This window comes from Benincasa hispida, chromosome 4, assembly GCF_027475165.1.
Source record: "Benincasa hispida cultivar pf3 chromosome 4, pf3_genome.v1.1, whole genome shotgun sequence".
In the NCBI taxonomy this organism is placed as follows: domain Eukaryota; kingdom Viridiplantae; phylum Streptophyta; class Magnoliopsida; order Cucurbitales; family Cucurbitaceae; genus Benincasa; species Benincasa hispida.
The window spans coordinates 49,575,802-49,647,890 of NC_143481.1; the positions used below are offsets into that span (position 1 = coordinate 49,575,802).

General features: G+C 38.2%; 1 protein-coding gene and 1 long non-coding RNA gene across 2 annotated transcripts; both read right to left on the minus strand.

The window, feature by feature from the left end:
• Positions 1–20,743: 20,743 nt before the first annotated feature.
• On the minus strand, positions 20,744–23,156 carry LOC120076357 (uncharacterized). Its single transcript, XR_016529424.1, has 3 exons — positions 22,646–23,156; positions 22,527–22,573; positions 20,744–21,126 (listed from the first exon to the last, which is right to left on the minus strand). It is a non-coding gene; the product is annotated as an uncharacterized LOC120076357 (long non-coding RNA).
• A 24,995-nt stretch (positions 23,157–48,151) lies between these two features.
• LOC120076233 (uncharacterized) lies at positions 48,152–50,550 on the minus strand. Its single transcript, XM_090313233.1, has 6 exons — positions 50,025–50,550; positions 49,162–49,284; positions 49,002–49,075; positions 48,616–48,918; positions 48,394–48,531; positions 48,152–48,352 (listed from the first exon to the last, which is right to left on the minus strand). Exons 1-6 carry the CDS (start codon positions 50,548–50,550, stop codon positions 48,152–48,154), a joined length of 1,365 nt encoding a protein of 454 aa, XP_090169359.1.
• Between the last annotated feature and the right edge of the window lie 21,539 nt (positions 50,551–72,089).

The window sequence follows — 72,089 nt, forward strand, 5'->3', positions numbered from 1 at the left end:
AACGTCTATTCTTTCGTGTATACGATCATTTGGGTTTTGGTACACGATCATTGGAGACGCAGACTTTGACCGGATGGTTCAAGACCCAGTTCGCCTGTTTGAACCGAAGACTCTTTGTTTTTGTAATAGTTAGCTTTAGATTTGAGGATTTTGAGGCAATTTTTCCCAATTCATCAACTTTTGTTTATTATACATGAGATGTTTGTGGTTTATATGGCATAGTGTTTGACATATAGATTTGAAACCTACCTTAGGTTGTGCAATTATTCATGCATCATGTATTATAAGTGTTATAATATGGCATGAAGAAATTACATGAAAGAATGTGCATGCATCATGAAATATAATAGTTATATTTATGCATGCAGTAAGCATATTCATGCATCATCTTTATATTATAAACATTATAGTATAAGGGTGAATGGAAACATGTTTTTCTTGGTTTGTTGCTCGTTTGTATAAGAGTTATATTAAAAGGTAGCAATGAATGAACAATGCATGGAGCATGACACTTAGGTTGTTTATAAGCATTATGAATGCCTTGTATGTGTTTGCTTCGTGTTGCAATTGGTTTTGGTTGTTTCTGTTATAAGCGTTATAATAGAAATTAAAACTAAAATCGATTAGAAATAGTTGCATGTGGACTTAGGGTGAACTCGTGTTTTTTAAAAGGGTTTTAAAATTGGATTGAGATAGACCTAAGTTCAAAGTTCTAATGGGATTAGCAACCTAGTTGAATCTTTTTAAATCGGTTTAATAGGATTAAATTGATTGACATAAAAGATTAAAATTGTATTAAATCTATCTATAAAGGACCTTTTGTCTAAGGCGGGTTTTGTCTAGGCTGGGGTACTTAAGCTGACGGAAACGGAACACCCTAACCTGGGAACCTACCTAGAAAGATGAATTAGATAGATTTTCTGCAAGCATACGACAGTCAGTCAAGGACTCCGTTAAATAGTTTAATGGATGATGATCAAAAGTTGTTTAACTATCCAAGGTAAAAGTTACTATTGGGAAAACCTAAAAAGTCACTTAGTTAAAATTCTTAACCGTGTTTTTTCTAAGTAAACTAAACCCTAGGTTATAAAATACTTAGTGGGAGGAAGAGATGTATCTGATATGTCAATGATTCCACTCACGTTTCTCCCTAAATGTTCACGCCGTGAGATTCTTGTTTGGCCTTGTGGTGCCCTGGGAGTATCCCTCGGATGGTGTTTGCATGAGTCAATATCAAGGTGGACGAAGAGAGTGTTTATAGTAAGTGAGTGAAGGGTGTGTGTCAACACGTCCTATGGTCTCTGTCACTGCTTCGCACCATGAGATCATTCTGTACACCCTTGTGGTGCCCTAAGAGCGTCCCCCTTTGGATGGGTTTTGTGTAGTTGGTTAAGATCAAAGTGAACTCCAGAAATGCATAGGGTCACTTTAGTTTTTTCCCCAATCGGATTTTTTCCCTTCGTATTGGCTAATTGAGGAAGGACTTTAGGGCCTAAAATGGCAAGTCACACTTACAGGAAATTGTTAAGTAAGTTAATGATTTCTTGACCAAATCAATGATGGCTAGTTGTTATAGAAGCAAGAGTTGTTCTGAATGGCTGGTTAAGAATGTCTCAATTTAGAGGAGGGATGAATTGACCACCCTTTGGCGGTTTTTGTCCTAAACCTTTAAAGCATCATTGCGAAACTAGATGTCACATGGGGTTCATGTTATTTTGCTAAACCTTATTTGATGTTGTATGTTTTTTCAACGGGTATTTGCTTAAAACCTAACGTAGATCAGTGTGTTTATGTTTTCAGCAACATGTTTGTATTTTCGTGTAATGCCTCTAATTTGACAGGTTACATACAGTAGAAAAAGTCTTGTAAAACGTATTTCGTGGCAAACGACCTTAAATTTGTCATGATTGAGAAATGTCCTCAAGTCCCGACCTATGATACACTGCGAAGTGTTCGTAATGCATATGAGATGTGGATGAAGGCTAATTCAATGGCCCGACTTCACATTTTGGCTAGCATACCTGATGTTTTGGCCAACGGGGTTGAGAACATGGTCATTGCACGTGAGATCATGGACTCGTTGCAAGAATTGTTTGAACATCAATTCTTACTTTTCGAGCACAAAGGGATGGATGACAAAACAAGTAGTGTCAGTTCCCAAGTTAAACTCCAGGAAGAGATAGCAAGTGTTGAAATAGTCTCCAAAACAAGAAATGTTCTCTGAAATGGAACTTGAAGCCTATTTAGGTTCTGATACTGATTCTACTACTCTCCAAAAGAGGAGAATGTCTAAAGACAGTAAATATGATTTATTGGTCCTAGAGACGTGTTTGGTAGAGAATGATGATTCTGCCTGGATCCTTGATTCGAGTGCTACTAATCACGTTAGTTCCTCTTACCAAGGATTCAGTTTCTGGCAAACATTGCCAGAGGAAGAGATGACTCTTCGAGTCGGTATTAGTGAGGTTATTTCAGCTATTGCTGTAGGTAGACTGAAGTTATTTTTAGACAAGAAACGTTATCTGTTAATGGATAATGTTTTCGTAGTTCCTCATATCAAAAGGAACTTAATCTCGGTTCCTTGTCTCATTGAACAAGGTTATACCGTCTTCTTTTCTGAGAATGAAGTGTTTATTTTCAAGAATGGGTTGGAGATTAGTTTTGGTTCAATGAAAAGTAACTTAAATATACTAAGGTCGTTAGTCATAAAAACCTTATTTAATACCGAAATGTTCAATACGGCAACAACAGCTAAAAGACCAAAGGTTTCTCCTAAGGAAAATGCCCATCTTTGGCATCTAAGGTTGGGTCACATCAACCTCAATAGGATTGAGCAGTTGCTGAAATGTGGACTTCTAAAGAGTTTAGAACAAAACTCCTTGCCGGTGTGTGAATCATGCATCGAAGGCAAGATGACCAAACAACCTTTTACTAAAAAAGGTTATAGAGCCAAGGAAGCCTTGGAGCTTGTACATTATGACCTCTGTGGTTCGATAGTGTTAGGGCTCGAGGTGGACATGAATATTTCATCTAATGGAACGTAAGTCTGAAGCCCTTGAAAAGTTCAAGGAGTATAAGGCTGAGGTTGAAAACTTGTTAGGTAAGCAGATAAAAATACTACGATCTGATCGTGGTGGAGAGTATATGGACCTCCAATTCTAGAACTATATGATAGAACATGGGATTGCATCCCAACTCTCGGCCCCAAGTACACCTCAACAGAATGATGTATCCGAAAGGAGAAACAGAACCTTGTTGGACATGGTTCAGTCTATGATGAGTTACGCTCATCTTACAGACTCGTTTTGGGGTTTTGCAGTGGAAACTGCATGCTACATTCTGAACAACGTTACCTCGAAAAGTGTTTTTGAAACATCTTTTGAGTTGTGGAAAGGTCGTAACGGTAGTTTACGCAACTTCAAATTTTGGGGTGTTGGGCACATGTGCTTGTGACTAACCCAAAGAAATAGGAACCACATTCAAAAGTTTGCCTCTTTGTAGGCTACCCCAGGAAAATGAGGGTTGGATACTTCTATGATCCAAGTGAAAACAAAGTGTTTGTTTCTACAAATGTTATCTTGTTGGGAGAAGACAACATCCAGGATTACAAACCACGAAGTAAGCTTGTTTTACGTGAGATTTCTAGTGAGACTGAGACTACTGAGGGTTCGACAAAAGTTGTTGAACAGACTGATAGATCAACAAGAGTTGTTGAGGTCAGTGCATCTAGTCAACTAGCTCAAGAGTTGAGACTGCCTCGATGTAGTGGGAGGGTTATAAACCACAGGATCGGTACATGGGTTTGACTGAATCCCAGAACGTCATTTCTAATGATGGGGTCGAGGATCCATTGTCTTTTAAGAAAGCAATGGAGGATGTTGACAAAGATGAATGGATTAAGGCCATGAACCAAGAAATGAAGTCTATGTTCTTAAATAAAGTCTGGGAGCTTGTGGATCTGCCCGATGAGGTAAGACCTATAGGGTGTATCTGGATCTATAAGTGAAAGCAAGGTATAGATGGAAAGGTAAAAACCTTTAAGGCTAGACTCGTGGCAAAGGATTATACCCTGGTTGAGGGAGTGGACAATGATGAAACTTTCTCACCTGTTGTCATGCTCAGGATACTCCTGTCAATAGTCACATTTTATGATTATGAGATATGACAAATGGATGTAAAGACTGCCTTTATTACTGGTAATATTGAAGAGACCATCTACATGGCTCAACCAGAGGGGTTCATAGTTCCATATTAAGAGCAAAGAGTTTAGAAGCTTAATAGATCCATTTATGGGTTGAAACAAGCATCTAGATCGTGGAATATTAGATTTGACGGTGTGGTCAAGTCGTTTGGCTTTGATCAAAACATTGATGAGCCTTATGTTTACAAGAATATCATCAACAGCTCAGTAGCTTTCCTGATACTGTATATGGATGATATCCTACTCATTGGGAATGATGTAGGGTTTCTGACTAACATTAAGAAGTGGTTAGCTGCCCAGTTCTGAATGAAAGATTTGGGTGAGGCACAGTATGTTCTAGGGATTGATGCTTTATTTTACGCGGAGAATTTATGAAAAGAATTGCAGTGATGGAAATGCGTTGTGCAAAAAGTTTTCTCAGCAAAATCCAAGTATAAATCCTAGTGAGTTTTCTGGTGAGTCCAGGGTCGAACTTAGGGACTAAGGAAAACAGTATATGGTGATAATTTTTAAGAAGACTTTGCGGTAACAAGTAAATCAATGATTGGTTGGTTTGTTGTTTACAATATAAAAAGTATGCGGCGGATTTGAGAAAAAGATTGATTATGCGGTAGATACACTGAGTATGTGGAGGAACGGGTTGAGAAGGTCTTTAGCTAGCGTTTCTCGAGAATGCGTTCAACTATTCGATCATGCTATACTCATGTGACAGCAAATCATTTTCCAATGCAGATGCGGTAACTCCTAATTCTAGGACGCATGTGATGAATGTGAAATGTCAGTAGAGCTTATTCCTAAGTCTTTACTTTTTGCCTATGTGATGATGCAAGATGCATGCAAAGACAAGATGACTGCATACAATCAGAACCTATCTCTAAGATGCATGTGATGCGTTAATAGCAAACAGTGCTTATTCCTAAACTTCTATCTCTTGATTATGTGTTCTAATCTGACTCTCCCGAGCCTAAATTCTAACCTGACTTTTCCAAGCCTAGATTCTATCATTAGACTACCCTCCCGAGTATCTTAATGGATGAATGATGCATACATAATACAAGATAATCGCATAGAATGAAGATCCCAGTTATGATAGCTAAGTGCTTCTCAACCCATTCGACAGATTTAACTACTCATGCGTAATAAACAGAGAGGGAACAGATATAAAGAAGTAGATTCCATTTCTATAGATAAGTTCAAAGTACAAAATGACAATGGAAGATAAGGATAGAGAGCCTGGTAGCAATCCCTTGCTTCCCAAGGCTTTTACACTGTTAACACTATTATGTTCAAAAGATATTCCTGCTTCTGCAGGAGTTGGACCTCTCTCTGATCTCGACGCTTCCGACACTCTTCCAAGTTCACCGGAACGATCTCTCGGTATAATCTCACTTCTCTCGTTTCCGCCTTCTAAAATAAAAGAAAAACTAAGAACAAGGCTACTTCTAACTATGGAGAAAATTATCTACTGTCGAACTTTCTGACTAGCCGAACTAGCCAAACTCGCCGAACTTCTTCACTGAAGGTAGCCTCTGGTATTTATAGAGCTTCGGGGTGAAAGGCTTCTTCTCTCTTATGATTGCACTGATGGGATGACATTAATTCTCTATCTAAAGTGCCGAATATTTGTCATCGAAAAGTTGAATGTACTTGCTACAGTAATTCGTTAACGGCTTGTCAACTTAATTCAGAATCTACCGTCATCAGCTTTCTGTCCCATCGTGATTCATTACGCTTTTCACGTAGATGTACCCACCAAGTTGCACCGGATCTATGCAGCAACCTTCTTGAGTAGATATTTGCGAGCAAAAATCACCGCATAGCCTTGCGGTGACGTAATATTTTGATGCGGCCTTGCATTAGCACAATCTCTTGATGCGCGAGTTTAGTCTTGCGTTAACACAATTTCTTGATGCGCTCAGTCGTTGATTTCTTTGGATCGCATTTTCTGCCTTGCGTCAACCCATATTTTGCACAAAAATACATAAGTTAACTATTTTAATGCGATTGACGCATGCGACCGCAATATCGTGAACTTAATGCTTTTGGACGAAATCTTGTATATCTTTATCAACGCAAACCTACATTGTTTAATAACTTAGCACTGTAATAATGTGCATTTCTGCCCGTTATCAAGGATCCAGATCATTTGAGATCGTAAAAACAAGAGGTTAGCCCTGTCTCAAACATCATACATCGATCAAATGTTGATCAGGTACAGGATGCAGGATTCCAAGAGGGGTTTATTACCCTTCAGGCATGGAGTCGTTCTGTTTAAGGACCAATGTCCTAAGACACCTCAAGAAGTTGAGGAGATGAGACGAATTCCCTATACTTCAGCTGTTGAAAGCTTAATATATGCAATGTTGTGCACCAGACCAGACATTTTCTATATAGTAGGGATTTTCAGTCGTTATCAGTCAAATCCAGGATTAGATCACTGGATGGCGGTCAAGACAATCCTCAAGTATCTTTGGAAAACGAGGAACTACATGCTTGTGTACGGAGATAAGGATTTGATCCTTACAGGATATACATACTCTGACTTTCAGACCGATAAAGAGTCTCATAAATCGACATTGGGGTCAGTGTTCACTCTAAATGGAAGAGTTGTAGTGTGGCGAAGCATCACGCAAGGATGCATTACAGACTCCACTATGGAAGCCAAATAAATAGCCACTTGTGAAGCAACTAAGGAGGCGGTTTGGCTGAGGAAATTCCTTACAGATTTGGAAGTTGTTCCAAATATGGATTTGCCGATTACTCTTTATTGTGATAACCTATAGCAAATACAAAGGAACCTCGGAGTCATCGTCGAGGCAAGCATATAAAGTGGAAATACCACTTGATCAGGGAGATTGTGCATCGCGGTGATGAGATAGTCATGAAGATCGCATCGGAGCATAACTTTGTTGATCCATTTACAAAGGCTCTCACGGCTAAAGTGTTCAGGGTCACCTGGAGAGTTTAGATTTGCGAGACATGTGGCATCTTGTCTAGGGAAAGTGGGAGATTATACTGAGGTATGCCCTAGTTTATTGTATATAGTACATGTATTTATCTTGTATTGTACATTAATCTCCCGAGGCAATACGACAAGTGGGAGATTGTTGGGATTGGTGTCCTAATTCTCCTGGAGTCTCGTAGTTTGTAATCTATACACATTGTTATGAATAAAATAACAGTTATTTTATTTGGCATTTACTCATATTCAATAAACAAAGCTCCATGGTTATTGTATGAAAACTTAAGCATGTATATGAGATATATAAGTGGATCATGCCTAAAGTGATAACCTATGTAGGTTTGAAGTATAAGGATTAAGGAGGAATACCCGATCATGGTGACACTACGGATATGGCCCACTTTGTAGAGGTTTACAAGTGTTGTTAACTACTACAGATGGTAGATCCTGACCATTCATGTGGAGACATGCGAGCGGGGGAGTCCTATACAAAGAGTTTGTATAAGACGGGACCACGAGATGACTAGTTTCTGTATATAACGTCGTTGAACTGGAGACTTACATCTCACCTAAATGACCATAGGTGAGATGACCTCAATCCTGAGTGTTTTGAGAACTCTTGCCTTTGAAGGTGGTCCTCTGATTAGTTTGGGTGAAAGTGGCCAGATTGCCAACTCAACATGCCTACCTTTTTTGGGACTATTCTGATTTGGGAGTTAGGAACTCAGTTACAAAAGATGGAATTCTTTCCTTCCCCGAAGCAGAGGTAGATAGATAGATTGCTCCCTTAAGAGCTGATTCCGGGTCTTGAACATAGTGGCCACAACTTCTCTTTGGAAGAGAGGACTCAGCCATAGTAGGACTATGACTTATGTTCATTAGAGGGATCAGTGGTACTTAAGGAGTTAGATGTAACTACAGGGGCATAACGGTTATTGGCCCATGTGTACTTACTAGCGATCTGTGAAAGGTTTAGCTGTAGGTCTTGGAGTGCCTGGCAGTTAACAGATGGTGGATCCCGTGACTAAAGAGTTTAGTAAGTCATTCACGTACCGTTGGAACTTCGAGTTACAGATCCACAAGGTCTCATTGGTAGCTCAATGGATTCAAGTTGAGAATCAGTTGTTGGTGTTGATTTGAAATGTTCAAATTGACAAGAGGTAATTTGATTATATATGACATGATTGGTGTGATATATGAGATACATCAAGTGGAGGATTATTGTAAATAAGATTTACATGAAGAAATAGAAAAAGAGCTATGGTTTATATGTTTCATGAGATGAAATATTAAAACTATAGGTTATAAATATACTATGGTAAGTTAGTTATCATATATATTTATAATACTATTAACTATTGAATAATTATCACTTTTTCTTTAATAACCAACTGAGTGAGAGGTTATTGGTCGTTTAATGGTAACCATGAGATAAAAAGGAAATTTTTTTTCCTAAATTTAGAAGTTGTTGAATTGAGATTTTCGTCTCAAGGAATTACTCACGGTTGGCTTTCAAGTGGATTAGATTCATTAAACGATAGTTGAAGAGAGACTAGACGCTCGTGGAGTGATAGTACACGATAGTTCACTCAGCTAGCCTTTAAATAAACGATCGCGGAGCTTTTGCTAAACGATCCCATAACATTTGTTAAATGACTGAGCATCGTCTATATGATAGACTTTGTCATCTCCCACTTGCTCAATCATTTACATGATTTTTTTTCCTCTGGTCTCGTCCTCTAACCAAGTCCATACAGAGCCACACTTTTGGATTCTCACACCGAGAATAGAAGGTAGCCATTGTGGTAGTGTTGTACTCAACTCGACATAGTTCGAGGTTTCTGGATGCCGTTCGTTGAGTTCGGAGTGTTCGTGTGGTGGTTGCTGATTGATTGTGATCTTGGAGTTCGCTGAGTTCGAGCGTTCGATATTGCTGTCTTGCTGATTGTACGAGCATTCGAGATCAAGGGTGTTTGAAGATGAGGCTTCAAAGGTATGTATAATTCTTCCCTTGATCTTTGTAAAGCATGTTGTAATTTCTTTTTGTGCATAACCTGTATGTTTCCATTTCTTGATTGTAATTATGTATGTTCATATACAAATGAAATTTGGAACAATCATTCGGCTGCTCATGAAAATCCTCATGTCCGATTACATTCAAAATAGACGTCAAGACCGCCTTTCTGAATGGTAATCTTAAGGAAACCATTTATATGGTGCAGCTCGAGGGATTCATAACCCAAGGTCAAGAGAAAAAGGTTTGCAAACTGAATCGGTCCATTTATGGGCTGAAACAGGCGTCTCGATCTTGGAACATTCGGTTTCATACTGTGATCAAATCGTACGACTTTGACCAAAACGTTGATGAGCCTTGTGTCTACAAGAAAATCATCAACAGTTCAGTAGTTTTCCTAGTATTGTATGTAGACGATATCCTACTCATTAAAAATGATGTAGGTCTACTGATTGCAGTTAAGAACTGGCTAGCGACTCAATTCCAAATGAAAGATTTGGGAGAGGCTCAATTTGTTCTTGGTATTCAGAACTTTCAGAATCAGAAGAACAAAGTGCTAGCGCTGTCTTAGACAACGTACATTGACAAGATGTTGCTCAAGTACTCGATGCAGGACTCCAAAAGAGGCCGACTACCTTTCAGACATGGAGTTACATTGTCTAAGGAAATGTGTCCTAAGACACCTCAAGAGGTTGAGGAGATGAGACGGGTCCCCTATGCATCTGGCGTTGGTAGTTTGATGTATGCGATGTTGTGTACTGGACAAGACATTTCCTACGTTGTGGGGATTGTCAGTAGGTATCAGTCTAATCTAGGACATGGTCACTGGACCGCAGTCAAGAGCATCCTCAAGTATCTTCGGAGAATGAGGGACTACATGTTTGTTTATGGATATAAGGATTTGATCCTTACTGGATACACGTACTCTAACTTTTAGACTGATAAGGATTCTCGAAAATCCACTTTAGGGTCAGTGTTCACTCTTAATAGGGGAGTTGTAGTTATGCGAAGCAGTAAGCAGGGGTGCATCATCGACTCCATGATGGAGGCCGAGTATGTAACGGCTTATGCAGTTGCTAAAAAGGTCATTTGGCTCATGAATTTCCTTATTGATTTAGAAATTGTTCCAGACATGTCTAGGCCCATCATCCTCTATTGTGATAATAGTGGTGTTGTGGCGAACACCAGGGAACCCAGGAGTCACAACCGTAGCAAACATATAGAGCGAAAGTATCATCTCATCTGCGAGATAGTGTATCGAGGGGATGTGATAGTCACGAAGATCGCTTCAGAGCACAACGTTGCTAACCCATTTACGAAGGCTCTTACGACTACAATTTTTTAGGGTCAACTTTAGAGCATGGGTCTACGGGACTGCCCACGGCTGGACTAGGGGAAGTGGGAGATTTTTGTACTGGTCCTTAGTGCCCTAGTTTATTGTTTTTTACTTGTTGTTATGTACACCCCACTCGCTTTAGGACAAATGGGAGATTGTTGGGATTGATGCCCTAAACTCTCGTTGGATCTTGTAGTTTGTAAACACTTGTATTGAACAACTGCTTGTGATGTAACAATATGAGATATTTTCTTCACTTTTGTCTATGAAACATGATATGTTTTATTTGCTTTAACACAAACCAATAAACGAAGATCCCTGGTTGTCATTGTAACTTAAGCATGTATGTTGAGACATACAGGTGAATCATGCCTTAAGTGATCTGTAGTACATGGATATAGGAGAGAAACCATATCCTTGTGACACTACAGATGCGACACATTTTGTAGATAGTTACAAGTGTTGTGATGTGCTACAAATGGGCTGATCCTGATCATTCATGTGAAGACATGCGAGCGGGGATGTCCTATACAAAGGAGTTTGTATAAGACCGGACCACAAAGTGTTTATTCTCATTATATAACGCCGTTCATGACAAAGACTTCACTTCACTAGGATGACCATAGGTAACATGACCTTAATTCTGAATGAGTTGGAAACTCCTGCCTTTGAGGGCGGTCTTTTGATTTGCATGGGTGCGAGTGGCCAGATTGCCGACTAAAACCTACCACTTTAGGGATTCGTCTGATTGGGGAGCTGGGGACTCAGCTACACAAGATGGAATTCACTCCTTCCCCGAAGCAAGGGTAAGTAGATAGATTGATCCTTTAAAGGCTGATTCCGGGGTTTGAACGATATGGCGCTACACACCTTCTCATGGCCCGAGAGGTGTCCACTCATAGTAAGACTATGATGTATTGTTCATTAGAGGAATCAGTGGTACTGAAGAGGTTATATGTAACTAAAGGGGAAAAATGGTAAATGGCCTAACTGTACTTACGAGCATCGGTGAAGAGTTATCGTACTGTTGACTGGTTATATCCGATGGACATAGAAATATATCTATGGTGAGAAGAGATCAGCTGTCGGTCTTTAGTGGAGTGCCCGACAGTTAACGGATAGTGGATCTCATGGCTAAAGAGTTTAGTTAGCTATTCACGTACCATTAGAACTTCAAGCTACAGCTCCATAAGATCCCCGTGGTAGCTCAATAGATTCAAGTTGAGAGTTAGTTTTTGGGTCAGTTTGAAGTGTTCAAATTAACAAGAGGTAGTTTGATTATATATGATATGATTAAACTGGTTCAATATATGATATAGTTGACATGATGTATGAGATACATTAATTGGAGGAAAAGGATATAAATATGATTTATATCTAGTAGAGGAGAAAAGGACAAGTCTATACGATAGACACAAACCTCTCCCACTTGTTTGATCGTTGAATACGATCGTTCTTTCCTCATTCCCTCTACGAAATCCAACAGAGCCCACACCTCTTGGATTCCTACTCTGAGAATACCAAGGTCACTGAATGGTGGTGTTCAAGTTGCTGCTTGTTCGTGGAGAAGTCAATTCGTTTGCTAAGAGACAGCGGGAGATTTGGGTAGACGATTGCAGCGACAGCGAAAGATGCTGGTCCCAGTTATTGACAAGAGCGACAGAAAATCAGAAGAAGTGTCCTTCAAAGGTAAGCCTCTTATTCCTTTGTATTTATTATTGAAAGATGAAGAAAATTAGACATGAGGATTTCCATGAGCAGCAAAATAATAGTTCCAAATTCCATTCGAAATTGAACACTAACAATTACAGTACAAGAAACGAAACTTACAGGTCATGCACAATACGACATTACAGCATGCTTTAATATAATCAAGCGATAAAGTATCATACCTTTGAAGACTTATTCTTCAAACTCCCTCAATCACAAATGCTCGTTCAGTCTCCAAGACAGCAATACACGAATGCTCGAACACAACGACCGCAACACAGCATGATCAACAGCAACCACCACACGTATAACGCGAACACACAACGAACAGACTTTAAAACTTCGAACTCAGTCAAGTTGAGTAAGGACACCACCACAATGGTTATCTTGGTATTCTCGGTTTGACAATCCAGAATTGTGGGCCTTGTATGGAGTTGGTTAGAGTAAGAGACTGGAGGAACAACAATCGTGTAGACGATTGAGCAAGTGGGAGATGAGAAGTGTCTATTGTGTCGCCCAGGACATAAGGGGCATGATGACTTGACGTCATCACGAATGCTCAAACGTGTAGAAGAAGGCAGCCTATCGTATAGACAATGCCATGCGATCATTTAGCTACGACCAGCTGAGTGAACTATCGTATAGTAACACTCCACAATCGTTTAGTCTCTCTATCAGCTATCGTTTAGTGAAACAATTTCACTTGATAGTCTTTCCGAGAGTTCCTTTCCGAATTAAGAAACTCTTCTAAATTTAGGAAAACATTTTTCCTTTTATCTCACGGTTACCATAAAACCATCAATAACCTCCCACTCAATTAGTTATTAGAGAAAAAGAGATAATTATCCAATAATTAATATTATTATAAATATATATGATAACCAACTTACCATATTATCTTTATAACCTATAGTTTTAATATTTCATCTCATGAAACATATAAACCATAGTTCTTTTTCTATTTTATGGTACTTAATGTAAATCATATTTACATTAATCCTCCACTTGATGTATCTCATACATCACACCGATTATACCATATATAATCAAATTTCCTCTTGTTAATTTGAAAAAATAAAATGAACACCAAGAATTGAAAAAATCAACATGAATAACTGACTAAACTTCTTAGTCACAGGATCCACCATCCATTAACTGCCAGGCACTCCATTAAAGACCGACAGTTGCACTCTCCTTACTACAGATAAATTTTGTGTCCATATCAACCAATCAACAGTACGATAACCCTTCACAAATCGCTCATAAGTAGAGTTGGGCCATATATCGTTCTGCCCCTATAGTTACATCTAACTCCTTAAGTACCATTGATCCCTGTAATGAACATAAGTCATAGTCCTACTATGACTGAGTCCTTTCTTTCGAAGAGAAGTTGTGACCACTATGTTCAAGACCTAAAATTAACCCTTAAAAGAGCAATATATTTACTTACCCTGCTTGATGGAAGGAGTGAATTCCATCTTGTGTAACTGAGTTCCCAGCTCCCAAATCAGACAAATCCCCAGAAAGGTAGACATGTTGAGTTGGCAATCTGGCCACTCTCACCCATACTAATCAAATAACTGCCCTCAAAGGCAGGAGTTCCTAAAACACTAAGGATTAAGGTCATGTCACTTATGGTCGTTTAGGTGAGATGTAAGTCTCAAGTATCAATGGCGTTATATAAAAAGATTAGTCATCTCGTGGTCCGATCTTATACAAACTCTTTGTATAGAACACCCCCACTTGCATGTCTCCACATGAATGGTCGGGATCTACCATCTGTAGTAGTTCACAACACTTGTAAACCTCTACAAAGTGAGTTGTATCTATAGTGTCACCAGGATCAGGTATCCCTCCTTAATCTTTATACTACAAACCTTTTTAAGTTATCACTTAACGCATGATCCACTTGTATATCTCATATACATGCTTAAGTTTACATACAATAACCATGGAATTTTGTTTATTGAATATGAGTAAATACAAAATAAAATAACTCTTATTTTATTCATAACAATGTGTACAATTTAAAAACTACGAGACTCTGGGAGAATTAAGACATCAATCCCATAAAAAAACATGCCATAATTTATTCTGAAATGCATAACTTGTATGTATGTTTATGAATGCTTGTATATCTGTCACAATGAATTTAGAACGATCTTGCTTTCGCTCATAGGTTCTCTTTATAATAGTTCCTTCATAGAATTCTATGATCCAAGTGAGAACAAAGTGTTTGTGTCGACAAATGTTATCTTCTTGGAAGAAGACCACATCAGGGATCATAAGCCACGAAGTAAGCTTGTTTTACATGAGATTTCTAATAAGACTACTGAGAGTTCAACAAGAGTTGTTAAACAAACTGATAGATCAACAAGATTTGTTGATGTCGGTACATCTAATCAACCATCTCAAGAGTTGAAACTGTCTCGACGTAGTGAAAGGGTTGCGAACCCATCGGAACGCTATATGGGTTTGACTGAAGCCCAAAACATCATGTCTGATGATGGAGTTGAGAATCCATTGACTTATAACAAGCAATGGAGAATGTTGACAAAGATGAGTGGATTAAAGCCATGAATGAGGAAATGGAGTCTATGTACTTCAATAACGATTGGGAACTTGTGGATCAGCCTAATGGGGTAAAACCTATAAGGTGTAAGTGGATCTACAAGAGAAAACGACGTGTAGATGGAAAAATGCAGACCTTTAAGGCTAGACTCGTGGCAAAAGGATATACCCAGGTTGAGGGAGTAGACTATGAGAAAACTTTTTCACCTGTTGTCATGTTGAAGTCTATCAGGATTCTCCTATCCATAGCCAAATTTTATTATTATGAGGTATGACAAATGGACGTCAAGACTGCCATTCTGAATGGTAATCTTCAGGAGACCATCTACATAGCTCAGCATGAGGGATTCATTATTTCAGATCAAGAGCAAAGAGTTTGCAAGCTTAATAGGTCCATTTATGGGCTAAAACAAGCGTCTAAATCGTGGAATATTATATTTGATAGTGCGATCAAATCAATTGGTTTTGATCAAAACGTTGATGAGCCTTGTGTATATAAGAAAATCATTAACAATTTAGTAGCTTTCCTGGTACTGTACGTGGATGATATCCTACTCATTAGGAATGATGTAGGATTTCTGACTGAGATTAAGAAGTGGCTAGCCGCCCAATTCCAAATAAAAGATTTGGGAGAGGTGCAGTTTGTTCTATGAATCCAGATCATTCGGGATTGTAAGAACAAGATGTTGGCCTTGTCTTAGGCATCATACATTGACAAGTAGTTGATCAGGCACTCGATGTCGAATTCTAAAAGGGGTTTATTACCCTTCAGGCATGGAATTATTTTGTCTAAGGAATAGTGTCCTAAGAAACCTCAAGAGGTTGAGGAAATGAGACGGATTCCCTATGTTTCGGTTGTTAGAAGCTTGACGTATGCAATATTATGTACTAGACCTGACATTTGCTATGCAATAGGGATTGTCAGTCGTTATCAGTCCAATCCAGGATTAGGTCATTAGACGACGGTCAAAACGATTCTCAAGTATCTTCGGAGAACAAGAGACTATATGCTCGTGTATGGAGATAAAGATTTGATCCTTACAGGATACACAGACTCTGACTTTAAGTTCGATAAAGATTCTTGAAAATCGACATCAAGGTCAGTGTTCACTCTGAATAGAGGTTCTGTAGTTTAGCGAAACATCAAGCAAGGATGCATCGCGGACTCCACTATGGAAGCCAAATACATATCCGCTTGTGAACATGCTAAAGAGGTTGTTTGGCTTAGGAAGTTCATTAAAGATTTGGAAGTTATTCCAAATATGTCTTTGTCGATCACTCTCTATTGTAATAACAGCGGGGCTGTGGAAAATTCTAAGGAACCTCGGAGTCACTGTAGAGGCAATCATATTGAACGGAAGTATCATTTGATCAGGGAGATTGTGCATCACGGTGATGTGATTGTCACGAAGATCACGTCGGAGAACACATTGTTGATCCGTTTATAAAGACTCTCATGGCTAAAGTGTTCGAAGGTCATCTGGAGAGTCTGGGTCTGCAAGACATGTGGCATCTTGTCTATTGTATATTGTACTATTTTATGTATTATACATTAGTGGAAGATAATACTGGGGTATAGAGTATGTCCTAGTTTATTGTATATTGTACTATTTTATGTATTATACATTAGTCTCCCGAGACATTAGGAAAAGTGGAAAATTGTTGGGTAGGTGTCCTAATTCTCTCAGTGGTCTCGTAGTTTGTAAACATTTTGTACACATTGTTATTAATAAAATAAGTGTTATTTTATTTTCATTTACTCATATCTAATAAACTAAGATCCATGGTTATTATATGTAACTTAAGCATGTATGTGAGACATAAAGTGGATCATGCCTTAAGTAATAACCTAAATTGTCTGTAGTATAAGGATAAAGAAGGGATACCTTATCCTAGTGACAGTATGGATACAACCCGCTTTGTAGATATTTACAAGTGTTCAAAAGTGCTACAAATAGTCTAATCCAGACCATTCATTTGGAGACATGTGACAGGGGTGTCCTATACAAAAAGTTTATATAAAATAGACCACGAGATGATTAGTCTCGCTATATAACGTCGTTGATAATTGAGACGTAGATTTCACTAAAATGACCATAGGTGACATGACCTTAATCCTGAGTGTTTTGGGAACTCTTGCCTATGAGGGCGGTCCTTTGATTAGTATGGGCGAGAGTGGCCAGATTGCCAACTCAACAAGGCTGCCTTTTTGGGGATTCATTTGATTAGGGAGCTGGGAACTGAGTTACATAAGATGGAACTCACTCCTTCCCCAAAGTAAGAATAAGTAGATAAATTGCTCCCTTTAGGATTGATTCCGAGTCTTGAACATAGTGGTCACACCCTCTCTTTGGAAGAGAGGACTCGATCATATTAGAACTATGATTTATTGTTCATTAGAGGAATCAGTGGTACTTAAGAAGCTAGATGTAACTATAGGGGCAAAACGGTAAATTGGCTTAGTTGTACTTACGAGTGATTTGTGAAGGGTCATCGCACTGTTGATTGGTCATATGGACACTGAATTATATCTGTAGTGAGAAGAGTGCAAATGTCAGTCTATAGTGGAGTGCCTGACAATTAACGGATGGTGAATCTCGTGAATAAAGAATTTAGTCAGTTATTCATGTACCGTTGAAAGTTCGAGCTATAGGTCCATGAGGTCCCCTTGGTAGCTCAATGAGTTCAAGTTGAGAATCAGATGTTGGGTTAGTTTGAAGTATTCAAATTAACAAGTGGAAATTTAGTTATATGTGATATAATTGATATGATGTATTAGATACATTAAATGGAGAAATTAATATAAATATGATTTATATTAAGTACCGTAAAATAGAAAAAAAAAACTATGGTTTATATGTTTCATATGATGAAATATTAAAACTATAGCTTATAAATATAATATGATAAGTTGGTTATCATGTTTATTTATAATAAATTAATTGTATGATAATTAATTTTTTCTCTAATAACTGTTTTGAGTGGGAGGTTATTGGAAGTTTTACGGTAACCGTGAGATAAAAGAAATTTTTTTTTCCAAAACTAGTAATCGATTCATTTCAGAAATTTCTCACAGAGAAGGCTATCAAGTAAAAAAGAGTTTTTACTAAGCAATAGCGTTGCCAGAGTTTATACTATCAGCTAAAAGTTGACTATACGATAATTACTCATTGATCATTGCTACACGATCGAGTAGCAAAGTCTATGTGATAGGCTTCCGTTTTCTAAACGATCGAGTACATCATCTATATGATAAACAGTGTTCATATCTCCCACTTTCTCGATCGTATACCTCCTTTCTTCCTCAATCCAAGATCATAAAGAGCCCACAACTCCTGGATACTCACACCGAGAATACCAAGGTAATACTTGTGGTGGTGTTCTACATCTGTTCGTGAATCGAGTTGGACTCAATTAGGTTCAAGAAGTATTCAGACCTTCGTGGAGGTCATATTTTGGTCGTTGCGTTCGAGTGCATTGTTGGACGCATTGAACACTGATCGAGGGATACTTGAAGAATGGTTCTTCAAAGGTACGCACTCTATCCCTTAAATCATATTGTAGCATGCTGTAATTTCTGTTTATGCATAATCTATACGTTTCCGTTTAAAACTGTAATTGTTGTGTTCATTCTGAATGAAATTTGGAACGATCCACTTCCAATGCTCATGGAGATCTCTGTTTTTGATTTCCTTCAATGAGTTATATCAAGAACATGACAACCTTGAAAAAGCTTATAGCTGAGCGAGAGAAGGGCATGAAAAGGACAAAGAAGCTCATTAGCAATAAGCAGATCAGGTTTTTGTGATAACAAGATTCCACCAATCAATCATGGATAGGAAATGGGAAGTTTAAAGGCATGAAACCCAATGTGATGCTACACCTAATAAAGAACAAATACCACATAATCAAAGGGAACACCAGTTACCAATTTGAAATAGCAAACTTGCTAAAGCAAGAGATAGACTAGAGTGACGACAAATTTACAGGAGCATTAGTATCCAAAATATGATCAATCAGGACTGATGTCAAAAAGTACATATTTTTACCTTCTATTTTAATTTTTATATATATATATATATAGTAAAAGACACTTTTTATGATATTTTGACCCTGAAATGCTGTTAGTTAGTTAAAATGAGTTTATGAGAGTTGATTGAGCTTAAAAGATGTTATTTACTGATTTGGAGGTAATTTTGTAGATTTTTGCAGGTGATTTTGGCTTAATTATTGATTTCTGCAACCGCATCAATAAGCCCTAATTTTCCAGTCAATTATGATTATGATTTTCACGTTTTAATCAGATGGACAGCCCCAATTTCGCCTGGTAAACCCTTAGAATATGAATTTCAACCCTCCTCAACTGATTTAGGGCCTTTAAAAAGGAGAGAAAGCCTTCCATTTCGAAAGAAAACAACTCTCCATCATCAAGATCTTCCTTCATCGTTTCTGCCATTTAATTAGCCTCTTGAGCATGTTCTCAACTTCTTAAGTCAGTAGCCTCAAGAACGAAAGTTCAGGCATAGCAACTCTAAGTCATCTTGTCTTGTGAAAGCATGTGGTGAGGGCAATTCTTCCTTCAAAAATGGGGAATCAACTTAGAGAAAGACTAGGAAATTGAGGATTTGTCCTAATACCCACCTTTGAGTTGTATTTTTCGAGCATTTATATTGATTTATTTCTTGTTGTTCTTTTATTTTCTTTTCACTCGTTGAACATCATCTTGTAGTTATGATTTATGATTTAATGAAGTTCATTTTTTTTTTTTTTATCATTAATCATTAGCTAAATTCTTTAAGGGATTCAATTATGTGGATACCCGAGAGTTTTATGGCTTAAACAAAGCAAGCTCATATCTCTTTTACTTATGCATTTCCTTTTTTAAGTTTAAGGAAAAATATTGTTAAGTTAAACTGATCACTCCATTACCTAATGCTGAGAAGGTTAGGATATAAACTGATGTCACAAAAGAATACGATACTAGAACCCTAGAAATAAAAGGGTTAGTCGCCTTAAAAATAAGGGACACCATAGGATAAAGAATCTAAACTTGAACTAATATAAGATCTAGCTAACCATGGAAACATGAGGCACTAACTGTTTAGATTTCCTAAAGAAACTTGACAGAAGACCGAATAGGAATAGTTTTCTGTTGATGCATATTTCACTGTCTTGGTATGACGCAAACACATCACTTACAGCATAAAACTCGAATGTTGGTACATAACTATATCCCTATTCAACAGTCTCAAAATCGAGTATTTATCAATTACTCATTAGTTTACATCAAAAAGCTCTTAGAAAAATTGAATTACATAAATAGCCTCATGGGATTTGACTTTTAGAATACTCGAAGACTTATTACTTGACAGTGTATGCTTGTACTTACACCATATCTATCTTTATTTTTTTTACTCATACACATTTGATCGATCAATCACTACAGTTGAAAATACAACACTATGACCCTCTAACATAACTTTTCGATAGTCTAAGGAGCTAGCCTCATCTCAAAGTTTCTAGGAAGATTAAGAATAAATTTGAATGGAGCTGGGATAGTAAGGACCAAGATTTAGCACTGTTCTGATTTAAGTATGCCTTTATAGTCAATTCCATTATTTTCAAGCAATCTTGCACTCGATCAGACAACTCTTTTTCAACCATAATATTTCTTTGAACATATTTTCATAAACCAGCACTTCCTTCTGTGCGAAATGAAACATTGTTAACTGGAGCAAAAGCCATATGAGAAGGAATCTTTCTTGAAATTCGAGTTCAAGCTGATTGTCTTGTAACAAGGATGTGAACATCAATCTCATCAAAACTCTCTATATGTAATGACCCCAAATTTCAATGCTAATCTAAGGATCGTTACAATAATTGAACCTGAACTAACTTTACAAACTCTTGTACTTTGGAAAATATTTCAGCAACATAACAACATAAACATAACAAAAAAAAAAAAATTACTTTAACACTTGTTTCAAAGAAATACACTCCCAATAATAGACAAACATCAAACTTCCCTCAACAGAATTACAAAGTTTCGAAACCTAATATTAAAAATATTTTCAATCAGATTCAACAAAATTAAACAAACTTAAACCATTATGGCAATCAGACATAATAAACTGAATAAAACCTTTTACAAGTTCTCAACTAAAAAACGACTAGAAAACCAACTTGAATATAAACCAAAGTTTCAAAACTCAAATATTTCAAAATGAAGTAAATTCCTAACAAAAGGGAAGAAAACAAGGACATAAGTCTAAGGACCGATCTTTCCCAAGCTCCCTCCTCAGCATCACCAAAATCATAATGATCGCCAGCACCTATAAAACTTGGTGGGGGTCAGTACACACTTGTACTGGTAAGTGGCTCACACCTAAAGAGCCATCATACAACTTACAGTACAAACAACATGCTAGTCACCACAACATTACATACTCATTAGACATGCAAGATACATGACATGTTATATAGATGTCAACATATTAAAACATGCTATTTCAATATCTCCATAAACTCTACGAACTCATCAGCACACACATATTCAATACACATCAAGATTGCTATCACACCTTCGAATTACGTTGATCCCTGACCACTTTTACTCAAGGACTCAACACTTCTCTACAATACTCAATGTTTGATCCTTGACCACTTTTACCGATGGCCATCAAACTACATGTAGACCCTTTTCCATTTCCACCCAAGGTTTCCACTCCGCACCGATCCTTGACCATTTCTACCCAAGGCCTCAACTGCTCACCGACCCTGACATTTTTACCTAAGGTCTCAATCACACATCGACCCTCGACCATTTGCACCCAAAGCTTCGATTACACATTGACCCTTGGCCATTTTCACTCAAGGACTCGAGTGCACATCGACCCTTGGCCATTTTCACCCAAGGTCTTAACTATATATTGACATTTGACCATTTTTACCTAAGGCTTCTACCTCACATTGATCCTTGACCATTTTTACCCAAGGTCTCAATGTTCATTTCAATCCATCGATGACATACCACCCTTCCATTTTCACTTGAGATAAGTGATATTCCCTTTACTTTCATTTACAAGCTCACAAGGTTCACTAACTTTTCTCTCACACAAACTCACTAGAATGCATAAGGACAATCAGAAACTTCTAAACAATACTTTATAACCAGTCCACACATAAGCAACAAATACATGTTCTCAGTCATTCAAAAATTCATAATCATATCACAATAATAATAGCTCATTTACCGCATGCTTAGGCATCCAACATATGAAAACGTGCAAAACCACGAAGTATTTTAGAGAATAAGTGATATAATATAATATATACATAAAACAGGCAACATGTTATCAAACAACAAACATACACTTCAAGTAGAAATCCACTTACCTAACGTGTATTAAAGCACTTCTAATCTATACGAAAGATGCCCAAAACAACGTTGAACCTCAAACCGAACCCCTCAAATCAAGTCTAAACTACAAACGAAGAGTACCCAGAGTTTTAAACTAAATTACGGCACCTAAATTAAAGTCGAATGAAACTAAATAAGGCTATAACGCCTAAAGTCACCAAGACAGCCTTGAAACTCACTAAAAAGTGTTCGAATAATCCCAAAACTATTCCAAATCTATAATTAAGAGCTTTCAAACATTGGAGACAGACTTTAAGAACCTTAATCTAGTTCGAAAAGGAATTCAGGGAATTCTTACACACTAAGACTTACCCAATCGACTCAAAGCCTTGCTGGTTGGTGTATAATTTTGCTTAAACCTGTATATTCGGAGCCGTTAAGCAATGAGTAACTGGAATCCAACGTCGAAATTCCATGGGTAAGTGCCAAACCTTTAAAAAGGGGAAAAACATTGCTGCAGGGTGTTCAAACCGCGTGGATTGCTGCTACAAGGTCGCCACTGCTATCGAACGTCGCTGCATCTGTAGCCAAACGCCGCACCACCGCTAGATCACTCGTGGTCGCACGTGGGACTCACTCGATTTCGTGCAGAGGGAGGTTGACGTCCGCCACTGAGTTCGCGTGCAGGTGCTTCTGAATACTGCTCGTAGTCGTCGTCGATCGTGGGTTTTGTTTGCAGCTGCAAGTTGCGGCGTCAGGGAACAATTGCCGCTGGAGCTGGTGGGTTTCGCGTCGGGCTGAACTTGCTTCGACCTTCAATCGCCATCGCTCGCGCTGTGGTGTTGTCAGGAGGGAGAACGCGCAAGAATGTTTGATTGTGCAGTGGATGAGTTTCATGATGAGGGGGGAAGAGGGAAAGGGAGAGGAACAAGGAGAGGGAGGCTAGGGCTTATTTGTTTAATCTTTTCCCTCTTTCCAAAACAATTAATTATAAAACTAATTAGCCAAACAGAAAAGAAAATGCTTTTTAAATTCCAAAATACACCCAATTATTTTATTTTAAAAAGAAACACAAATCACACCAATAAAGCCTTCAAGGATTTGAAGAAATTTTCTAGTAATAAACTTCAAAATCTCTTAATTCAAGATTTTAATTAAAAACTCATTCTTTCAAAAATGTAAGAAAATTCATTTAGGACTTAAGGGTTAACTGAAATTCTAATTCTCCAAATTAGAATCGACATTTAAGAAGTTCCATTAATTTAAAGTTAACAAGTTGAAAGAGATTTAGAAGGTGCAATTTTAATTTAAACTTAATAGGTTAAAAGATATTTAAGAAGTTCTATGGTAGCATCACTCTCAACATTCTTCTTCCAATTAGCTTACTCTTTGTACCAAACCATCTTTGTCTCGACTTATGGTGAGTGTTCACCATTTGGCAAGAATAAGTTTCACAAGAGAGATGATAGAGATAGAGATTTTGTTAAGGAACTCCTTGAACATCAGACCCCATAACCAATTTGATCTCAACCCCTAAGATAAGTTAGATGATCTAATAAACCAATGATCGGACAAAGCTTCAACTCCCATCTAACCTTGATTTTCAAAGCACTCCACAAGTAAGATAGATCAATCCTCACTTGAATGCTCCAAATATTCATGCATTCTATCTCAAGAACACACAAGAAACAAAGCTTAAAAAGCTTATAAGATTTAAAACCCAAGATTACATTTTTCAAATCTTCTTTTGTATCTCTTGATTGTGAAAAGTACAACATTATTTATTCTAAATGAAAAAACACTATGAAAGGATGCAATCTTTCATCTATCAAGTAAATACATGAACCTTTAATAAATGCAAATACATAAATTAAATGGTATATAGGACATTAATAACGTAAATGAATCTGAATTTTTCAGATTTATTATGACTCTTGGATGAAAAGATGCCTTTAGATGCAAGAAAAGTTATAATTCTTCACCATGGGTAGGAATCTTAGTTTGGAAGTAAACATTAAATGTTCTAGCTTCTATCATTGCCAATTATTTGCTTATCGGATTTGCCGGACATGGAAAGGAATTTGAAGAACCAAGTAGTTCAATGTGAACTTCTTTTAGCAACTACCACTAAAAATTAGAAAATTTTAAATTTGAATTAAGTGCATACTTACTCACGTGACACTAGACCAAGACTGATTAAGAATGACTGAGATCTACATTGGGCTTGGTCTACCACGAGGCCCAACTCTAACACTGGGCTTGAAAAACAAAAACGCCATGGCTTTCATATTGACTAAGCTTAACCCCTTCATGGCCCAATTCAGCTCAACAACCATTAGTTGCTATAAAATTATTGTGCAAAGGCCTAAGGCAGCTCTCAACACCTCATATTGCTCGACATCAAGAGCTTTAATGAAAATATCTAGTATTTGGCTCTTAGTACGAACGTGTTCTTGTACAATTTACTTGCTTTTAACCAGTTCTTGAATAAAGTGATGCCAGATATCAATATGTTTTGTTCTATTGTGTCGAATCAGATTTTTGGAGAAATTTATGTTAGGATGTATGCTCTAAAGCCTTATAGTTAATAAGTTATTTGAAATAATTTTTTATTATTTTATATATACAATTGTCCATTAAGGAAAGATCCAAGATTATTGTATCTAACTTGAACAATATGTGGTAGACATATAAAAGGATCATGTTCTAATAATAACCTAAATGGTATGTGCTATATGGATAAGGTTGGGTGCCTTATCCTGGTGACACTATGGATACAACTCACTTTGTATATGTTACAAGAGTTGTAAGTGTTATAAATGATTTGATCCAAATCATTCATATATAAACATGCAAGTGAGGATATCATATACAAAGAGTTTATATAAGACCAAACCACGAAATGATTAATCTCTCTTTATAGCACCAATGATTTAAGAGATTAACATGTCATAGGATAACCATAGGTAACTCGACCTCAATTTTGAGTGAGTTATGAACTCCTATCTATAGGGGCGATCTTTTGATTTGTATGGGTGATAATGGCCTAAACCGTCGACTTAATAAGCCTACCCTTTTAGGGATTTGTTCGAGTAAAGAGTTAGGAACAAAGCTATATAAGATCTCGTCTTTAGGGTAAATAGATGAATTGCTCCCTTAAGTGTTCACTTTGGGTCTTGAACAATGAGGCCCCTCCCTCTTAATGGCCCCAGAGAGTTTCTTTTTATGGTAGAACTATAAACAGGTTGTTCATTAAAGGATTAGTAGAACTTAAAGGAGTAAGAGGTAATTATCTTATCTAAGAAACAATATCCTAAGACACCTTAAGAAGATGAGAAGATGAGATTGATTCTCTATGCATCGGCAGTGGGTAGCCTAATGTATGCTATGTTATGTACTATGCCGGACATTTAGACAATTCTTAACTATCTTAAAAGAATAAAGGACTATATACTCACGTATGGTGCTAAGGATTTTGTCCTTGTAGGATACACTGGCTCTAATTTTCAGACTTATAAAGATTCTAGGAAAGCAATATCAGGATCAGAGTTCACTCATAACGAATGAGCTATAGTATGATAGAGTGTTAAGCAAGGTTGAATTGCTGACTCCATCATGGAGGCTGAGTACGTAGCTTTTTGTGATGCTGCTAAGAAAGCAAACACGCTCAAGAAGTTTTTGACTGATTTGGAAGTCGTTCCAAACATGTCAATGCTCGTTACAATTCATTGTGATAATACTGGTGTTGTGGCAAATTCCAAGGTGCCTAGGAGTCACAAAAGAGGAAAGCATATAGTGAAGGATCTCTTACTGAAGATTTCCATAAGCACGTTCAGATCGCTCCAATTTCAAAGTGACCAAAATATATCAAATACGTTCAAACGCACAGTTATGCAAACAAACAGTAATTATCAGCATGCTATGAACAAGATATTACAAGGGAGAGAGTTGCCATACCAGTTGAAGACGGTCTTCAAACTTCGGAACTCAACGTAGTGGAAACCTCTACCCGATCAACAAATGCCCTGCAGATGCGTCGACTGTAGCAGCACGAACAACTGCAAACTCAGGAACGCAGTGGGGACGACACCACCAGAAAATAGCCCCGGGTATTCTCGGAGTGAGAACCCAAAGCGTGCCCTTTGGTGAATTTGGTAGAGGAAGGAGGAAGAATAGATCGTGTAGGCGATAAGCAAATGGGAGGGAAAAAGACGCTATCATCTAGCAAAATGCTTATCGTTTAGGAGAAACTATACGATCGTATAAATTTTACTAAACGATCGTTTAGAAAACAGAAGGCGATTGTTTAGCAAACACGACACACTATACGATCGTTTAGGAAAGCAAACCGATCATTTCAGACTTAGTGTGCGATTGTTTAGGCGCTAGGTAGACGATCGTTTAGGCGCAAAGCGACTATCATATAGGCTCTCAAAGCGATCGATTATGTTTTTTACCAACGCGCTCTTTCGATCTTTTTCCGGACGACTTTCGACGAACTTTTCAAAATGAAACCAATTTCATTTTTAATTCATCGGTTACAATAACCGACGTAGCTCCCACTAACACACGTCCGAACGTGATTTTGGGTTAATTATCATATAATTAACCAATTAAAATATTAATAAATATAATCATATTATATTTTTAACCTATAATTTGATATCACATATCTACTATAGTAATTTCTCCTTTATTTGATATAAATCATATTTATATCTAATTTCCTCCAAAATAATGTATCTCATACATTTAGCCAATTATAATATATATAATTAACCAGTCCAATTATATCATATATAATCGAACTTCCTCTTATCAATTTGAATGTTTCAAATTAAACCAAACACTGATACTCGACTTTATCCAAGCTATCAAGGGGACCTAATGGACCTATGACTCGAAGCTCCAACGGTGCGTGAATAGCTGACTAAACTCTTTAGCCATGAGATCCACGATCCGTTAACCGTCAGGCATTCCACTAAAGAATAACAACTGAACTCTTTTTATCACAGATATATTTCTGTGTCCATCGGATATAACCAATCATTAGTACGATGATCTTTCACAGATGCTCATCAGTATAGCTAAGCCAAATTACCGTTTTGCCCCTATAGTTACATCTCACTTCTTAAGTACCACTGATTCTTCTAATGAACAATACAGCATAGTCCAACTATATGTGAACACCTCTCGGGCCAAGAGAAGGCATGTGGTGCCACATCATTCAAACCCTGGAAACAGCCCTTAAACGAGCTATCTATCTACTTACCCCTGGCTCGAGGAAAGAGTGAATTCCATCTTGTGTAGCTGAGTTCCCAACTCTCAAATCAGACAAATCCTCAAAATGGTAGGTTTAAATCGGCAACCAGCCACTCGCACCCATACAAATCAAAGGACTGCCCTCAATGGCAGGAGTTCCCAACTCACTCAAGATTGAGGTCATGCTACCTATAGTCATCCTAGTGAAATGAAGTCTCTGTCATGAACGGTGTTATATAACAAGACGTTAACATTTCGTGGTCAGGTCTTATACAAACTCTTTATATAGGATGCCCCCGCTCGCATGTCCCCAACACAAATGATCAGGATCAGATCATCTGTGACAAGTCACAACACTTGTGACCATTCCATAAAGCGGGCCGCATCCATATAGTTACCAGGATAAGGTTTTCCTCCTATGTCCATATACTATAGACCATTTTGGTTATCACTCAAGACATGATCCACTTGAATGTCAAGACAGATAACCAGGAGTTTTAAGTTTATTGGTTTGTGGTAAAGCAAATAAAACATGAACCTAAGCAAAATACAAGATGTGAAGTAAAATATCATATATTATACAACACAAGCGTTCGTACAAATTGTTTACAAACTACAAAACACGAGACTTTAAGACATCAACCCCAACAATCTCCCACTTATCCTAAAGCGAAGTGGGGTGTATAGTAAACTAGTACAAAATAATAAACTAGGACATAAAAGCTCAGTAAAAGAAAATCTCCCACTTACCCTAGTCCAGCCACGGGTGATCCTGTAGACCCATGCTCTGTAGGTGACTATCAAACACTGTAGCCGAGAGAGCCTTCGTTAACTGGTCAGCAACATTAAAATGGCCTGGGTTAGACTGATACCTACTGACTATGCCCACAGCGAAGCAGATGGCTGGACGAGTACAGAGCATCACATACATCAAACTGCCAACGGCAGATGCATATGGGACTCGTCTCATCTCCTCAACTGCTTGAGGCGACTTAAGACACATGTCCTTAAACAAAGTGACTCCATGTCTGAACAGTAGTAGGCCCCTCTTGGAGTCCTACATCGAGTACTTGAGCAATATCTTGTCAATGTACGATGCATGAGACAGTGCTAGCACTCTGTTCTTATGATCCCGAAAGATCTGTATACCTAGAACAAACTGAGCCTCTCCCAAATATTTCATTTGGAATTGGGTCGCTAGCCAATTCTTAAATGCAGTCAGTAGACATACATCACTCCCAATGAGTAGGATATCGTCTACATACAACACTAAGAAGACTCTTGAAGCATTGATGATCTTCTTGTAAACACAAGGTACATCAACGTTTTTGGTCAAAGCCATACTACTTGATCGTAGTATCAAACCGTATATTCCAAGATCTAGATGTCTGTTTCAGTCCATAAATGGACTGACTCGATTTGCAAACCTTTTTCTCTTGACCTTGGGCTATAAATCCCTCGGGTTGCACCATGTAAATGGTCTCCTCAAGATTTCCATTCAAAAAAGCCATCTTGACGTCCATTTGCTAGATCTCATAATTATAATAAGTTGCAATGGACAGGAGGATGTGGATCGACTTTAACATTGCAACAGGTGAGAAAGTCTCCTCATAGTCGACTCCCACTACCTAGGTATAACCCTTTGCCACAAGTCGAGTCCCATTAGCACCCCGTTTGTGCTTGTAGATCCATTTACAACCTATAGGGTGAACCCCATCAGGCTGATTTACAAGATCCCATACTGAGTTGAAGTACATCGAATCCATCTCAAGATCCATGGCCTTGACCCATTCATCCCAGTCTACATACTCCATTCCCTTTCTATAAGACAACGAATCCTCAATGTCGCCATCTACTACCATAGCAAGGATTTCGGTGAAACCCAGATAGCGAATGGGTGGGTTCGTAACCCTCCCACTATGTCAAGGTTCGCTCAACACTTGAGGTGGAATCGACCTACTGGATGAACTCCCATTAACAACTCTTGTTGATGTAGCAGGCTCTTTAACAACTCTTATTGAAGTTTCAGTAGTTTCATTGGAAAGCTCACGCAACACGACTTTGCTTCGTGGACTGTGATCCCATATATAATCCTCGTCTAGAAAAGTAGCGTGTGTTGAAAAAACACCCAATTTTTCGTCGGATCATAAAAATAACCCCCTCGTGTACCTTTGGGGTACCCTATAAAGAGGCATAACCTCGACTGTGGTTCCAACGTCTTGGGATTAGCCTCAAGCACATGTGCAGGGAAACCCCAAATGCGGAAGTGACGTAAACTAGCTTTTCGCCCGCTCCACAACTCCAGAGGTGTTCTCGCAACACTCTTGGAGGGAACACAGTTGAGTATATATATCGTAGTCTCCACTGTGAAACCCCAAAACGAGTCTGGTAAGGAAGCGTAACTTATCTCAAGCGAACCATGTCCAACAAAGTCCTATTTCTCCTCTCCGCTACACAATTTTGTTGAGGTGTACTCGACGCTAAGAATTGGGAAATGATTCCATGTTCTATCAAATAGTCCAAGAATGACAAGTCCAAAAACTCTCCACCTCGATCCGATTGAAATATTTTAATCTGTCTATCCAATGCGTTTTCAACTTCAGCCTTGAACTCTTTGAACTTTTCAAAGGATTCAGACTTCCGTTGCATAAGATAAACATACTCGTACCTGGAGTAATCCTCAGTAAAACTGATAAAATACTCACAGCCACCTTAGGCTCACACATTCATAGGACCACAAAGGTCAGAATGTATTAACTCTAAAGACTCCTTGGCTCTATAACCTTTTCCAGTAAAAGGTCGTTTAGTCATCTTACCCTCAAGGCAAGATTTGTACACTGGTAAAGAATTTTCTTCTAACTCACTTAGAAGTCCATTCTTCATCAATCTCTCAATCCTATTAAGATTGATATGCCCAAAACGAAGATGTCAAAGTTGGGCATTTCCTTTTGGAGAAATACGTCGACGTTTTTATTGAGTTACGACGGTTCTAAACAATTCAGTATTATGGAGGGAATTAATGGCTAACGGCCTTAGCACATAGAAATTCAATTCCAAATTGGCTATGCAAATAAGAATACCTTCTTTATGAATAAACGCTTTATCCATATTAAAAGAGTTAGTATATTTACATTGCAATAAACACTTTACAGAAGTGAGGTTTCTTTTTAGTTCGGGAACTATATATACATCATTTAAAATAAGAAACCTATTATGTAAAGCTAACTGGAGTCCTCCCACTACCATAGCTTAGACGACATCCTGATGCCTACTCACATCGTCATCTCACTAGACTCCAACTGTCGCCAAGATCTAATCCTCTGAAAAGAAGAACAAACATGATTAGTGGCACCCAAATCGATTATCTAAGCAAAATCATCATTCTGCACTAAACAAGTTTTAAGAACAAGTAAATCACATTTATCTTTATCGGCCTTGGCCGTAGCCTTGGCTACTTTCTTCTCTTTTAGATACCTAGGACGGTTCCTCTTCTAGTGTCCATCTGGGTTGTAGTGGAAACACTTTCCCTTAGTAACTTGTGGATGCCTGTTTGCGAAAGGTGGTGGGTTGGCAGGTGCCTTCCCTTTAACCTTACCACCCTTCTTCTTCTTCCCCTGTGCAAAGTTAGAAGTAGAAGGTGCAAACTTCATTCCTGAGGTCGAACCTCTATGGAATATCCTGAAGGATGAAGCAACATTTGCCTCACCCTTGTTCCTCTCCTTACTTTTCAGTAAAGATTGGTAGGTCTGCAACTCGTTAAGGAGAGTTGTAAGGTTATATTTCACTTTGTTAAGAATGACATTACTAACAAAGTACAGGAAGCTCTCCGGCAAAGAATGCAGGATTATGCTAACCTGGCTGCCCTCATCGATGGTAAACCCACTCAACTCCGCCATATTAAAGTGGACCGCCATGTTAAGCACATGTTCACGAACAGAGGTGCCTTCTTCCATTTTGGAGTAAATATGTATTTAAGAGCCTCATGAATAAGTTGTTCAGACGGTTGTCCAAACATTCCCTGTAGGGACTCCATGATCTCACATGTTGAGACCATAGGCTCATGTTTCTTGGCCAAGACTTCAAAAAGACTTGCCAAGATGTAGGCTCAGGCCTTCTCATTTGCCCTTGTCCATCGCTCGTATGTCTCTCAAACATTTCAAGCGACATTAGAAGCTGGAATAGAAGGACAAGCCTCCGTGAAAGCGAACATGAGATCCTCTATGATCAGGATCATCTTGATCATATGTTTCCATGTTGCGAAATTATTTCCAGTAAGTTTTTCGGCGCTTAGTAATGCCAACGTGGCTATTGCCATTTCGAAAACGTTGTTGAAAATACGAACAAAACTTTATTAGATTTTGTTAAACCACTTTTAAACCAATCAGTTTTGCAAAACAGTTTCAAGTACCTAAGATATGGACTTCTATTTTGCAATGATGCCCCAGTGAAGCAGGAAAAATGTCACTGGTGAGGTGATCAGTTGCCCCTTCACTAGGATGAGACATTCTCAACCATTAGACAGAACCAACTCTTGGAACTGAACCTAACAGCCACCATTTTTCGGTCCAAAACTATTAAACTTTAACAATAACGTATAAGTGTGACCCCTCGCTTTTGGTGCCAGAGTCCCGCCCTAATGAGCCCACCGTAGGGAAGAAACAAATTAGAACAAGACACTAAGTTACCTTGTCATCTTACTGGAGATCAAATAGAGAAACGCATAAAAATGCCATCCTTTAGGGGGACACTCTCAGGGTGTCTCGAGGCAATGCGCAATAACTTTATTCAACCTAACGAGGGAAAGTGAGGGATATGCTATCGTACTTCCCGCTTCCACTTACTATGAACACTCTCTCCATACACCTTGATATTGATCTACCCAAACACCATCCGTTAAGGGGACATGCCAAAGGTGCTGCGAGGCTGAGGGTAGATCTCACGGTGCAGACTATTTAGGAGAAATGTGAAAGGTTTAAGTGAAGCATCTCATGCCTCAAGTACCTCCCACTGAATATTCTACCTAGGGGTTCATTAACCTAGACAATCTGACTACTGATTTTAGTCTAAGTCATCTTTTTAATCTTTGCTCATAAACAATGTTTGTCTATGAAATATGAACAAGTTTAAGTAGTCACATTTAAACACTTTAATGGACTGTCCTTAACTTCCATGCATGCATCAAATCTATCTAATTCACCTTTCCAAGTAAGTTCCAAGATAGGGGTGTTACGTTTCCGTCAACTTAAATACCCCAACCTAGACAGAACCTACCTTAGACAAAAGGTCCCTTATAGATAGATTTGCTACACTTTAATCTTTATAGCCAATGTAATCCTATTAAACTGATTAAAAGATTAAAATCTTAGGGTCCCTAATCATATTAAAACAGTGATCTTAGGTCTATGTGATCCAAGTTTTAAACACTTTAAAATCATGAATTAAACCTAAGTGAGCATTCATGTCTTTCTTATTTCTTTTAGTTCTAATTTCTCTTTAACTTTTAAAAAGAAACAACTAAAACTATTGCGCACAACGCGGTGTTTATAACATTTATACAGTAACCTACGTGTCATGTTTCATGCGATGTCCGGTTATTACTATATATAACTTTTATATAACGCATAACAACCAAGCAAACATGCTATCATTTACCCTTATACTATAACAATTATAATATAAAGATGATGCATGTCAATGCTTTTTATGCATACATAAATATAACTCTTATATTATATGATGCATGAGCATGTTCTTATATAATTAAAGCATGCTTCTCTAAATTCTAACAATTAAAACAAAGAGATGATGCATGACCATTATATAACCTAAGGTGGGATTTACTATATGTGCATACCATATGACATATAAAAAACATACATCGCATGTAATAAATAAAGGTTTAATGGACCGGGATAAGCCTTTACAAAAACCGAAATAAAAAAAAACCCTATCTATTACATTTTCCATTGAGCAAATCGATTCACAGACGAACCACGTCTTGAACCGCCAAGAGGACTCCATCGTATAGTAAATGTCGTAGGTAGACGATCGTTCAGCGCACACTAGACGATAGAAGCAAAATTAAGCTATCGCGTAAACGACAACGAGGCTATGAAGCTTGATCCTATGCGATTGCTTAGCGCAGCGATAGGTAAACGATTTACCTTGCGTTACTAAGCGATCGTTTAGTCAGTTACTAAACGATGAAGCTTGCTGACCTAAATGATCGTAAAATGCGCGCACACATTAAACAATATGCGAGCATCCCATCGTCTACACGACCCAATACTCAGCGATCACGTACCCGATCGTCAATACGATGCGATCAACTCTTGATCGCATACCCCATCGTTTAACCGATGCGTTCAATAACGATCGCGTACCCCATCGTCTGCACGATGCGATCAACAGCAATCGCTACCACATCTTCTCCACGATGCGATCAACCCTAGATCGCCTCCTTCCTCGAAGAACCGCAACACTTGCTCCGATTTTCTTCTTCGAGCAACTCAAAACTTAAAACAAACTTTGAATACAGACTCGATAACAACTATTAATGCCCAAAAATGCAGGGGGCCTTTACCAACAACTACAAATGTAAAAAGATTTAAATCAAACCAAGGCTACCATCCACGAAAACATCCATTAATCCACACATTAACAACAATTTAACCATTAAAAAGTGTAGAAATACACCTACCATGAACGTAAATGTCATTTCATTGCAACATATGAAATCCGAGTATTAGAACCTGGATCTGATACCATTTGAAGGATCTCTTACCAAGGAGTTCCATGGGCGCGTTCAGATCGTTCCAATTTCACAGTGCCCAAAATATATCAATACGTTCAAACGCACAATTATGCAAAAAAAACAGTAATTATCGGCATGCTATGAACAAGATATTACAAGGGAGAGAGTTGCCATACCAGTTGAAGACAGTCTTCAAATTTCATAGTGGAAACCTCCACCCGATCAACCAACGGCCAATAGATGCATCGACTGCAGCAGCACGAACAACCGCAAACTCACGAACGCAGTGAGAACGACACCACCAGAAAACAGCCTCGAGAATTCTTGGCGTGAGAACCCAAAGCGTGGTCTTTGTGAATTTAGTAGAGGAAGGAGGAAAAATAGATCGTATAGGCAATAAGCATATGGGAGGGAAAAAGACACTATCGTATAGCAAGATGCTTATCGTTTAGGAGAAACTACACGATCGTGTAGATTTTACTGAACGATCGTTTAGAAAACAGAAGGCGATTGTTTAGCAAACACGACACACTATAAGATCGTTAAGGAAAGCTAACCGATCATCTAGGACTTAGTGTGCAATCGTTTAAGCGCTTGGTAGACCATTGTTTAGGCGTAGAGCGACTATCATATGGTTTCTCGATTTTAAGCAATCTATTACATTTTTAGACCAATGCGCTCTTTCGATCTTTTTCCAGGCGACTTTCGACAAACTTTTCAAAATGAAACCAATTGCATTTTTAATTCATCGGTTACAATAACTGACGCAACTCCTATTAACGCACGTCTGAACGTGATTTTGGGTTAATTATCATATAATTAACCAATTAAAATATTAATAAATATAATCATATTATATTTTTAACCTATAGTTTGTTATCACATATCTACTATAGTAATTTCTTCTTTACTTGATATAAATCATATTTATATCTAATTTCCTCCAAAATAATGTATCTCATACATTTAGCCAATTATATCATACATAATTAACCAGTCCAATTATATCATATAATCGAACTTTCTTTTGTCAATTTGAACGTTTCAAACTAACCCAAACACTGATTCTCGACTTTATCCAAGCTATCCAGGGGACCTAATAGACTTGTGGCTCGAAGCTCTAACAGTGCGTGAATAGCTGACTAAACTCTTTAGCCATGAGATCCACCATCCGTTAACTGTGCAGCATTCCACTATAGACCAACATCTGAACTCTTCTTACCACAGATATATTTCTGTGTCCATCGGATATAACTAATCATGAGTACGATGACCCTTCACAGATGCTCATAAGTATAACGGGGTCAAATTACCGTTTTGCCCCTGTAGTTACATCTCACTCCTTAAGTACCACCGATTCCTTTAATGAACAATACAATATAGTCCAACTATATGTGAACACCTTTTGGGCCAAGAGAATGTGTGTTGCACCACATCGTTCAAGCCCTAAAATCAGCCCTTATGGAAGCTATCTATCTACTTACCTCTGCCTCAGGGAAGGAGTGAATTCCATCTTATGTAGCTAGGTTCCCAGCTCCCAAATAAGACGAATCCCCAAAATGGTAGGTTTGAATTGGTGACCTGGCCACTCGCACCCATACAAATCAAAGGACCTCCCTCTATGGCAGGAGTTCCCAACTCACTCAGGATTGAGGTCATGTTAACTGTGATCAACCTAGTGAAGTGAAGTCTCTATCATGAACGGTGTTATATAACGAGACGTTAACACTTCGTGGTCAGGTCTTATACAAACTCTTTGGATAGGATGCCCCCGCTCGCATGTCCCCAACAAAAATGATCAGGATCATACCATATGTGACAAGTCACAATACTTGTGAAAATTCCACAAAGCGAGCCGCATCCGTAGCATTACTAGGATGAGGTTTCCCTCCTATATCCATATACTACAGACCATTTTCGTTATCACTCAAGACATGATCCACTTGTATGTCACCACATACATGCTTGAGTTACATATAGATAACCAGGGATTTTAAGTTTATTGGTTTGTGATAAAGCAAATAAAACATGCAACTGAGCAAAATACAAGATGTGAAGTAAAATATCATATATTATACAACACAAGCATTCGAACTATTTATAAAGTACAAGACACGAGACTTTAGGGCATTAACCCCAACATATAGAGCCCAAATACCATTTAATATAGTTTAGGTCATCGAGATATGCATCTTTAGTTTAGGGCAAGTGAGAGATATGAGTGGGTATAGTGTATGTCATAGTTTATTGTACTGTGTACTATATTATATTGTAATTGTACACCTCGCTAGAGCTTTAGAACAAGTGGGACATTGTGGGATTTATGTTCTAAATCTCATAGTTGTAATTTTTGTTAACTAATCTATTATTAAATAGGTATTTTATTCATTTATTAGTCTTGCACAACTTAATCCAACAAACTAAGATCCATGATTATTTAATGTACCTTGAATAGTACGTGTTAGACATACAGTTGAATCTTGTTCAAGTAATAACTTAAACGGTCTATAGTATATGGATAAGGTTGAGTACCTTATCTTGGTAACACTGTAGATACGACCTATTTTTAAATGTTACAAGTGTTGTAAGTGTTACAAACAATTTGATTCAAGTCGTTCATGTATACAAAGAGTTTGTATAAGACCAGATCGTGAAATAATTAATCTTTCATTATAACACTATTGATTGAAAAGATTAATATATCCTAGGTTGACCACAGGTAACTTAATCACAATATAGAGTGAGTTATGGACTCCTGCCTATGAAGAATTATCCTTTGATTTGTGCGGATGAGAGTGACCCAAGTTGCTGACTCAATATGCCTACCAATTGGGGATAGGACCGAGTGGAGAACTGGGAACATAACTACACAAGATGAAATTTACTCATTCCCACTTTTAGAGAAAGTAAAGGAGTTGTTCTCTTAAATGCTTACTCTAGGTCTTGAACAATGGGGCCCCTTCTCTCTCATTGGCCTGAGAGGGATTTTGTTTATGGTAGGACCATAAACAGGTTGTTTATTAGAGGTTCAGTGGAACTTAAGGAACTAGAGATAATTACAAGAGTAATACGGTAAATTGACCCAACTGTAATTATCAACAACTCATAAAGAATTGACTTACTGGTAATAGTTGTATCCATGGACACAAAAATATATCTATAGTGCGAAAAATGCAGATGTGGGTCTTTATTGGAGTAATCCGTAGTTAATGAATGTTGATTAATTTAATTAAAGAGTTTAATTAATTAATCACGTATCATTGGAGCTTCTAATATTTAGATACATTAAGCCTTCCTTCTAGCTCACTAAAGGTAAAAAATAGATTTTGTTGAAGTTTTGGATTTGAATTGTTCAAATTATTTGGGAAATATAATTGTATATGGTAAAATTAATATAATGTATATAGATACATTATATTATAAAGTTCATTTTGAATTAGATTCAAAGTTAAACTTTATTATATGAGAAAATTAAAATATTTGAATAAGATTCAAATATTAAATAATAAAAATTACATTTATATTACAACTATAGGTTAAAATTAATATGAATAAGATTCATATTAAACCTATAGATTATGAGAGAAAAATATATTTAAATGTGATATAAATATGATATTAATTAAATATATGATATTTAATAAATTAAATTCAATAAATTATATTTATTAAATATTATTAAATTATTTTAAATTTAATTATGATTTAATTTTAATAATATATTAAATAAAAATAACTCCTAATGTGGGGAGTTATGAGAAGTTAGTGGGAGAGAGGGGTAATTCACCCTCTCTCTTAACTTAACTAAAAAAAATGAAGAAGAAGAAGAAGAAATTTGGGTGATTTTCTTCTGTGGCTTCCTCTTTGGCTTTAACGGAAAAGAAAAAATTCTCTCTAGAAAAGTTTCTTCCTCCCATCACTCTTCCAAAAAGGCTCCTGTTGATGGAATGAACATGCAAACAGTGGAAGCAATCACAATCAATAAGCACTCAAATTACATTTAATTTGAGTTTCGAAGCATGTATGAAAACAATTTTTAGAAAAGAAGGCTTAAAAAATTTATCATTTTAAAGAAATCCACCAAATTCAAGCTGCTCTCTACGAATTTGAGCTGCAAATCAATAGTGAATCACCAAGAGATCTTCTCTACTATTCTCCAACTTGGATTTGAGTGGTGGAACTCTAGATTGAATTTAATTAAGTGAGGGAAGTAAGAGGGTTTGAGAGAGCTTTTAGAATTTTAGAAATTCCAGCTGCATCATCTTCTTCAATTCAAAAATTGAAGTATTTATGTATCCAATACATGAAAGCATTAAGTCATAATGTTGATTGACACTTTAAAGTCCACCAACCTAGTGGGATAGGTGTCCTAATGTGGAATAATCCACTAAGTAACTCAAAATGTGGATTTTCCCACTATCTAAAATATTAATTTTTAATTTCAATTGATTTAATTCAAAATTAATCAAATACAAAATTCAATTTCTAAAATTGAATTTGAAAATTGAAAATTAATTTTATTTTAATTAGTTAAAAAAATTTAATTAATTAAATAATAATTTAATATCAAATATTAAATTAATTAAACACCTATTTCATACATGAATCTCATTCATGTAATCAATATTTAAATAATTTAATCTCTCCGATTATGCTTAATTTTCAACAAAATTAAACGTTAATTATATAAAATATAATTATCCAAATCCTAATTAGAAACTGAAAAATTCAAATTCAAATCCTAATTTAAAATTGGAACACTTCAAATTGAATTCCCAAATTGAATTTGAACGCTTCAAATTCACTCAATATACTAATCCAAGATTTACGAGCTAGTAGAGGGATTATGGACCGATAGATCATGAGCTCCAATGATTTAAGATTAATTGGCTAAACTTTTTAGACCGAATTAATCAATATTCATTAACTACCGAGACACACCAATATAGCTCAGTAGTTGCACTCTCATCACTGTAGATATATTTTTGTCAACTTGATTTAAACATAATCAATAAGTCAACCCTTCACAGGTTGTTCGTAATATCGGCTAGGTCAAATGTTGTTTTACCCCTAAAATTACATCTGGCTCCTTATATTTCACTGATCCTCTAATGAACAATTGGTTTGCGATCCACGAGTCCCTCACAAACCAATGAGACCGTTTTGGCTATTTACTCGAACTTGATCCATCTTTATATCTCTACATAAAGTTCAAGTATGCATGTAACAACCATGGATCTTAGTTTATTGGATTTAGTCTTTACGAGTAAGATTTATATATTCTATAATAGTTTTATTGAATAAATGTCAATAACATCTTTATTGATAATAGAATATGTTTAATATTACAAAATGCGAGTTTTAGAACATACAACCCAACAAACTCCCATTTTGACTAAAACTCTAGCGGATTTTACATATATACAAATATATATACAATGTTGAGTAATTAGAGAATAAATACAATAAACTAGGGTATCAAATACCCAATATTTCTCCTACTTGTCCTAGTTTTATCTATCAACGTGACAATCACATCTCCTTGATGTACGATTTTCCTGATGAGATGGTACTTGCATTTAATGCGCTTATGGCTTCTAGGTTCTTTTGAGTTAGCAACTCCTCCACTGTTATCACTGTTGGGGTTGATACCCTAAACTCTCATTGGATTCTGTAGTTTGCAAACACCTGTATTGAACAAATATTTGTGATGTAATAATATGAGATATTTTCTTCACTGTTGTCTATGAAACATGAGATGTTTTATTTGCTTTACCACAAACCAATAAACTAAGATCTATGGTTGTCGTTGTAACTTAAGCATGTATGTGGAGACATACAAGTGGATCATGCCTTAAGTGATAATGAAAATGGTCTGTAGTATATGGATATAGGAGGGAAACCTTATCCTTGTGACACTATGGATGCGACCCGCTTTGTAGATAGTTACAAGTGTTGTTACATGCTACAAATGTTCTGATCCTGATCATTCATGTGGAGATATGCGAACGGGGGCGTCCTATACAAAGGAGTTTGTATAAGACCGGACCAAAAAGTGTATAGTCTTATTATATAACGCCGTTCATGACAGAGACTTCACTTCACTAAGATGACCATAGGTAACATGACCTTAATCCTGAGTGAGTTGGAAAATCCTGCCTTTGAGGGCAGTCCTTTGATTTGCATAGGTGCAAGTGGCCAGATTGTCGACTCAAACCTAATGAACAATAGGTAACATTTCAAGCTAATTTACCGTTTGGTCATGTCACCTATGGTCATCCAAGTGAAATGTAAGTCTCAATTATCAATGGGGTTATATAAAGAGACTAATCATCTCGTGGTCTGGTCTTATACAAACTTTTTGTATAGGATACCCCCACTCGCATGTATCCACATGAATGGTCTATAGTAGATGGATACGAGGGGGTTACTTTTATGATCCTAAGGAAAACAAAGCGTTTGTGTGTTAGGGTTGATGTCCTAAATCTCGTAGGGTCTAGTATTTGTAAATATGTATATGAACAAACATTTGTGATGTAATAATATGAGATATTTTCTTCACTAATATCTTTGAAATATGAGATTTTTTAGTTGCATTAACCACAAACCAATCAATTAAAATCCCTGGTTATCGTTGTAACTTAAGCATATATGTGATGACATACAAGTGGATCGTGTTTTAAATGATAAACTAAATGGTCTGTAGTAGATGGATAAAGAAGGGAAACCTTATCCAGTTGACACTACGAGTGTGGCCTGCTTTGTAGATCTTACAATTGTTGTAAATGCTACAAATGGTCTGATCCTGACCATTCATGTATTAGACATGTGAGCAGGGATGCTCTACACAAAATAGTTTGTATAAGACCAGACAACGAAATGTTTAGTCTCGTTATATAACGACAGAGACTTTCATTTCACTAGGATGACCATAGGTAACATTACCTTAATTCTGAGTGAGTTGAGAACTTCTGCCTATGAGGGCGGTATTTTGATTTGTATGGGTGCGAATGGCCAGATCGCTGACTCAAACCTACCACTTTAGAGATTCATCTGATTAAGGAACTGGAAACTCAGCTACACAATATGAAATTCACTTCTTTCCCGATTTAGGGGTAAGTAAATAAACTGCTCCCTTAAGGGCTGATGTTGGGACTTGAACAATGTGGCACCACACCTTCTCTTGACCAGAGAAGGATTTACTCATAGTAAAACTATGAAGTATCGTTCATTTGAGGAATCGGTGGTACTTAAAGAGTTAGATGTAATTACAGGGGAAAAACGGTAAATTGGCCCGGCTGTACTTATGAGCGATTTGTGAAGGGTCATCGTACTATTGATTGGTTATATCCAATGGACACAAAAATATATCTGTAGCACGAAAAGTGTAGCTGTCAGTCTTTAGTGGAATGTCCAATAGTTAACGGATGGTGGATATCGTGATTAAAGAGTTTAGTCAGTTATTCACGTACCGTTGGAGCTTCAAGCTACAGGTCCATAAGGTCCCCTTGGTAGCTCAATAGATTCATGTTGAGAATCAATTTTAAGGTTAGTTTGAAGTGTTCAAATTAACAAGAGGGAATTTGATTATATATGATATAATTAAATTGCATCAATTATATGAGATATAATTGACTTCAATATTAGATACATTAATTGGAGGAATTATTATTAAATGCTATAATGAAGAAAAAGAACTATGGTTTATAAATTGCATGAGATGTGATATTAAACCTATAGGTTATGAATATTTTGATTATATTTGTAATTAAATCAATTATAGGATAATTAGTTATGATTTTTTCTCCCATAAACAATTTAGTAGGAAGTTGTGATCAGTTATGGTAATTGATGGATAAAATGAATTTTTTTTTCATTTTTATACTATGTGATCATTCAGTGATTGAGAAAGGTGCGATCAAAAGCATTAGCTATACAATAGCTTGAGAGAATTAACGACAGTTTAAAAAGCTTCTATACGAGAGTCACTTGTTTTCTAAACAATCGAGTACACTGTCTATACGAGTGACTTTAAACAATTCCCACTTACTTGATCGTCTATATGATCTGTAAAATTCCTCCTACCCTCTACCAAATCCTACAGAGTCCACAACTCTTGGATTCTCACACCGATAATACCAAGGCAACCTTCTGGTGATGTCTTCTTATTGTTCAAAGGACGAGTGTAGATTTGTTCTTGTTCAAGGAGATTACTGTTCGAGTGTAGATTCATTCGTGTTGGTGAACAATTGTGCAGTAAGTTCAAGGGAACGAGAAGAATAGTTCTTCAAGATTAAGTTCTCTTGAACCTTAGTACTTTCCCTTTGGAAGCATGCTGTAATTTAGAGTTTTTGCATAACTATTACTGTTTTATTGTAACTGTGTATGTTTTGTCAAAATGGGATTTGGAACAATCTCCCTTCCGCTCACGGATCTCTTTGTTAAGAGTTCCTTCATTGTGTGGACAAACGCCACCTTCCTTAAAGAGGATCATATAAGGGAACACAGTCCAAGAAGCAAAATTGTGCTGAGTAAACTTTCCAAAGAAGCTATTGAAACTTCAACAAGAGTTGTTGAAGAGCCTGCTAACTTTCCAAAGAAGCTATTGAAACTTCAACAAGAGTTGTTGAAGAGCCTGATACCTCAACAAGAGTTGTTGATGAGAGTTCATCTAGTAGGTCAAATCCACCTCAAGAGTTGAGGGCACCTCGACATAGTGGAATGGTTGCAAACCCACCTATTCGCTATATGGGTTTAACTACAATCTTGGCTATGGTACCCAATGGCGAGGTTGAGGATTCGCTGTATTACAAGAAGGTAATGGAAAATGTGGACAGAGATGAATGGGTCAAAGCCATGGATCTTGAGATGAAGTCTATATACTTCATCTCAATTTGGGATCTTGTAGATCAACTTGATGGGGTTAATCCAATAGGTTGTAAATGGATCTACAAGCGGGAAAGGAGTGCTTATGGGAAGGTGCAAACCTTCAAGGCTAGATTTGTGGCACAGGGTTATACCTGGATAGAGGGAGTTGATTATGAGGTGACTTTCTCACCTGTTGTCGTTCTTAAGTCTATCCGCATCCTTCTGTCCTTTGCCTCATATAATGACTATGAGATATGGCAAATGGATGTCAAGACTGCCTTTCTGAATGGTAATTTTGAGGAGACCATTTACATGGTGCAGCCCGAGGGATTCATAGCCCAAGGTCAGGAGAAAAAGGTTTGCAAGCTGAATCGGTCCATTTACGGACTGAAACAGGCATCTCAATCTTGGAACGTAAGGTTTGATACTGTGATAAAATCTTATAGCTTTGACCAAAACGTTGATGAGCTTTGTGTCTAAAAGAAAATCATCAACGGTTCGGTAGTTTTCCTAGTGTTATATGTAGACGATATCCTACTCATTGGAAATGATGTAGGTTTACTGACTTCAGTTAAGAACTGGCTAGTGACCCAATTCCAAATCAAAGATTTGGGAAAGACTCAATTTTTTCTTGGGATGCAGGCCTTTCAGGATGGAAAGAACAAATTGCTAGCACTATCATAGGCATCATACATTGACAAGATGTTAATCAAGTACTCGATGCAGAACTCCAAAATGGGCCTTTTACCTTTTTTGCATGGAGTTACATTGTCTAAGGAGAAATGTTCTAAGGCACCTCAAGAAGTTGAGGAAATGAGACGGGTCCCCTATTCATTTTCCATTGGCAATTTGATGTACGCGATGTTATGTATTAGACCTTACATATTCTACGCTGTGGTGATAGTCAATAGATATCAGCCTAATCCAGGACAGGGTCACTGGATAGCTATCAAGAATATCCTAAAGTATCTTAGGAGAATAAGGGACTACATGCTTATGTATGGTTCTAAGGAAATGATCCTTACAAGATACACGAACTCTGATTTTCACACTGATAAGGATTCTCGGAAATGCACTTCAGGATCAGTGCTTATTGAAGGAGCTGTAGTATGGAAAAGCACTAAGCAGGGGTACATCTCTGACTCCACCATGGTGGCCGAGTGTAACGACCCGACCCCCTAGGAGTTAAATTAGGCCGTTACTAAATACATACATGCATGGAACTTAAAACAACACCCTTTATGGTGAAATAAATGCTATATAAATAAGGTAAGTTCAAAAGTTCTTCATTAAATGAAAATATTAAAAACAACAATAAGGTACCCATAAATCATAAATGTTAATAAATAAGTCTGAAAATAATTCTTAATAGTAGGTTTCAAATATCAAAACTGAAAGTTAAGCAAAACATGAAAGGAAATCTAAGTCTCCTGAGCAGAAGCATAAAACTGGTCCCAGTGGCTCGAACACAAATTCCGTTTGTCCATCGTCGGTGCATCTCTACCTTTACCTGAAACAACAACATGAAAAAGAATGAGTATGAAATACTCTGTAAGTAACCCCATTACTAGGGTCAGGCTAGGCATCTGTGTCCTCAAGAGGCCTACCTCTGGTGGAACATATAAACTGCTCTAGTCCTCATGGGACACATACATACATGAAAAACTGATTTCTAACCTACTATAGCTAAGTATGCTCACTACCTTTGGTGAATCCCGAAGGAAACAAAATCTGGCGAATCCCGAAGGAAACACAATATCTAGTAAAACCCGAAGGAAACACAATCTGGTGAATCTTGAAAGAAACACAATCTGGTGAATCTCGAAGGAAACACAATATCTAGTGGGCATCTAACTAATCAGTAAAATCACTATCATAGTTTTAACATCATAATTATCACAATATGATCCTATGACATACATATATGCCTCAACATCATGGCTCTACAACATGCATATATGCCTCAATATCCACATATCAATTATAACCTCATGGAATCAAATATCATCTCATGCTAGCATTCAAGTATCTACATGCACAAATAAATCTTTTAGTTCCTCATACAAGAACATACATCGGTTATACTATACTATCAATCTATCATGCCATCATTCTGTCGTAATATTCATCTATCCTACTAGCATACATCTAGTGTCAGGCCCGTGGGCAGTTCCAGTAGTAAGATTACTTACGTCGAAGTCAAATTCAGATATTAATCCAAGCTAATGATCTTCGACAAAATAATTCCTGAATTAAGTCCTCTAATACAGAACATAACACTAAATTTCAATCCTTGGAACCAAGATCCAAACATATAAATTTAGTTCAACGATCACCAATGAACTTACCCAACGAAACTTGATCAATAAACACTCGCAAGATTTCGACTCCAAATCTCTCTTAGCAGATTTTAAAACCCAATGGACGATGACTTGGAACCTACAAAGTATAAAACCAAACCCTCATTTAGTCAAAACCAATAGGTGCCCAACAACCAAATGGGTAATACTTGTCGAACGAACTCGAATCCATTGAACAGCACATTGCACACTCCGAAGTACTCCAATCTTGGATTTAAATTCCAAATATAAAGAGATAACAAATTTTAACCCAAAACCAAATGGGTAATCAAACCTTCAAAGACAAACCAAAATTTTGCCCAAAATTAATCAAAAGTTCAATGATGTAGGCTGATTTTGGAAACGAACAAGGTTGGGCGACGCTAGACCGCGTGACTGGAGGCAACCAGCGGCGGCGGGTTGAGGTGTGAGGAAGTGGCTAGCGCTGAGGAAAAGGGCGGCGAACTCTGGATCTGGCGTGGTACAGGCTGGGTCGTTCAGCTTTAGCCTTGGCAGACGGCGCGAAGAGTGTGGCGGCGAGACTCGCAAACGCCAAAAGCAGACAACTTCGGCGTGGGAGGTCGAGGCTCGGCTGATGATGCGTTGTTAATGCGATGAAATAATGGTGTAGAATGTGATGGTGGAATATGCGTTGTGCATTTAGTTTTCTCGGCAAGATCCAAGTATAAATCCTATTGAGTTGCCTGGTCAGCCCAGAGTCGAACACAGGGACTAAGAAAACAGTATGCAATGGTAATTTTAGATCTCTTTGCGGTGACAAATGAATCAATGCGTTGGTTGGTATGTTGTTTGAAGTATAAAGTTTATGTGGCGGAGTTGAGAAAAGAGTTAATAATACGAAAGATGCAATGAGTATGTAGAGGAATAGGTTGAGAAGGGATTTAGCTAACACTTCCTAACAAGGCGTTCATGTTATGCGATCATGCTACATACATATAATAGCAAGTCGTCTCTCATTGCAAATGCTATGGTTTCTTGTTTTAGAACGCATGCAATGTATGCGATGATGTCTATAGGACCTACATATAAGCATCTATTCTTGTCTATGCGATGACGAATGACACACACATCCACAAAGCGACCGCATACTACCATAACATATCTCTAAGGTGCATGCGATGCATGTTGGCAAATAGAACTTATCTCTAAGTCTCTATCTCTTGCTTATGCAAATTTAATCTTGCTTTGTCAAGTCTAGATTCTGGTCTAGCTCTATCAAGTCTTAGGTTCTTTTTTTAGACTCTCTGTCGAGTAGCTCTAAAGGGGTGATGAACGCAACATAAGACAAGATGATCTGATGCAATGAAGATCCTAGGTCATGTTAGCTAAGTACTTCTTAACCCATTCGAAAGTTTAGTTACTCATGCGTATTGTAAAGAGAGTGAACAGATGTAGAAATGCAAGTTTCATTCTATATATGAAATTAAAATACAAAATGACAATGTGAAATAAAGATAAAAAGCATGGTAGCAATTTCTTGCTTCCCAAGACTTTTACATTGTTATTCTCTAATCTGCTTAAAAGATATTCTTGCTCTCACAAGAGTTGGCCCTCTCTCTGCTTTCCACGTTCCCTGGCTCTCTCTCGAGCTGACCAAAACGATCTTCTGGCATCTTTTCCCTTCTCTCACTTCTGCCTTCTAAGTATAAGGAAACTATGAACAAAGGCTAACTATCTTCTATATGGTGAACTCTCCGAACTCAGCAGAACTTAGCGAACTGAACAGAACTCCGCAAACTGAGCTTCTTCAACGAAGGCAGCTTTCGGTATTTAAAGAGCTTCAAGGTGAAGAGTTTTTTCTCTCAAACGATTGCACTGATGGGATGTCATTAATTCTCTATCTGATGCGCCGAATATTTGTTACAAAAAAGTTGAGTGTACTTTCTACAATGTGTCATTAACGGCTTGTCAACTTAATTTGGAATCGACCATCATCATCTTTTTGTCCCATCGTGATTTATTAAGCTTTCACCTTGATGCGCCAGCTATATGCGGCCACCTTCTTGAGCAAATTTTCGCGAACGCATATGATCATGTAACCTTGCGGTCATAATCTCTTGATGTGCTCGGACGTTAATTTCCTTGGATCGCAATTCAACTTTGCGCCAACGCATTTTATGCATAGAATACATAAGTTGGCTATTTTTAATGCAATGGACACATGCGATCGCAAAGTTATAAACTTAATGCTTTTGGACACAATTTTATATTTTTTTTACTGTCGCAATTCTTCATTGTTTTATAACTTTGCGCTATAATAACGTGCATTTCTGCCCGTTATCAGCTGACTGGGCAGCGCCAAAGTGCTGAGACGCTAGGAGGGATGGCAAAAATTTGGTCGTGGCTTGGCTGCCGGTCGAGATCGGCGGCGAGTGGTGGAAAGAAAAATCGGAGAAGGGGGGGAGGTTTCAAACGCGTGAGGGAGAAGAGGGAATTTGGGGGGGGGGGGGGGGGGGGGGGGGGAGGAGGGGGTTATAAAATAATAATCATAATAATAATAAACTGAAAAGGAAATAAAATAAACTATATTTTATTTTTCTCCTTATTCCACTTTATACTATTAAATTTCTTTCCTTCCCAAAATGAAATTAATTTCTACCATTAATTTCTAAATTGAATAATTTCAACATCAATAATTAAATTCCTGCAATTACACTTGAAGTCCAAAATTCAAAAAATTCCCTCAAATAATAAAAATTACAGAAGTTACATTATTACTAAAAAAAAATGCAGAGTGTTACATTCTTTCCTCCTCAAAGAACTTTCATCCTCGAAAGTTCATTCCTGAACAGCTCCGGGTACTGGGCCTTCATCTCATCCTCTCGCTCCCAGGTAGCCTCATTGAACTGGTGCCACAGAACTTTCACAAATGTATTTTCCCTGCGGCGCAATGTCTTTACTTCTCTGGCAAGGATCTCTATAGGTTTCTCCTCGTAGCTCAAGTTGTCAGTCAACTGCAAGGGCTCAAAGTCACTACATGGGATGGGTCTGTCACATACTTCCTCAGCATCGAAACACGGAAGACATTATGAATTGAAGACAGTGCTGGGGGCAATTCCAAATGGTAAGCTACAGGGCCAACTCGCTCCAAGACCTCAAATTGTCCAATGAATCTTGGGCTCAACTCCCCTCCCTACCAAACCTCAGAATACCTTTCATGGGTGCCACTTTTAAGAACTTTAACACCAGTCTCAAATTCCAGGTCCTTACGTCTCACAACGGTATAGCTCTTCTGCCTGCTCTGAGCTGTTTGCATACGAGCACTGATCTTCTGTATTGCCTCATTCGTGGTCTGCACTAGTTCGGGTCCTAGCAATTTTCTCTCTCCTACCTCATCCCAACACATAGGAGACATGCAACTCTTCCCATAAAGGGCCTCAAATGGCGACATCCCAATAGTGGACTGGTAGTTGTTATTATAAGCAAACTCCATCAGATGCAAGTGAGCATCCCAGCTTCCTGAAAACTCTATGGCACAGGCACCCAACATGTCTTCCACTATCTGATTCAATCGCTCTGTCTGCCCATCAGTGTGGGTGAAAAGCTATAATGAAATTCAACCGAGTCCCTAAAGCTTCCTAAAGACTCTTCTAGATGTTAGACGTGAAACGAGGGTCTCTGTCCGACATGATGGACACAGGCACTCTGTGCAATCTCACCACCTCCTTCATGTATATCTGTGCTCACTTATTTACTGAAAAGATGGACTTCCCAGGTATGATATGTGCTAATTTTGTAAGTTTGTCTACACAACCTAAATTACCGTGAAATCTTTGACTATCCCTGGAAACCCCACAATGAAGTCCATAGGCACATGCTCCCACTTCCATTCTGGCACACTCTATGGCTGTAATAAGCCTGCTGGCTTCAACCTCAAGGCTTTCACCTACTGGCACACCAAGCACTTACTGACGAACTCTGCAATCTCTCTTTTCATATCATTCCACTAGTAATAACGTTTCAAGTCCTGATACATCTTAGTGCTATCGGGGTGAATCGAAAATAAGGAACTATGAGCTTCTGACAACAACTCATTCTTAATATCATTATCTGTTGGCACGCACAAACGTCCCTAATAGAGGAGACCACCTTCCGCAGATACTGATAATTTGCCATCCTGGTCTGACTCCACCCTGTGAACTTTCTCCTCCAGATAAGGGTCACAACGCTACGTATCAATAATTCTCTGCCTTAGACTCGGTCGTACTGACAATTGCGCTAACTGTGCCATGACCTTACCCACTGCTACGGCAATTTCTGCCCGTTCTAGCTTCTTGCAAAAATGAGTCGTCTAGTAATGAAGGTTGCTGAATGAGCCACCTTTCTGCTTAGGGCATCTGCCACTACAATCGCCTTCCCTAGGTAGTACAAAATTTCACAGTCATAATCCTTCACATGCCCTAGCCACCTTCTTTGCCTCATGTTCAACTCCTTCTGAGTGAAAAAGTACTTTAAACTCTTGTGGTAGGTGAAGATATGTATCTTCTCTCCATATAAGTAGTCTCCAGATCTTATGAGCAAAAGCCACTGCTGCTAACTCCAAGTCATGTGTGGGATAATTGTGTTCATGCTTCTTTAGCTGACGTGAAGCGTAAGCAACTACTCTGCCCTGCTACATCAGTATGCCTCCCAACCCCTTCATAGACGCGTCACTGTAAATGACAAAACCAACTGATCCATCTGTTACTATAAGAACTGGAGCCGAAACCAACATCTGCTTGAGATCTTGGAAACTGTTCTCACGAGCCTCATTCAAATAGAAAAGGGCTCTCTTCCGGGTCAACTGAGTCAATGGGGCGGCTATGCGAGAGAAGTCCTTTGAAAATCGTCTATAGCAGCCGGTTAACCCCAGGAAACTGCACACCTCACTGACTGTGGTTGGACGAGCCCAACTCTTAACTACCTCAATCTTTGTAGGATCCACAGAGACACCTCCCTTCGATACAACATGCCCTAGAAAGAACACTTGCTTCAACCAAACCTCACATTTAGAAAACTTAGCATACAACTTATTGCCCCTCAACGTCTCCAAAACTTTCCGCAAATGCTCCTCATGTTCCGCTTCTATCTTGGAATAAACCAAGATGTCGTCAATAAAAACAATCATGAAAGTGTCGAGGAATTCCTTGAACACCCTATTCATCAAATCCATGGACACTGTTGGGGCATTCGTTAGACCGAACGACATCACTATGAACTCATAATGCCTATACCTCGAACGAAAAGATGTCTTGGGCATTTCACTGTCCTTTATTCTCAGCTGATGGTATTCTGACCGGAGATCAATCTATGAGAATATCATTGCTCCTTACAACTGGTCGAACAAGTCATCAATCCTGGGGTGAGGATACTTGTTCTTAACGATCACCTTGTTTAGTTCTCTGTAATTAGTGTACAGACATAATGATCCATCCTTCTTTTTTACAAAAAAAACAGGTGCACCCCTTGGTGACAAGCTAGGGCTTATGAAACCCTTGTCCAATTACTTCTGCAATTGGACCTTCAGTTCCTTCAACTCTACTGGTGCCATCCTATATGGAGCCTTCGAAATAAGGGTGCCTGGCTCCAACTCTGAGAAAACGTCCAGAAAATCTCTCACTACTGGCTTTGAAGTCAAGGTGACTTCAGCCCCTCTAGTGTCAACCACACTAGCCATAAATCCCCAGACTCCTTGGTCAAAAGGTCTACTAGCCTTTAATGCTGAAATCACTTTGGGTAGGACCATAGTTCCAGCCCCTTTAAACTTAAAGCTGACTCCTGTAAGAGGGTTAAAGATGACCTCCTTACGGGAAAAATCTATGCTAGCATGATTAGCAGCTAAACAATCCATATTGAAATCACATCAAAATCATGCATATCTAAAATTATCAAGCATGATTTGCTATCTCTACCTGACATGCTTCTATCTTTTACATGGCTAACATGATCTCTCCTGATGGAATGGAGATAGACAGTGCAAAGGGAAAAGGTTCTGACTCTAACATGGTATGCCTTACAAATATAAAAGATACAAACGAGTGCGAAGAGCCAGAGTCAAAAACAACTAAAGCATGGTGCCCCAAAATGGGAAGCGTACCTGGCACCATTGTGCCTGACTTCTCGGCCTCACGCCGAATGGTAGACACCCTACCCTGCTACTGCTGATGACTTGAGACTCCTTGAAACGAGCTTACGGGCTGGCCCCTGAGTTCAGGTATGTTTCTCCTTGGAAATTTCTCTGACATATGCCTTTTCTGGCCACATCGAAAATAGACCCAGAGCCGGCTAGGCATCGTCCCCAGTGTCGCTTACCACAAGTAGTACATATCAGCCTATCCTCCTTGACGGTCATAACTTGGGAGCCCTTTTGTCCCCACTGACGTGGTGCATTCACTGTGTTCTGGTTCCTCTGCTGATACTCAGAAGCCCTAGGCTCAGCCTTCCTTTTCTGACCTGTAGAGGTCCCAATCCTAGCGACCTTCTGTACTCTTCTCCTGCCTGGGAGTTAGCATCGATCCTCACGGTGGCCCGCAGTGCTGCAGCATATGTCTTGAGGTCCAAGGCATGTACCATACCTCGCAGTTCACTCCTCAGACCAAGGATGAATCTCTATATCCTCGCTACATCGATGGCTCCACCGACATAACTGCCTGTTCCAAGTTCGAGAATTCTGGCTACTTGTTGTACCGGGTGTTGGTCGAAAAATACTTCTCATAAAAGCACTCTTTGAACTACTCCCAGGTTGCAAGTTTCCCACCAGTATCAATCATTTTCTCTGTTGAACGCCACCAGATTTCTACGTTGCCAATCAACATGAAAACTGCACATTGGAGCTTGTGCTTTTTTAGGCACCTCATAAAACAAAAAATCGTCTTAATACATGACAACCACATCTTTGCTTTGATGGGGTCCCTCAACGATCCATCAAAGGAGCGAGGGTCAAACTTTCTGAAATCCCTCAGATGTTTAGCCTCAAGAGACAGACCCTGCATGTCTCTATCCTGCGATTGGGTCTGCTATAACTGCTTGGGTTGCACCGGTTCCTCCTAAGCCTGATTCTGAGCAATCTGCCCTGCCATCGTGTTATAGATTAGCTCCTGCAGTTTTCCCATTAGGGAGGATGCAATAGCTTCACTAATTCTGGCTTCCATTGCCTTCTCATCGACTAGGGCCATAGGTGGATTTAGAGTTGTCGGGACAGTCTGGCTACTCTCAACTCCCTCTTCCTGCACCCATCCTCTAACAATTTTTCTTGTTCTAGGTTTAGGTGCCATGTTCTGTCATGAACTCATAAATTAGCTATCTATCTCTAAGTCTTTCTCAGAAATCATGCTATGAAAATACTATATCACTAGTCTCATATATACACTGAAAACTTTCATTAGTACGATATATGGCGATGGCGAGGAATTTGTTACTAGGCCATAAGGACTATCTAGACTTACGTAGTAATTCAGTCTACAGAACCTAAAACATGGGCTCTGATACCAACTGTAACGACCCGATATCCTAGAACTTAAGTTAGGTCGTTACTAAATACATGCATGCATTGAATTTAAAACGACACTCTTTTATGGTGAAATAAATTCTAAATAAATAAGGTAAGTTCAAAAGTCCTTCATTAAATGCAAATATTAAAAACAATAATAGGGTACCCATAAATCATAAATGTTAATAAATAAGTTTGAAAACAATTCTTAATAGTAGGTTTCAAATATCAAAACTGAAAGTTAAGCAAAACATGAAAGGAAATCTAAGTCTCCTGAGCGGAAGCATAAAACTAGTCCCAATAGCTCGATCACGAATTTCGCTTGTCCATCGCCAGTGTATCTCTACCTTTACCTAAAACAACAACATGAGAAAGAATGAGTATGAAATACTCAGTAAGTAACCCATCACTGGGGTCAGGCTAGGCATCTATGTCCTCTATATGCCTACCTCGGTGGAACATATAAATTGCCCTAGTCCTCATGGGACACATACATACATGAAAAACTGATTTCTATCTTACTATAGCTAAGTATGCCCACTACCTCTAGTGAATCCCAAAGGAAACACAATATCTGGTGAATCCCAAAGGAAACACAATCTGGTGAATCCGAAGGAAATACAATATCTAGTGGGCATCTAACTAATCAGTAAAATCACTATCGTAGTCTCAACATCATAATTATCACAATATGGTCCTATGACATACATATATGCCTCAACATCATGGCTCTACAACATGCATATATGCCTCAATATCCACATATCAAATACAACCTCATGGAATCAAATATTATCTCATGCTAGTATTCAAGTATCTACGTGCACAAATAAATCTTCTAGCTCCTAATACAAGAACATACATCGGTTATACTATACTATCAGTCTATTATGCCATCGTTCTATCGTAATATTCATCTATCATACTATCATACATCTAATGTCTGGCCTGTGGGCAGTTCCAATAGTAAGATTACTTACCTCGAAGTCAAATTCAGATATTAATCCAAGCTAATGATCTTCAACAAAATAATTCCTGAATTAAGTCCCCTAATACAGAACATAACACTAAATTTCAATCCTTGGAACCAAGATCCAAACATATAAATTTAGTTCAACGATCACCAATGAACTTACCCAATGAAACTTGATCAATAAACACTCGCAAGATTTCGACTCCAAATCTTCTCTTAGCAGATTTTAAAACCCAATGGACGACGACTTGGAACCTTCAAAGTACTAAAAAAAAAACCCTCATTTAGTCCAAACTAATAGGTGCCCAACAACCAATGACAAGGATCACAACGCTTACCAAAATACTTGTCGAACGAACTCGAATCCGTTGAACAGCACGCTGCGCACTCCGAAGTACTTCAATCCTGAATCAAAATTCTAAATATAAAGAGATAACAAATTTTTACCCAAAACCAAATGGGTAATTAAACCCTCAAAGATAAACCAAAATCTTGCCCAAAATTAATCAATCCTTATTCAAAACAAAAGTCCAGTGATACAGGCAGATTTCGGCAACGAACAAGGCTGGACGACGCTGAACCGATCTGACTAGAGGCAGCCAATGGTGGTATACTAGGGCGCGAGGAAGTGGTTGGCACTGAAGAAATGGGCGGTGAACTTCAGATCTGGCGTGGTGCGGGCTGGGTCGTTCGGCTTCAACCTTGGCAGACAGCGCGACGAGACTCGCAAACGGTGATTGCGGATGGCTTCAGCATGAGAGGTCGAGGCTTGACTGACTGGGTGGTGCCGAAGTGCTGAGACGCGAGGAGAGACATCGAAAATCTGGTTGCAGCTTGGCTGGCGGTCGAGATCCCGCGACAAGCAACAGAAAGAAAAAACGGAGGGGGGGTTTCAGTCGCGTGAGGGAGAAGAGGGAATTTGAGGGGTTTTATAAAATAATAATAATAAGTGATAACCTAAATGATCTGTAGTATATGGATAAAGGAGGGAAACCTTATCCTGGTGTCGCTACGAGTGTGGCCTAGTTTGTATATGTTACAAGTGTTGTAAAGTGCCACAAATGGTCTGATCCTGACCATTCATGTACTACACATGCGAGCGGGATGCTCTGTACAAAGGAGTTTATATAAAACCAGACCACGAAATGTTTAATCTCGTTATATAACGTCGTTCATGACAGAGACTTTCATTTCATTATGATGACCATAGGTAACATGACCTTAATTCTGAGTGAGTTGGGAACTCCTGCCTGTGAGGGCGGTCTTTTAATTTACAAGGGTGTGAGTGGCTAGATCACCGACTCAAATCTACCACCTTTGGGGATTCATCTTATTGAGGAGCTGGGAAATCTCTCTTAAGGGTTGATTTTAGGGCTTTAGCAATGTGGCACCACACCTTTTCTTGGCCCGAGAAGTGTTTACTCATAGTAGGACTATGATGTATTAGAGGAATCAATGGTACTTAAGGAGTTAGATGTACCTACAAGGGCAAAATGATAAATTGGCCCATCTGTACTTATGAGCGATTTGTGAAGGGTCATTGTACTGTTGATTGGTTATATCCAATGGACACAGAAATATATCTGTAGCACGAAAAGTGCAGCTGTCAGTCTTTAGTGGAATGCCTGGCAGTTAACGGATGGTGGATATCGTGTTTAAAGAGTTTAGTCAGTTATTCACGTACCGTTGGAGCTTCAAGCTACAAGTCCATAAGGTCCCCTTGGTAGTTCAATAGATTCATGTTGACAATCAATTTTAGGGTTAGTTTGAAGTGTTCAAATTAACAAGAGGGAATTTGATTATATATGATATAATTAAATTGCTTCAATTATATGTGATATAATTGATTTGATTTATTAGATACATCATTTGGAGGAATTAGTATTAAATGCCATAAAGGAGAAAAAGAACGATAGTTTATATATTGCATGAGATGTGATATTAAAACTATAGGATATGAATATAATATTTGTTAATAATTAAATCAATTATGAGATAATTGATTTCGGGTTTTTCTCATAATAACCAACTTAGTGGAAGTTATATTTTGTTATGGTAACTGATGGATAAAATGAAAATCGGTTTCATTTTTTCATGATTGAACACGCATTAAAAAAAAAGCTATACGATAGCTTGAGAGTGTAAATGATCATGCATCGAGTTTTTCTATACGATAGTCACTCGCTACGAAACAATCGAGTACCCAAGTCTACACGTTAGACTCCTGTCTTCTCCCACTTACTCTATCGTCTACACGATCATTCAATTCCTCCTTCCCTCTACCAAATCCATATAGAGCCCACAACTCCTAGATTCTCACACCGAGAATACCAAGGTAGCCTCATGGTGGTGTCTGCTTGCTATTCGAGGGTCGAGGGTCAAGTGTTACTCGTTGCGGTTCGAGGATATTGCTAAGGCATTGCGTTCATGCTATTGAGCGTTCGTGCTGTTGACGTTCGTGCTTTTGGATTGAGGAAGTACGAGAAGAAAATGGTCTTCAAGTGTATGTTCACTCAATCTTCTATATTTTCTTCTTGAAGCATGTTGTAATTTAAAGTTTATGCACAACTATTGTTGTTTGATTGTAAATGTGTATGTTCTTTCACAATGGGGTTTGGAATGATCTACTTCCACTCACTGATTCTCTTTGTTAAGAGTTCCTTTATGGTGTCCCTTTTTTCTAAGGCAACTAGCTATCCTATTTCTTGGCTCCTAGTCTCTTCTTTGTGACACTAGTTTATTACCTAACCTTCTTAGCATTAGGACTGTGAAACCCAGATTTCAATTCTCCTACTTGAGCATGACATTAATTAACTAAGTATCAGTTAAATCTTACAATTGAGAAAAAAAGAAAATTCTAAATATTGAATAGATTTTCTTCGAATGGCTTTGAGATAAGCTTTAACTAGTAAAAGTTTGGCTAAGTATGAAGTAAAAAAGAAACCATGTGTTTGATGTTAGGAAACATCAATGCATGAGACTCTAATAAAACTAAGTTGTAGAGGTTATGCGTTAAGCTTGCGAGGTGTGGACTTATGTTGGCCAAAGCATTGTCAAGAGACACTACCAAAGGTTGCTTCTGCGTAGGGATGATGAGATGATGCGGGAGCAAGAGCGAAAAGGCAAGATAGTGAGCGCAAGGTGCATGGCGTTGAGGCTGGGCATGCGTGCTGACTAATATGCGCAAGGCGTTGTGCATTGGAGTGATGCGTGCAGATGATCGGGTAGATGCATACGACACTAAACGATAGAACTAGGTAATAGCGTTAAGCGATGAGCTCGGATGTGCCAAACAATAAGCGTAGATGCTAAACGATGCATTAGGCGCAGGTGCGGGGCAATAGACGCAAGAGTTACACGATGAGCATGAGCGCTACACGATAGGTGAAGCGCTACACGATTAGGCGTTACGCGACAAGAACGGGTGCTAGACGATAGTGCTACACTATAAGAGGGCACGCTAGCCAATGGGCTATGCGTTAGATGATGAGTGACAGCGGGAGATTACTAGACGATGAGCTAGGCAATGAGTGGAAGAACTACACGATGAACTAGACGATGAGCCAAGCCATGGTGAACACATGGTGAAGTGTCTATGCATTGCAAAGGCTTGATGTACATAAGGCTTGCACTGTCAGATTATGTTGGTCCTAAGCAAGAGACTAAAGATGTTTGCAAGAAACAAGGGTATACTAATGTTAGTCATGAAGTACGCGTTTGCAAGAGGCTAGGCGATGGTAAGACAAACCGTGAAGCATTAAGCTAGGACTTAATTTGACCCAAGGGTTGGTATGTGTTGATAATACGCTATGCACCAAGGATATCCGAGGGCATATGGAAGCATAGGATGAGGCTAGAGAAAGCACTATGCATTGGAATATTTCGAGGGTCATAGGCCTAGTAGAACGCGCATGCCAAGAGTAAACCAGGCAAGAGAAGAAAGATATGCAACTAAGAAAAGACTTGCGATATCTTGAGAGTTAGTATGGCATAGGTGGTGCATTGATAAAAGACCTATGGGCTGATAAGGTTAAATTCGTGCGGCCAACCAAGCATGTAACCAAGTTAAAGGGTGATGCGTTGATGAGGTAAGACTTGGAGGACAAGTCAAAAGTACCAACTCGTCTGAACATGTGGCGATCTGAGGAAATCGGAGATCTCATGCAAATGAAGTGGACGGCTGAGGATGCATGCAAGGAGAGACTTGTGCATTGGTCAAGGGAAAAAAGACACTTCAGTGTCATTGTGGCAAGGGGTTGCATTGCCAACAAGAGGAGAAGACGATTAGCCATGCGGCCATGCAGGAGGTATTGGGCTGAGGGAGATTTTGGACCCCTATAAATTGGGGGCTTAGGACAAGGAACTCTCACAACTCACTCGAGTCATTTGAGTCAAATCACAGCAAAAATATTTAGAGAGGAGTGAAGTGAGGGATATCGGCCTGCTACTACATTTGGGGTGCTGAGGAGAAGGGAACCTGCATTAGAGTGTAATAGTTAGGCTTCTATTTGCTTGTTTTTGCCAAAACTAAAACTATATACGTCTGTGTTTAATTATTTATGCATTTGATGTATGTTATAATTAAATAAGTCTTGTATGTGCATATAATATGCCATTTAGATTTAAAATCCCACCATAGGAAGTATGTAACATGCATTGAAAGTATGTTATAATTGTTATAATATATAGTATGCATGTTAGGGTTTCTCATATTTAATATAAATGTTATATTAAATGTTGAATGCCTCATGTATGTTGTGGATGTTTAGCATGTCTAAAGTTTTATAAGTTGTTATAAAATTGGGTTAGACATTTAAAATCCATAAACAACAGTTGCATGCTCACGTAGGTTGACCACCTGTTTTAATTGTTAAAACTTATAAAACACAGGTTACAAACTCAATCGGTATATAATCCTATCTAAGGCTGAGGATACATAAGTTGACAAGTTATGGAACACCTCCTACTTGGGGATTATGGCTGAATTATTGAGCATTGGTAACCGATTTTATGAGCATATGTGAGTGACGTGAGGTAATAAAATGGTTTATCACCTAGACATCATAGGTTAAAGTCCAATTATAAGAGTTATACTTGGATAAACCACATAGACTTAGGGTTGTTTTATTAGTCGAAAAGAACCTAAATATAAATCAACCCAAAATAGAACACTTCAGTGGCAGTTTAATAACTTCTATATGATAGAGTTATTAGAAAATTTCAGCGGGAGATTAATAACATATACGATATGTTATTTTTAGCTCTCACGTCTCTAAGAGTTCATAATCCAGATTTAAGTAGCACTTCGTGTCACCCTGGGAATGACCTCCCTACGGAGAATATTTTTTAGCTTAACACTAGATTTTGGTGAATAAGAGGAAGTTGTTCATATATAAGTCTATTATACGATAAATAGATTTCAACTGCCACGTCTTCATATAGTTTACATTGTGAGATTCATATGACGCTTCGTGTCACCCTGAGAGTGACCTCCCTACGGAAAATGTTTTGTATGAGTCAATATCAAGGTAAACGGAGGAAGTAGTTCATAGTAAGTGGGTGAAGGATATATGTCAATATATTCTGCGGTCTCCTCCATTAGTCTGAACCGTGAGATTCCTATGTTGCGCCTTCTGGTTAGCTATATGCGGCCCTTTGCTAGTCATTTAGCGACTGCTATCCCTACGGAAGGATGTAACATAGGATTTGGAACAACTCAGGATTCAGTAAAATGAATAGGGTCTTATAGTTCCATTTTGGATGTTGTCTTCTATTTCGAAGGAAAATTCATACTGTTCTATAGGATCTGAAAATGGCGGGTCACACTTACAATAATTACTAAGTTGTTAGTAAGGATCGTGACCGAAAATGATAACTAAACGACTATAGGAATAAGAGTTATTCCGGAGACAATAGGAATAAGAGTTATTCCGGGGATAGTGTTTGGCCAAAATTGTTTGTTTAATGAAGGAGTATCTGACTGCCCCATGGTAGCACATATTCTGACTCACTAAAATATCGTTGCAAATAAATCATGGTTATAGGTACATTATTACTTTTTGCTAAAACTTGACTTTGGATTTAGTTACAATTTCCTAATTAGAATTTGTTTGAATTTTATTAGTATGTCGAATTCTTCTAGTATACTCACTTTCGATGTATATAACAGTAAAATCAAATCAACAAATAAATTACTAGCGGTTGATTATACCAACAGAGTTTTAACAAAGGACTGTCCTCTATCTCCCAACTCATCTGAAATTATGATTATGTAGATGAGGATACTGAATTCAAACAACAAGATAAATATGATTTACTTGTTATCGAAGCATGTTTAGTGGAAAACGATAAAATCTGGATAATTGATTCAGGTGATGCTAATCACGTATGTACTATCTCACAGGAAACAAGTTCCTGGAGACAGTTGACAGAAGGTGAAACAATCTTTAAGGTAGGGACCGGGGAGATTGTTTTGGCCAAAGCAGTGGAAGATATGAAGTTATTTATAGGAAATAAGTACATTTATTTGAAAAATGTATATTATATTCCTTCAATGAAAAGGAATCTAATATCTGTCTTCTATTTGCTAAAACAAAATTATAAAGTTTATTTCGAAAATGGTGAAGTGTTCATCAATATGGGAAATAAACAGATTTGCTCTGCAAAATTAGAAAATAAATTGTACATGTTAAAACGAACATTGAATTCAGTCTCAACTCACAACCCCTGACATACCCCAACAGAATGGTGTGGCAGAGAGGAGAAACAGAACCTTGTTGGACATGGTTCGTTCCATGATGAGTTACGCTCAGTTATCAAATTCTTTTTGGGGACATGCAGTTGAGACTGTTGTGTATATTTTGAACATAGTTCCCTCGAAAATCGTTTCTAAAATGCCTTACGAGCTTTAGATGGGACATAAAGGAAATTTACGTCACTTCAGGATTTGGAGTTGTCCAGCACATGTGTTGGTGCAGAATCCTAAAATGCTAGAACACCGTTCAAAATATGCCTATTTGTAGGCTACCCAAAAGAAACTAAAGGTGGTCTCTTTTATGATCCTCAGGAAGATAAAGTATTTGTATCGACAAATGCAACCTTCCTAGAGGAAGATTATATAAAGAACCATCAACCTCGCAGTAAGTAGTAATAGAAGAAATGTCCAGTGAAACAACAAATGTATCAACAAGAGTTGTTGATTAAGCAGGTTCTTCAACAAGAGTTATTGATAGAGCAGGTCCGTCAACAAGAGTTATTGATGAAACTGATATTTCACATTCTTCTCAAGAGTTGAGAATGCCTCGTCGTAGTGGGAGGGTTGTGCAACAGCCTGACCGGTACATGGGTTTAACTGAAACTCAAGTCATCATACCAGATGATGTTTAGAGGATCCATTGTCTTTTAATCAAGCAATGAACGATGTGGACAAAGACCAATGGATTAAAGCCATGGACCTTGAAATGGAATCTATGTATTTCAATTCTGTCTGGGATCTTGTAGATTAACCGGAAGGGGTAAAACTCATCGGTTGCAAGTGGATCTACAAGAGAAAACGAGATCAAGCTGGTAAGGTACAGACCTACAAAGCTAGACTTGTGGCAAAAGGGTTTACCCAAAGAGTGTGGTTAGATTTTAAGAAACCTTCTCTTCAATTGCCATGATAAAGTCTATTAGAATACTCTTGTCTATAGCCACATTTTATGATTATGAAATATGGAAAATGGAGACCAAGACGGCTTTTCTGAATAGCTATCTTGAAGAGAGTATCTATATGTCTCAACCAGAAGGGTTTATATAGTAGGGTCAAGAGCAAAAAGTTTGCAAGCTAAATCGATCCATTTATGGATTAAAACAAGCTTCTAGTTCCTAGAATATGAGATTTGACGCTGCGATCAAATCTTATAGCTTTGAACAAAATGTTGACGAACCCTGTGTATACAAGAAGACCGTCAACAAAACTATCGCTTTTCTGGTGTTATATGTTGATGAAACTCATTGAGAATGAGGTAGAATATCTAGCTGACATTAAGAGATGGTTGGCTTCACAATTCCAAATGAAAGATTTTGGAGAAGCACAGTATGTTCTTGGAATCCAAATAGTTCGGAATCGTAAGAACAGAACATTGGCATTATCTTCAGCATCTTATATAGACAAGATATTGTCTAGGTATAAAATGCAAAATTCCAAGAAAGGATCTTTACCTTTCAGGCATGGAATTCACTTGTCTAAGGAGCAGAGTCCTAAGACACCTTGAGAGGTTGAGGAGATGAATCGAATTCCATATGCATCTGCAGTTGGGAGTTTGATGTATGCAATGTTGTGTACTCGTCCCGACATATGCTATGTCGTAGGAATTATCAGCAGATTTTAGTCCAATCCTGGTCATGACCATTGAGCTGATGTTAAAAATATTCTCAAGTATCTTCGGTGAACGAGAGATTATATGCTCGTGTATGGTCCTAAGGATCTAATCCTTACTGGATACACTGATTCTAACTTTCATACCGATATTGATTCAAGGAAATCAACTTTGGGGTCAGTATTCACTCTAAACGGAGGAGTAGTTATATGAAGAAGCATCAAGCAGAATTGTATTGCGGACTCCACAATAGAAGCTGAGTATGTAGCTGCATGCAAAGCAGCAAAAGAAACAGTATGGCTCATAAAGTTTCTGACAGATCTGGAAGTAGTTCCTAACATGCACCTGCCTGTCACTCTCTATTGTGACAATAGTGGAGCAGTTGCAAATTCAAAGGAACCACGAAGCCATAAAAGGGGAAAGCATATCGAACGGAAGTACCATCTCATCAGGGAGATTGTACACAGAGAAGACGCCATTGTCATTCAGATTGCTTCCCAAGACAACTTAGCTGATCCATTTATGAAGGCCCTGTCAGCTAAAGTGTTCGAGGGTCACCTAGTAAGACTAGGTCTACGAGTTTTGAATCACTAGGGCAAGTGGAAGAATTGATGGGTATTGTGATGCCCTAGTTTATTGTATTTGTACATTTTATTCTCTCCATGTAAACTCAACATTGTATATATTTTTATATATTGATCCATTAGAGTTTTAGTCCAAGTGGAAGTATTGTTGGGTTTTATGTCCTAAAAACTCGCAGTTTGTAAAATGATAAACATTTTCTATTATCAATATACTTGTTATTGATCTCATAAATTGTATGAAAGTCTAAATCCAATAAACTAAGGCCCATGACTATTGTATGAGTACTTGAACTTTATGTGGAGACATAAGAGTGGATCAGGTTCGAGTAAATAGTCAAAATGACCTATGGTACATGAATGAGGTTGGGTACCTTATTCTGGTAACACCATTGGATGCGGCCTACTATGTATTTGTTACAAAGAGTTGTAAAGTGCTACATACGATGTGATCCTAATTCGTACATGTTATGATATGAGAAGTGAGGGCGTCCTATGCAATGAGTTTGCATAAGATCAGGACCAAGAAATAAGTCACTCTTACTTTATAATGTTGTTTACTGTTTAAGACTGATTATTTAACCTAGATGACCTAGGTAACTCGATCTTAATCCTGAGCTAACTATAAACTCCTATTTATTTGGGATTGCCCTTAGATTTGCATAGTTGAGGGTTGGCTCAACAGCGCTGGCTCAATAAGACTCACATTTCAGGGGTAAGATCGGATAGATAGCTGGGGACATAGGGTGCAAGACGGAGTTCACGCCTACCCGATTTAGGGATAGGAGAAAGATTGTTCTCTCAAGTACTGAATCCAGGTCTTGAAGAGGGGCCCCACCCTCTCACTGGGCTAAGAGTTTGGTTTGGTGATTGGACTACAAACCAGTTGTTCATTAGAGGATCAATAAGAACTTAAGGAATAAGACGTAATCTTGGGAGTAAAATAGATATTTGACCCAACCGTTATTACGAACAACCTATGAAGGGTCGATTTGCTGATTATGGTTAAATCATGTGGACATAATATATCTACAGTGAGGGGAGTGCAACTATGAACTTTAGTGGAGTGACCCATTAGTTAACGAATGAAGATTAATTTAGTCTAATGAGTTTAGCCAATTAATCTCGGATTGTTGGAGCCCATGATCTTTAGGTCCGCGAGGTCCCCCTACTTGCTTGTAACGGACTAGCTCTAGAATAGCGTGATAAGTTAATTTGAAACGTTCAAGTTAGAATTAAAGGAATTAATAATTATATGAGATATAATTATATGTTTAATTTTAGAATTAAACGGAATATGAGAATTTATATATTTAAATATGATTTAAATATATAAAGATGGATATGTGTTAAAATTAATTTAATATTTGATATTAAATTAATTAAGTTTTATTTAATAATTAATTTATGAAATTAATTAATGTTTTATTTTTAAAATCAAAATTTGATTTTTAGATAAAATAGAAAAAATTGGAAAACAAAACACAAAATGGAAAAATGGTTTTTTCCATTATCCATCTCTGAACTAGCTCACACATAAAGCAACATCTTGGCCTTGTCTTCTCCAAGCATGAGCTGCAACTCATGCAGCTCTTCTCTTTGCATGTTTATCTACAATATAATGAAGAGATTGGAGTGAAAATCGAGCATGCAATCAAAAGAGTTTTGAGAGAAAAACTGGTTTGAAGAAAGATTCTTCAACAAGGTTGCAGCAGTGAGCTTTTCTCCTTCATCCCTTGATTCAAGCTTGTTTTGAGTCCCACAACTCAATCTAGAGCACCAAGAGAATAGTGGGGAAGATCTTAAGGTGGTCTACAACAAGATATAAAGAAGATTGCAGCTAGAAAATGAGCTTTGAAGGAGTTTTACAAGAGGTATGTCTTGAAACCCATTTTTCCTAATGAATCATGCTTTATATTATGCCAAAATTAGTGAATTTGAGTGCTTAGATGATCCTTGTGCTTCCTCTACTATTGATACGATCCTACAATTAATATGCTTAGACAGAAGTAAATGCAAAGCAGATAATTTTTAGGAGAAGTCTCAATCCTTAATGCCCTACTTATTTGGGCCTTTTCTTCAATCCCTAAAGGGCCCTCACAAGAGTTTCATTTAAAAATAGGCTCAATTTTCCTCAACTATCTAACCAACAAGTCAAACTACCCTAGCTACCACATATGCAACCTAGTGAGATCCCTAGTGAGTTACAAGTTTCACCAAAGCTCCATACCTAAATATAAAGTACTTTCCCTCCTAAACTTGTTCTTTTGCTAGGTCTTAAGGCTCCCATTTTGCAAGTGTCATGCGAGACATTTCACTACGAGCAAGATTCACACTAGAGGCAAACACTCACTTCCTTCATTAATCGTTTTGCTACAAAAGAAAGCACGGGTGTCATGCTCGCCCTTGGCTACTTTGATTAACTCAAAAAGAAGGAGTGTCAACCTAGTTTTTTATTTCTTTTTCTTTTTTTCATCTTTTTCTCTTTTTTTCTGCTTTTTTTCTTCTTCGAGGCCTAGTACATTCACATAAAATTTCACGAATAACATCTACACAATTAATAATAAAAGCTCAAGCATGTAAGCTCTCTCCCCCCAAACTTAAGGGAGGCAATGTTCTCATTGACTAGTGTATGAGAAAGGGTACAAAAACAAGGTAGTTACTTTGGCTTAATTGCAAAACAAAGAGCTAGGCTCTTCTTGTGTGCTAGATTGTGTGAACATGCGAAAGACTAGCTTAAGGAGGTTTTGCACATAAAGAAAAATGTGCTCTTGGTTTTTGTACACTTTCAGCATGACAGTAAGGCATGCTAGGAAGAGATATGCTCTAATTATCATCATCAGGGACCACTTTGCAAAACACAAGACTAGCATGCTCATTTGTTTACTTAATCAATAATATATTTGTTTGGTATTGTTTTCCAGACTCTCAAATGAAAGCACTTTAAATGTACCTAACTCAAAACTAAAAGGACAAAAAAAAACAAAGAAAAGAAGTATGCAAAAATGTACTAACGGCAATAAAAGAGAACTGAGAACTCCCCTTTAAGCTTTGAAAACTCTATTATCTTCATCATCAGTGGGGAATTAGGATACTCGAGGACTGGTGCAGTTCATCATATGGTAATGGAGGAGTGGTCTTACTCACCAAAATAGAAACTTTCTGTGGGTTATCTTTCTTTGGCTTCTTTATTTATTGTCCCTCATATTTCTTATCATGCTTCACCCTTCTTTCAAATGTAGCTTTTGTGTTGCTTGAGAGGCAGAGGTGGCCGATAGGCCTTTCAAAACCCACCAAGATTCTGATGACTTTATTCAAATATACGAGTTTAAATCAATGTGCACGCATCGTTGCAAGTGCATTACCTCTCCAAATCTTCAAATTTCTTTTCTTTTCACGTTAATTCCCTTCTAGACTTCTTTTGTATCTAAAACGCTTAAAGTAAATCATTAAAAAGTTTAGGAGATTCCATAAGCACTTTAAGTTTTTCCACACTTTTAACTCCTAAGTAGGTCTTCAAGTGGAGGTGTTCCCTATGCTCAGCTTAAATATCTCTTCTTTAAACAAAACCATCCTCGACAGAGTCTCCTCAGATTGTACTGTTAGTTGATATTCAAAAGCTCTTGGGTTTTCACTTTAAGTTTTTCATTGGTTGATATTCAAAATGTACTAAAAGTAGTGAGACGAAGGCATTGTTTCTTCACCTAAGTCTTGATAATGGACGTGATTTAAGTCTAAGTTGAGGTTCTTTGATCACGAGGACTTTGTTGACTTAAAACGTTCTTTCACCAACTCAAACGATTGGCATATGCCTTCGAACATAGCTTTGGTTGCATCTTGAGCTTTGGTTGCATCTTGCATATGTTCATGGTTGTCTCTTCTACTCCTTCCCCAAATCTATTTAATGTTTTCTGCAAGCTACAACAACTCAAAGTATTCATTAGTCCAATAGCATAATGTTTTTTTCTTCCATCATGGTCTTTTAATGCCAATGGTGCATTGAACATTGCTTGTTGTGAAGTTACACCTACATGGCCCACTACAACTTCATTTTCTTTTTACTTCTTTTTTTAAAAAAATTTCCAGTGATTTTTATGTAATCTCTTCTCTCTTCTCTCTTTTCTAGAGCTTTAATGCTTTCAAGTGTTGGAGTGCTTCTTGTTTCATGTAAGAGCACTATAGATTCCTTTTCTAATTCACTTTTCAATGTCATAGCTTGACCTTGTTCTTTTTCTTCTTCATTCAAAGTTTGTATATTATTGAACAAGGTTTCTTGTCAGGTAATCTTCACTTCATTTGCACATTCTTCCATTTGGAACTCCAAATCTTGTTGAGACGTTGCTTCACTTTCAATCTAGATACCCATGTTTGCTTTATATTCCTTAACGAGCTCTTCAATGCTTTTTTATTCTTGTGCCTCTTGTTGGACATGTTTATGTTGTAATTTAAGCATTGAATCGAAGCTAACAACGTCCTAATTGGAGTTCTCATGAAGTCTTAGGGTACTCCCACCTGATAGGCATCTTATTCAAAGAAGAAGGAGTAAAAAGTTGGAAAGAGCATTGGCGTCAGCGATTGAGTCCCTTAGGGAGGTTATGAACTGCAACTGAAACTCCATTCAAAAGTTGATCGTTTAAAAGAAGGAAGAAACAAAAAGTCGGGCACAGAAGATTTGCATTTCTGAAGTTAGAAAGGGGAGCTCTCGAGAGTGGCAGTTCGGGTGTTCCATCATGTAGTTCCTATCATCATATGTTGTTTATCGTTTACATATTCTAAGCGATCATGTAGCGGAGGCCTACGATCGTGTCGTAGTGGTAAGTGATCGTGTTGTAATCAGTAAGCGATCGTGTAATAGATTGTAAGCGATCGTGTAGGAGTTTGTAAGCGATCGTAGAATATTTTGTAAGCGATCGTCTAGTAATTCTTAGTGATCGTGTAGAACTTGTAAACGATCATCTAGTATTTGATAAACGATCGAGTAGCAATTGTAAGTGATCGTTTAGTCTTGTTTGATGCTATCGTTTAATAAAGGACTCAGTCTTTGTTTAGCTGTTGTGTCGGCCGGTTACGTAATCAAAGTATTAATAAGAATCAGTTTCCTAACAAATTGGTATCAGAGCAATCACCTGGGCAAGCATGGCTCAGAGTATAGAGGAGAATCTGGAATTGGTCGACCAAGAGATTTCTGGACTTAGAGTCGAAATGTAGAAGTTGCCATCTATAGAGGAGAATCTGGCATCGTTAGCGAAGAGCATCGAGCGATTGGTAATGCAGGCGGAGAAACACCAACAGATGCTCATTTCCTACATTACAGAAATGGCCAAGGGAAAAGAAAAGGTGGCGGAGGAAGCGGAAGGATCGAATACCAATAATGTCTATGGAACAAATAGTTCAGTAAAAGCAACCGGGGAAGAAGCATTTGGCAACCGTAGTAAATTCAAAAAAGTGGAAATGTCAGTGTTTAGGGAAAGGGATCCAGCTTAGCTATTCAGAGCAGATCGATATTTTCAAATTCATAAGTTGACTAAATCAGAGAAGAGCATAATGGCGGTTGTAAGCTTCAACGGTGTCGCACTAGACTGGTACCGGTCAAAAGAGGGCAAAGAAAAATTTAAAGACTGGGAAGACTTGAAGAAAAAATGTTAGTCTGATTCCGATCTTTAAGGGAGGGATCTATTTGTGGAAGATTCTTGGCTGTTAAACAAGAAACAACTGTGGAGGCATATCGAAATCTGTTCGATAAATTAGTATCGTCGTTGCCTCATCTACCGAATGAAGTTTTAGAGGAGACATTCATGAACAGATTGTCACCATGGATAAAGGTGGAAGTTGAATGCTGGGATTCTACCAGATTGGCGCAAATGACGTCGTTGGCTCAGCGTGTTGAAGATAGAGAAAACGCACGAGTCGAAGCGGGAAGAGTGCGAACATACGGAGGTAAGTTCCAAAACTCGAACTCTTCGAAATTCAACATTGATAATGTGAGTAAACCAGTAGGCGGGGGTGGACTGAAAGAAGGAGGGAAAACTTGAGAGTCCTTTCCGATGAGGACCATTACCTTTTAAGGAACAAAAAATAACGATAATTAGAGAGACACTCCAGCAAGAAGATTAACGGATGCAGAATTTCAGTCGAAGAGAGAAAAATGACTCTATTTTTGGTGCGATGAGAAGTACACTATTGGGCATCGGTGCAAAGGGCAAGATTTGAGAGAATTGAGATTACTTGTAGTTCAAGCGTCTGGTGAAGAATGGGAATTGTGTGAAGACGATGAAATTTGAGAAGAGACGTTAGAGCTGAATATGTTGACATTGAGCGAAGAACTTTCGCCAATTGCTAAACTGTCTGTGAATTCGATCGTGGGATTAACTAATCCATGAACGATGAAGATTAAAGGGAACAATAGAGGAGAATCCGTCATGGTGCTGATAGATTGTGGTGCTACACATAACTTCATAACAGAAGGCTTGGTGAATCGTCTGCAGCTGGATGTCACGGACACGACCAATTATGGAGTTGTTTAGGGATTAGGAACTGCGATGCATGGAAAAGGAATCTATAAAGATGTGGAAATGAAGCTAGGCATTTGGAAAGTGAGTGATAGTTTCTTACCAATGGAGTTGGGGAGTGTGGAAGTGATTTTGGGAATGCAGTGGTTACATTCCTTGGGAAAAACAGAGGTTGACTGGCAAAATCTCACAATGACGTTTACTCGTGAGGGTCGGAAGATAACTCTGCAGAAGTATCCAAGTTTGACAAAAGCAAGGATTTCTAAAATGTATGGTAAAAACATGGATATAGAAGATTAAGGATTCTTGGTTGAATGCAGACTGTTGAATGGAGACGAGATAACAGATGAGCATACGAAATACAGAGCAGTTGAATCAGTACCGAAGCCTTTGTCAAATTTGCTCAACCAATTTCAAGACGTATTTGAATGGCCTGGAGAGTTACCTCATCATCGAAATATTGAGCATCACATTCACTTGAAGGAAGGAACTAGTCCCATAAACGTTTGACTGTATAGGAATGCATACCATCAGAAGGCCGAGATGGAGAAACTGGTGGAGGAAATGCTTGACTCAGGCATCATTCGACCGAGCACCAGTCCATATTCAAGTCCTATTTTGTTGGTTAAAAAGAAGGATGGAGGATGGAGGTTTTGTGTAGATTATCGCACCCTTAAAACTACTACTATTCCGGATAAATTTCCAATCCCTGTGGTAGAAGAGCTTTTCGATGAGTTACATAGAGCTGCCTACTTCTCGAAGCTGGATTTGAAGTTCGAATATCATCAAATTCGAATGAATCTGAGGGATGTGGAGAAGAAAGCCTTCCGGACACATGAGGGACACTATGAATTTCCAATAATGCCTTTCAGTTTAACTAATACACCTTCTACTTTTCAAACATTGATGAACCATATATTCAAACCGTATTTGCACCACTTTGTGTTAGTATTCTTTGATGATATATTGGTGTATAGTCGAAACTTCGAAGGACAGTTGCAGCATTTAGAAGTAGTAATGGCAGTCTTAAGGCAGAATGAACTCTACGCTAATCAGAAGAATTGTCAGTTTGCAAGAGACAGGGTTGAGTATTTGGGGCATATTATTTCTCAACAGGGCATAAAGGTTGATTTGGAGAAGGTACGGACAGTGTTGGAGTGGCCAGTGCCTAAGACAATGAAGGAGGTGCAGGGATTCTTGGGTTTGTCTGGTTACTATCGACAGTTTGTACAAAATTATGGTAGTATAGTAGTGGCTTTGATGCAAATTTTGAAGGGCAGGATGTTCTGATGGATAGAGGATGCTCAGTTTGCTTTTGAGAAGCTCAAAACAACCATGATGATGTTACCTGTGTTGGCACTCCCTGAGTTTAGTATACCATCTGAGGTGGAGACAGATGCATCTAGATATGGCATAGGAGCGGTTGGTGCAACAGAACCGACCGATCGCTTTTTACAGCCGTACTTTGTCCTTGCAAGATCGTGCGAAGCCGATGTATGAGAGGGAATTGTTAGCGGTTGTCATGGTCGTGCAGAGGTGGCGTCCTTATTTGTTTGGACGACGATTTGTTATCAAGACCGATCAGAAGGCTCTGAAATTTCTGTTGGAATAGAGGACGATACAACCACAGTATCAAAAGTGCGTAGCTAAGTTACTTAGCTATAACTTTGAATTGATATACCGACCAGGATTGAAGAATGGTGTCGCATATGCCTTGTCCAGGGTGGAGATAGAGGCTCAGGTTGCTCAAATATCAGCTCATACTTTGATTGATATAGCTATGATTCAGAAGGAAGTTGAGCTCGATGACCGGTTACAAGGAATTAAAGACTGTGTACTGAATAAAGAGGACGGGGTGCAGGATTTTTCTATACAGCAAGGTGTGTTGAAGTATAAAGGGAGGTTAGTACTCTCTAGCTCCTCTTCGTTGATCCCTATAATCTTGCATACATATCATGATTCGGTGTTTGGTGGCCATTTCGGGTTCTTGAGAACATACAAGAGACTAGCAGGGGAGTTGAATTGAGAAGGCATGAAAACGGTTGTTGAGAGGTATATGGAGGAGTGCATAGTTTGTCAGAAGAATAAACCGTTAGCATTGTCACCAGCCGGATTGAGCTGCCATTGCCTATCCCTGATGTTGTGTGCGCAGACCTTTCAATGGATTTTATTGAAGGCTTACCAAAGGCGAGGGGATATGAGGTGATCTTAGTAGTCGTGGATCGATTGAGTAGATATGCTCATTTTCTCTCATGAAGCACCTTTTTAATGCTAGTATTGTAGCTGATACATTTTGAGAGAAATAGTTAAACTTCACGGCGTGCCGAAGTCAATTGTGGCGGATCGGGATAAGGTGTTTGTGAGTCACTTTTGGCAGGAGTTATTCCGATTGTTGGGTACCAAGCTCCACCGCAGCACAGCTTATCATCCTCAATCGGATGGTCAGACAGAGGTGGTGAATCGCAATGTAGAAATGTATCTGAGGTGCTTTTGTGGAGAGTGGCTGAGATAATGGATCAACTGGTTGCATTGGGCAGAATATTGGTATAACACAACATATAACGTTTCTACTGGCTTCTCCCCTTTTCAGATCGTGTATGGAAGACAGCCCCCAGTGTTGGTTTATTATGGGGATGATTATATTGTCAATGCAACTTTGGATCAACAGATAAGAGACAGAGATGCAACGTTGCACGTGCTCAAGGACCATTTGCGGGAGGCTCAAGAGAAAATGAAGAAGTTTGCTGACAAGAAGCGTCATGATGTTGAATTTCAGATTGATGATTAGATGTGGTTGAAG

Coding starts and splice junctions, on each gene's coding strand:
- LOC120076233 (XM_090313233.1), bottom strand. CDS start 50,550: ATGGATTTGATGAATAGGGTGTTCAAGGAATTCCTCGACACTTTCATG. Junction 49,076..49,161: donor GGATAGTCAAAGATTTCACG/GTAATTTAGGTT, acceptor AAGTGAGCACAG/ATATACATGAAGGAGGTGGT. Junction 48,919..49,001: donor GACAGAGACCCTCGTTTCAC/GTCTAACATCTA, acceptor ACTGATGGGCAG/ACAGAGCGATTGAATCAGAT.